At 37.3% G+C, this 72,089-nt stretch overlaps 1 protein-coding gene across 2 annotated transcripts; it reads left to right on the plus strand.

Moving 5' to 3' along the window:
* The first annotated feature begins 20,511 nt into the window (after nucleotides 1–20,511).
* Nucleotides 20,512–27,781, plus strand: bmp2b (bone morphogenetic protein 2b). Of its 2 annotated transcripts, none has more exons than XM_051644428.1 (3): nucleotides 20,512–20,886; nucleotides 23,681–24,054; nucleotides 26,494–27,781. In XM_051644428.1, exons 2-3 carry the CDS (start codon nucleotides 23,694–23,696, stop codon nucleotides 27,387–27,389), a joined length of 1,257 nt encoding a protein of 418 aa, XP_051500388.1. In that variant the 5' UTR covers nucleotides 20,512–20,886; nucleotides 23,681–23,693; the 3' UTR covers nucleotides 27,390–27,781. The 2 variants fall into 2 exon arrangements, with proteins under 2 accessions (XP_051500388.1, XP_051500387.1); XM_051644427.1 differs by lacking the exon at nucleotides 20,512–20,886 and adding an exon at nucleotides 22,222–22,631 and having other exon boundaries at nucleotides 26,494–27,780.
* Nucleotides 27,782–72,089: the final 44,308 nt, after the last annotated feature.

Genomic DNA, 72,089 nt, shown 5'->3' on the forward strand with positions numbered 1-72,089 from the left:
CTTCGCAACAATGGCACCTTATTAAACAATTCAGAGCAATAAATATATAAATATTGAGATTGAATATTGTCCAATATTGAATATTGTCATGGTATAATTTTTTAGCTACATTGCCCAGCCCTAGTAATATGCCATGGTGTTTGCTGAATAATTTCGTTGAAAGGATAGGAAACATAGAGAAATGGTAAGCCAAAACAAATAAGTTAGAAGAATAAATTATAAAGATAGAGAAGAATGAGACACTTTGATTTTTCAGAGGAACACCTTTCAAGTGTCTTTGAAGCCTGGCAAACAGGATGTTTCATAGTTTTAAACATGACAGTTACCCAAAACACCTGAAACACCTGCTTTTCTGGATTCAGTATCAGAACAGCAACATATTTTCCATTCTTGTTCACTTGTTTATGACAAATTCAAGCCATTCACATCTCACTTCAGCAACATGAAATGTCTGCAAAACCACTACGTATTAAAACGTTGACCTTAAAGAGGGGGAAGTCCGCTAGCAAAAACAATATGCTTACAAACGGCAGCAGGTTTAGCCAAGAAAGCATTACTGTACATATGTACTGTATATGCAGGTGGTCTCAGACACGCTATACAAACATACTCGTTTGATCGGACAGCAGCTCGCCCGGTGGCTTTAGTGATTAATCTGATGGGGACTGTCTTTTATCTTGAGACATCTCACTCTAAGAGACAAGTAAAACCAGGTGCTGTTATGTCTCGAGTTGTAGGCCTCTGTTCTCTCTGGTTTGAGAGCATTATGGAATATCATAGGGATCAGTGAACATGTTTTGACAAATAAAAAGTGTGTACGGAAAAAAAATGAGTAATGTCATAAACACTGCAATCACACAATTTTACAAGTACCATACATGAGCGTTTGAGTGTATTAATCAGTTTTTTTCTACATTTATTTGACTTCATCTTTATTTCACAGTGATTTGAGCAATTTTTTCAATGTCAAAACACTTTCTACTATCCCATAATATGCAGACAACTATAAGTAAGCCATTCCTAGGTTGGCGTTTAAGCAGCTTGACATAGCAGCATTGGGTCAGGCAATGGTGTGCGTTTCTGGGTGGGAGTATCTGTTTGTATGACCAATGAAAGACGAGGAAGTGTTAAACAAAGTGGCTGTGGCGCTTTCAAAACTCTTTGTTGGAGCATTCTGACCAACTCAACATGACAACATCGGCTCAACCAATGGGGTGAGTTTGGGGGCGGGACTATCTGTTTATCCGACCAATGAAAAACTGTCTGAAAACAGTCATTCTTATTCACAATTCAGTTTTGTGACACTAAACCTAAAGGAATTTTCAGGGTTAAGGACCCGGAACATTCCTTTCAGGTGTTTCGAAATTCCATACCGTGTTTCTTCCGCCATTTGCATCACTGAGCAACACTTCAAATAGACTTCAAAGTAAAGTTTGCTCACTTATCGAACTTTTTCATGCCAAACGTATGCGTAAACTGTGGCTTCTTGAAGCTTCTGGGACAGAAGATACGATTTCCTTTCCCAAGGCGACCTTTCATCATTGATAGGAGCGTCAAAGGAGCATGATTTAACGAGGAACCACAGCGTACTTTTTGACATAGGGGAACAAAGCTGGCTTTTGTGTGCCTGTTCTGGGAGGCCAGTAGCTCTTGTCATGTACATGTGAAATTAATTATGAGGAAATACTAAAACACTTGGGTGGAAATTGCTTTTCACCAGATGTTCTGCATGTGAGGATCAATTTAGTATTCTTAGCAAAGCGAAAGGACTCCATAAGTTCGATTCTGGCCCCTTTGATGAAAGCCAATCTGTCACTCAAGGCACGTAAAAAGAAAAAAGAAGCTGAATTTCTAGGCTACTGTTTGTTCCACTTAATGGAGCCTGAGGTAATATGATTACTTAACCAGGTTAGGAAAATAGAATTTTTCGTTCTTCGGTAGAATTTGACATAATGACAAGGGGGCCCAGTGTTTCTCAATGATCCATACACAAACCAAGTGAGAGGGGCTTTTGCTCATTCTCAGCAACAGGAACGGAAAAGACAAATTAATCAAAGATGAATTACTGTCTAATATAAGATAACTGTGAGATCTGAGATATAGGAATTAATTACCTGTGTTGTTTATGTTCCTGTCTCAAAAGAACAATCAAACAGAAAGTACTTTTAAAAGGGGCCTCTGTATAGCTCACAACAAGTTTCTTTTCAGTCGTCATAAACACTGTATAGCTCACGTTTACAATAGCAGATTTCGAACCAGCTTTATTCTGTTAAAATATTGATTAAGGTAGGGAACGCTAACTTTGAGTATCATAAATTAAGTCCTTGTATAGTTTGCTCTGTAATACTTTTGGGAATTTTGTTTGATTAGTAGTGTTCTCACAATGCGGATAAATGAGGAGCAGTAGATTATCCACTGCAGCTTTTTAAAACATTTGTGTTTACTGCTGAAATATAGTTTTGTAGAATATGCTGGTTTTAACATTTCAAGTAATATTCTGGGTTATTTACAACATAATGTCTATGGACAGCATCTTTGGCATGCTGTTGATTCCCACAGAAAACAAATGTATGCATTCTTTATGTATGGAATACCTAGATAACCTTTGCCAAAATGTGCAATCTAAAACACACTAGCAAACTACGATAAAAACTAGCATGCCGAAATGCAATGGAATCAGTTTGATCCTCCATTCCCAGAGTGACCGGAAGTGATATCAGTTGTGATTTTTAACAATTTCAACTGTTTTAACACCTTAAGGCCGATTTATACTTCTGCGTCATACCTATGCCGCAGCCTGAAGTGCACCTTTTCAAAAATGTAACTGCGCATCGTGTCGACGGAGACCACAACAGCTGTGATTGGTGCACATTGTAACCAGAGACCGCCACCCAGGATTGATAACAACGATATCTGAGGTAGCATTTCATTTTACCTAGATTATTTTAACATCTATGCATCATATCACATTGTATTTGGACTAAGGACCATTAAAGCATCTGCTGTTTTTATGTTCTGTTTGTGTTTCATGAAGTTACAAGCAAAATGTGACAAAAGATATCTGTTTACAGCTTATAAACTCTAAAAGCTAATTTTTTTTTCAGGGATTTTACTTGATATTAATTTGATATGTGAGTGAAATAATATGTGTTGTATTCTACTCACAAACTTTCCGATCTGCACAATGATTTAACAGTATGTTTGACAGTATTTTGTACAGTAAATAATCATATTTCATAAGTTATGGAAATTGAACACTTTTAATCTGTCAGCAAATTAAAAAGCACCTGATAAGAGTTGGTTATATTGCCTATATGCATTGTAAAGTCTTTAACGACACCCATTTAGTGTTCGCCAAGCAAGGTATAGTTATTAACTGATGATTTATTTTTCAGCACGGAACGTCAAAAGTATGCCAATATATTGATTTATTATTATTTAAGCAACTCAAGAGCAAGCATACAGTATTTTTCTCATTAATTTGCTCCCTGCAATGCAGGCAACATGTATAATAAATAATATGTAGCCTACCTAAATCTTAACACATTCACATACTTTGAACTCATTTTTAATGCTACATTAATTTAATAAATACTTTTGAATCCAAAAATTACATTGCTTTTGTTTATTTATGAATGTATAATTAGCATTTGGCTGTGTAATTGCAGACACCAACGCAGAACTATAAATGCAAACCAACGTGTTAAACACTACGCAGAGCCTAAGCTGTAGGTTCACAGAAGCCTAAATCAGCCTTTATCATACCGCTAAAAGTTGCCAAAATGTAAAATAACAAATCCCCCCCCCCCAAAATGATAACCGAACATCACTCGCTGAATTAAATGTAAAGTAATGAGGCCATGTGACAACAATTTTGCATACTACACATTTTACATGGTTGCTAGGTGGTTGCATATTGGCCAACAGACTCAACAGAGCTCATGTCTCTATGATATTCTGGTCTCTAGTTATAACTCGACTCTTCTCTTAAATGTCTATGGGATTTATTTGCCTGTTTTGTCATCTGATCACTTACAAAAGTAATAGCGCATCATGATTTAAAGTTTTGAAAGTCCGTAAGTGGTGCAGGACAAGTTACTTGCTTAGGGTGAGCAATATCAAATAGTTGACAATTTGCAGTATATACTGCATAGTATGCAGCAGACAGTACCCTTGTATTTCATTCTGAACACAGCCATTGTTTATGTTGCGCAAACTTCACCCACAGGAATTATGTCAGTAATGTATAACCAGATGTTCCTCCACCTAGTAAAATAGTCCCACCTCAAAAGGATGATTTAGACAACATTACAGCTCAAATAAACTATATTTTTCCTGAATAATTTGTTAAAGTTTCACACTTTTTTTTTTTGCAGTATACAATATATATTCTGTGCAAATTATGCACATTTTCTATATGTATGCAACAGAGCGTAACAGTTGGGTTCCGGAAGTAAAAACCCCATTCATTTTTTCTCTAGGTGAACTGGTTTTTAACGATTACTTTTAAATCTTTAACCTCCTGAGACCCTGTGTGACTGCTGTGTGCATTTTCCATTTCCCATTTTGATTTGTAACTAGTAACATCTAATAAACAAGATATATATTTATTTATTTATTTATTTATTTTTTCTAGAGCCAATAGTTTTCCTAAAAATGTATGTCCACATATGTGGACAGCGAGACTACGTTGTGAAATATTAAATAACACGAAGCTATAGAAAATCAGATTTTTTTTTTTTTCAAATTGTTTATGTTTTCCATGTTTTTGAGACGTTACAGACATTACAGATGATTTTCTGTAAATCTGAATAAATTATTCTTATTCAAAGTAATGTCCAGCATCATCCAATCACTGCCAACCATGTTAAAATAAAATGTAGCATTAAAAAATTCTGAATCTATGTAATGATTACCATTGTCCCATGTCTGCCAAACATGTTGTGTGGTCCAAACATTATTTGCAGCCTACAATTTTACTTTTGACCGGATGTTAGGATTGAATGTACTTAGCTGCATAGAAAGCTATAAGATGCTCCTTTGCTACCTATTTAGTGAATGACTTAACCTCCAGTGTGCTGTCTGTCTTCACTGGTCTCAGAACAGTGAAGAACAGATGTGTTAGTGTTGAATCTTATTTGTGTACGAGATGTGTATGAGATTTATTACTTGAGGCACTTTTGTTGGCGCTGCGTCTGAAGGAGCACTTCAAGGAAATCGACGGCATGCTGCTGTGTCATGTGACTCAGTGCGGCAGAAGTTAACCCTTTAAATAACAGTCTAGAGTCTTGTGAACAGTATCAGTCTGTTTTTATTCATTTAAATTATGCATTGCGTATAGCGAAGTCAATATACAATGTCCACGCTTGTGGACACGGGGGTCGCACAAGGTTACAGACAGACCGACTGTGATCTCTGTGAGGTTGTAAATCGATGATATATGCTTCTGTTAAAGACATTATTCTGTGTTAGTGGAATTCATTGTGAACAACTACACAACCCATGATCCAGAAGGGGCAAATTCACCAATCAGAGAATCGTGCCAAACAAACCGCGGCAAAAGATCTCTGCAGAAACCGCCCACTCCCACTGTGAATGACGCAATCACGTCAGTCTCCCTACAATCTCAAACTACTGATATATTTGCAGATATCTGAATACTTTGGGAAAAAAACTAAATATATTGTTTCTATACTTATAGTCAGTGTTGGGTAAGTTACTTAAAAATAGTAATTCACTACAAATTGTAATCAAATTACTTTACTAATTACTACACTTAAAAGTAATCACATTACTAATTACTTTAATTTTCATTTACTTTCTAAAACACTTTTCCACTCAATAAATTCTAAATAATATCTATTTATCTTCTTTGTTCATTGCACACAAGCATCTGACATTTCTCTTTCACAATGACTCATTACGGTGCCATAATTCATGTATTCTACTTAAAATAAAAAATAATATATATATATATATATATATATATATATATATATATATATATATATATATATATTGGAAATAAGCATAACCCTATAATGTACTTAAAAGTAATTAAATTAATTGAAAGTCAGTAACTGTAATCTGATTGCAAGAATATAAAATGTAACGTATTACATACATTTTTTTTTACTAAAAATAATTAGAGTAATGAATTACTTTGTAATTGTATTGTTGTTAAAGTTGTTTATAATCAAGAACTTTAAATCAATAGTTTTATATTTTTCCATTATTTTTAATTAGATTACATCATTCGCAGTGCTTCATTGAACTTTGAATTTTTTAACAACTTTATTTTGCCTAAAATCAAAGTTTGTAATGTTGCGATTCACCATTGGTTTGGTTCATGGTTTAGAACTCATTTATGAAGTATTTTATGAAGTCCCTATGGGGGAAAAATATTTCAAAAAAGTGGGTGCCCACTGTTGCGCTCCATACCCAGATGATATTTAACATGATTGCTGTTTTTAATAAACAGCATGCAGTATAAAGTGTGTACTGTGTAAGTAGTAAACAAGTCTTCCATTCCAAATATAAACCATGTGTTTTCTCTGTTAAGTCCTCCTTGACAATCAGATGATACCAGCAGACAGGTCTTCGAACCTGCATCAAAGAGTTGTGTTCTTACGCATCTGGGGTTTGTTTACGACAGTCTTAGTGGCACATCATGGTAATGGAGTGTGTGACAACAAAGAGAGAGAGAGAGAGAGTTAGGGAAAGAGAAACTGCGGATTATAGGCACAATGTTTACCTATGCGGATGAATAGGCTGCATCAACCACCATTTGATTCTCTGCTGTAATTTAAGGCAGTGTTTGATCCAGCTGATTATCCTCTACACTCTGTGAACCTAAAGCAGAGAGATAAATTGAGCAAACAGGCAATTAAGTCACATGACCCGAGAGGGCTGGAAACTTGCTGGAAGTCTTGCTTAGGCCTTAAGAGTTGTAATGTACTTTAGACAGATTCATTTTTAATACTGCATGTGTGAATTCACTTACAGTTGTTTTGCTTTTAAAGGAATATTAAATGATAATTCTGTCATTCCAAACCCGTATGCTGTTATTTGTTTTGAAGAATCTTCATGCAGCTCTTTTCAATACTATGACAATTCATAATGACCACATCTGTCACGCTCCAAAAAGGACAGCTAAAAAAAGAACGAAATTCAGGTTTGGAGTGACATGAGGTTGAATAAATAATTACAGAATTTTCTTTTTTGGGTAGTGTATCCCTTTAATAAGCCACTGTAATGTGGATTTTGGTCTGTTTTTACTGTAAGTGCATTTTCAAAACCCATTAGATCTCCTTGCTGTATTTGCAAGTGCATAATTTTTGGAAGTATAGATACACTTTCATAAAGCAGATTCAATAAAATTGTTACATTCCTAAAGCCAGTCGCTATGACAACATCACGGGCCAGGGTTATGTCAATATCGACTGAGATGCAGAAAAGACAAGCGCAGGCATTTAGATAAGTGTTGATAAGTGCACAATCGCATCTAGCAAAATACACAGCCGAACATGAGGATCCCGTACCGTGCCACAAGAGGCGTGCTCAGTTAAATGTTTACACAGCTGCTCTCGAGATTATTATTTTTGTGAAACCACACACTTTTAATGTTGCTGTGTGGATGCCAAGACGTGTCTGCTCTTTATCCCCCTTCCGAACACTTCCAACTTCTCTCCATAGTAAATAGAACTAAAAGTGAAAGATTCATAGGAGATTCTGTGAACATTTAGTCATTATACTGCACATGTCTCTGGCCATGTTTTAAAAAGATAAATAAAGAAGTTGTCAGTAATTTTAAGAAAGCAAAAAGCCATCTGCACCTTGCTGGGCTCTCTTGTTTTTAAAGTTTCTACAAATATTTTGCGCACTATTATTGTGCAGAGAGATTCAGTTAACATTAGCCATTTTCTTGCGTGCCTCTGGCCATGTTTTAGAAAGATACATTTACATTTAGTAATTTAGCAGATGCTTTTATTCAAAGCGACTTTCTGCAGTTTCCAGGTGAAATGAACACTAGAGGCGCTACAACAACTGTGTTTTCTTCACTTTCACTCAAATCATGACTTCTGTGGCTGATTATGACTTTAATAACACTTATTTTTCTCTCTATTACTCAGACCCTGCTATGTTATGATATCGAGGCACTTTTACTCTAACGCATTTTTTTTTATTTTATTATTATTATACATTTTAACACTTGTATTACAGACTCACCTACATATATACACGTATTCCAATATGATTAGCTTGCGTGGTAGTGCACCTCATAGAGCGCTGGACTTTGGACTCCGCGGTTCAAAGCCAGACAAGGAATCAAGCTGACACGTGACATGACAGAGACAGAGAAGTGGCACGAATTGATGTGGTTGCTTCAGAAAATGTGCTTTTCATTTCGCTTCTGCATTTAGGTTAGATGTTGGTTAAGGGTAAGGATATCTGTTTCGTTAAACTCTCATTTCTCTTTTCAGACACTATTGGTTACGTTTAGGGTAAAGTTTTAGGTTAGGGAGGTACGTTTGATTAAAAACCTCCATCTAAAATTCACCTTAAAAACCTTGTCTGATTACAATCTCATTTTGCCCGGTTTTGGCGCCCCCTGCTGGACATTTCACTTGAAAAGTGCAGCCAAACATGTTATGAAGCACGTAATTTAAATTTTGCAAAAACTTTGCAATGCTCACGGAAATTTCATGAGACCAGGTTGGTTTATGTGAACATCATGTGACCAGAACCCATGTCTCGAATCAGTAGTGAGGGAAATGTATTCATGCATGAAATGATGCAAAACTGTCTGATGGGTGATGGCACTTGTCAGTAATTCGGCAGAATGGGGTTGATTTCATGGTATATGAACTTTCGGAAGCAACATGCCGAATTCCCGTGTTATCGTGTTGTTTAGAATAAGTTGTCACTAATTTTAAGAAAGCAAAAGCAATCTACACCATCTTGGCCTCTTTTATTTTGAACTTGTTCACAAATAGTTTGCACACTTTTATTGTTCAGAGAGATTGATTTTAAGTTCTACGTTTTCATTTAAATTATGTTATTGTACCATTAGGGGTGAGCGGAATACATTTGGACAAAACAAAACCATCTAAACTCAGAACTACTTGACAATCATCCCTTTATCAAGTCTATCTGAAGCATGGGAGACACTTGTAAAGATTTGATGTAAACTGTGTATCTTTCCATGAAATAACATAACCCTCTCAACATGGACTCTCCCCAATTTGTTTGACGTGCACCTAAATGCAGTGTTTAGGTTTGTCTGTCTTTGGTATGTGCACTTAAGGTTGGCTCTCAAGTGTAAACTTGCAGCCCCAGAGACACAACCCACCATCAGATGCTTCCAAATATCCCCCCAAATGACCTCAGGGGTTTTCATTTAAATATAATTTTTCCCCCTAAAATTTGTTAGCAGATATAAAAATAGAAGCATATTGAGATAATTGTTGACGTCCAGTAAGAGTAAAGAACAATAAAATTGATGTGGATCTAGTAGCTCAGATAATGTGGTCTGATGAGAGTTCCTTCTCTGACTTTTCAATGCAGACTTTGGTATCTTGGCAAATCTAAACAGTTTGAGACTGTTGAGATTACTTTGGTCTTTTTCTCAGGAGAAGCAAGAGACTTCTCCATTTAATTTCATTCCAATCTAGGAGAAGCAATTGAGATATTAAAAAGTGGAGGGGAAAGATTAATGTCTTGTTTCCTCAACTTGTCAAATGATATATGTGGAATAGGTATGATGTAGACTGCCCATTTCGAGGTGACATCTAACCCTAAACAGAAAATTATATTTGTGGGAAAAAAGAACACTTGGGGTTTCCTGCGAAATCCGAACAGACTTTTGTTGCTTTACAGAACGATGCACCAGCCACGTCTTATACTATGCAAACTTCGTCATTAAGCAACTTTACTTTAAACTGCCACTTTGATGAATGTCGAACACAGCAGTTCTTTCCATCGTAACATGGCTGATCGGTAGCCATGTTTTCCGTAATTTACATTTAATTTGACATTGCATCCATTAATCTAAATGAGAGCATAAGGATGTTTTTTTTTCTGCTTCTATGTATAGCATGAGCTTCACATGTCTGTGGAGTCGTCTATAAACAGCTGCGTGTGCTTAAGCAGAGAAATGTAAATCTTGACACGGGATGTTTATGCAGCCCAAGCTTCTAATCATGCGAACGTATAATTCAGTGACATGTGGTGTCTTTACGAGACCAGTTTGATTCAAAGGGCAGATCCCTGTATTTACCAGTCTCTCTCTGAACCCTGAGCGCATTATATCTCTCATCTCAACTCCTTACATCTACTGAAGTTTCCTGTAGCACAGGAGTGGTCAAACCTTTTCAAAGAGAACTTCAAATCTTAAAGCAATAGTTCACACAAAAGTAGAATTTTTTTTAAAGAATCAGATCACAGTGACCACATCTGTCAAGCTCCACAAAGTACAAAAACATTTAAAAAAAAAAAAGCTTCTAGCTGCATTAAAAAATGGCATGCCATATTACACATGCAAGAACCGTTTTGCTGTTGACACTGTATTTTTAAATCTGTAAATAATGAATCTTGTTAAATTGAAGCTATTTAAAGAAAAAAATAAACCACTTGGTAGTTATATATTTAATTAGAGTAATATTAAACAATTAGGGTGACAACATTAAATAGAACATATTCGTAAATTTATTAGGGATGTCCCGATACCATTTTTTTGAGAACGAATACGAGTAATGATACATAATTTTTGGCACTCGCCGATACCAAGTCCGACACCTGTTTTTATTTTATTTTATTTTATTTTTCTGAACTCCATATTAACATTTATTTACATTTTATCATCATAATGGTGTTTAAATAAATGAATTGGTGAAAACTTTAATCAAATGAAAATATAACAATTAATTTTTAACATAACATTTTATAATTTTTATCAAATGAAGTGCTTTTATACAGAACATCACAGCACAATCCAAAATACAACATTGGAGTTATATTTTGGTCAAAAAAAGTGCTGTGTAACAGAGCATCACAGATGTGAAATATTGGTTAAATATAATATAATTAATATTAATTTATTATTAGTAGTAGTAGTAGGAGTAGTAGTAGTATTACAGTGAATATTACATAACTTTACAGTGGTGATATTTCTGTCATACTTTTTTCATTTAAATTGAGCTTTTATTTTGATGGAGCTTTTATTTAGTTGATATAGTTGACAGGGCCGTTTCTAAGCACAGGCGAACTAGGCGGTCGCCTAAGGCTCCACGTGCTGGGAGGGCGCCAAAGAGGAGGCCTCTGCCATTTTACAAGCACGGGTACAAGTACATGAGTGCGGTATCAGACGCGATATGATATACTAGACCTAAGTATAAACTAATAAACAACCTCGAAATATAGTGATTAACAACAGCAATGAACGAATTATTTTGCTTCAAAAAAGAAGAAAGTGACTTCTGGCAAAGTCCCTTTAAGGCTGCATCAGTGAATAATTTGTGTGAACTAGTTCATTTACATGTACCATCCAAACAAACCGACTAACTAAATATAAGTTATTTGTTTATTTTAACCGGTTCATTTACATGAACTGTCCGAAAGAACCGATTTACTTCAATGATTGGGATTTCCCAGAGCTACATACAGAATGAAAGAAAGATGACGGTTTAGATGTGTGTGTTTGATTACTCTTTCCATTGTTGTGTTTGCAATACAAAGTGATAAATATGGCATTTTGTGACACTTCAGTGCTACTCATTGGAAAATGTAGCTTGTTCCTGGAAAAGCTACACTATTGTAAAAATAACTTAACTACTGTCACACTACTAAAAATGGTAGTTAAGTTAGTCCCATCGCAACTTTTGGTTAGTTACTTTCCAACACTTGAAAAGAGCTCCATAAAGATTCTTCAAAAATGTCTACTTTTGTGTTCTATGGTATAAACAACAGCATACAGATTCGGAAACAACATTGGGGAGAGTAAATAATGACAGACTTATTCCTTTATATGTTTCAAAGAGCACTGTCCAAGTTTCAGTCTAAAGAGAGCTGCACAACCTACTAAACTCCTACTAAATGGAATTGCACTCTCCATAAAACATTTAAGGGTAATGACTTTTCTTAGAAGCGAGTACAACTGCGTGATGAAAACCTGTGCTTACCTGAACATGTTTAATAATTTGCTTGAACTTTACTGCTACATCTGTCTTTTGTCCTTAGAGAGACAGTCACTTTCAATATTACTATTACTGCTCTCTTGTGAAAGAGGGATTTCCAGTGCTATATACACTGCATGCACAATTATTAGGCAAATTGTATTCCTCAGGATTCATTTTATTGTTGAACAAACACAAAGCTCTCAGTCAATCCAAAATGCCTCAAACCTGAATGTTTATCAAAGAAAAAGTGAGTTTTGTCTTTCTCAGGGGAATATATAAGTGTGCACAATTATTAGACAACCGTTAGTGTGCACAATTATTAAGCAACTAAATTACAAAAAGAATTTCTCCCAACTCAATTGTTTATTCTCAGTTTTTAGAGTAGGTACAACAAATAAGTAACACAAAATGACAATTAAATAACATTTTTGACCTTTCAAAAATATTCAGTGACCAATACAGCCACTCTTCTTTTCAATAACTGCCATGAACCTTCCATCCATGGAGTCTGTCAGTTTCTTGATCTGTTCATGATCAACTTTCACTGAAGCAGCAACGACAGCCTCCCAAATGTTCAAAGAGGTGTATTGTCTTCCCTCACTGTAAATCTCACGTTTGAGAAGGGCCCACAAGTTCTCAGTAGGATTTAAGTCAGGTGAGGAAGGGGGCCAAGTCATTATTTGGGCATCTTTGAGGCCCTTGCTGGCTAGCCGTGGAGTACTTGGATGCATGTGATAGAGCATTGTCCTGCATAAAGATCATGGCCTTCTTGAATGCTGAGGATTTCTTGCTGTACCACTGCTTGAAGAAAGTACTTTCCAGAAACTGGCAGTAGGTTTGAGAGTTGAGTTTCAGTCCATCTTCAACTCGAAAAGGTCCAACTACCTCATCCTTAATGATAGCAGCCCACACCAGTACCCCTCCTCCACCTTGCTGGCACCTGACTCGAAGTGGTGCCCTGTGTCCATTAGTGATCCAGCCACGGGCCCATCCATCTGGTCCATCAAGAGTCACACTCATTTCATCTGTCCATAAAACCTTTGAAAAATCTGTCTTCAGGAATTTCTTTGCCCAATCTTGATGCTTCAACTTGAATATATTCAGTGGTGGTCGTGTTTTAGCCTTCTTGACCTTGGCCATGTCTCTGAGCACTTGACACCTTGTACTTCTGGACACACCAGGTAGGTTGCAGTTCTGGAATATGGTGGCACTGGAGGATAATGGGTTCCTGGTAGCTTCATATTTAATTCTTCTCAAGTCTTTTGCAGTTAATTTGCACCTTTTCTTCTCCATCCATTTTTTGCACACCAGTTGACTATTCGCAACAAAACGTTTGATTGTCCGGTGGTCACACCTCAATAGTTTAGCTATTTCAAGAGTGTTGCATCCGTCTGAAAGGCATTTTGCAATATTTGACTTTTCAGTGTCAGTTAAATCTCTTTTTTGGCCCATTTTACCTGAGGTAATAAAGCTGCCTAATAATTATGCACACCTTGATATAAGGTGTTAGTCACTTTCGCCACACCCTCCCTCATTACACAAATACCTGTACATATCACCTGAAAATGATTTCATCCAATAAGCATTCAAGTTTATATGGTTTGGAGTTGGTAAATGTGCATGGAAATAATGATAAGATCAGAACACTCACTTGCCTAATAATTGGGCACGCAGTGTTTAGTGTTATATAGTCCAATAAACAATAGATCAGTATAGCGCTAAAGTACAGAGAATAGACCCTTTTTACAGACTGTTATGACGCATTTCTGCCTTACTTAGCAGTGCAAATCTACCAAATTATTTTTTATTTTTAAAATTTTTTAATTATTTAGTGTAAATTTATAGCATTCTTTTTTTTTTAGATATATTACCCTGCCATTAATTTAAAACGTCTATATTTAAAATACTACTGTTGAGGGAGTGACAGTAAATTTGGCATCTTTCTCTCTTCTGACTGCCAAAATCCATCTCTCATTATTTGTATTTTTAATCCTCTTTTGAAAAAGTCATGGAAATGTTATGCTTTAGTGTGATAAAACCTCTGTTCTACATGATTTTAGTGTGATAAAATCACTTATATGGTTTACTAGCATTGTGTCATCATGGCAACAAAGTTGTAATATTGGATATAACTTTACACAGATAAGGCTAGTAAGCGATTATATCACACTACAACGATGTGGCTCTACTTTTGAAACAATGTGTATTTGAATGTTTATGGACTGGCCTCATTCACTTCCATTGTAAGTGCCTTATGTTTTGCTTTATTTAACTAAACAAAGAGCAAGTCTAAAAAAAAAAATGTTGTGGTAATCATCATTATGCAACAAATTCTGTCAATTGAGCTTAATTTGTACTGAACCTGGAACATTGCTTTAACCATCGTATTGTGTTCAGAATCTGCATACACCTTTTGCATTTGTGGGTCAATTTTGACCCGGTGGAATTCAAGCTTATAAATCATTCATAACCTGATGGTTTTAATATAAAACTATACTGTAAGTCATTTATAAGTTCTTATCTATTCATACATGTAAAAAGATTTATATTTTCAGCATGGTAACTGACAAATTTCAAAGTTATTAATTAATATGCCATTTTTTAAGTAAAAATTTTTGACACTTCAAAATATACATTAACTACAGCAAAACAAGTGTGACACATGTGAAGAAATCTTTTTTATCAACATTTCTGTTAAACTTGGTATGAATATAATGTAATATACAATTTATTTTAACATCTAATGTGAGAATCACTAGTCATTTGAATTAATTTCTTATTACTCATAACTGCTCAGTGGCGGACTGGCCATCAGGAGAACCAGGACTTTTCCCGGTGGGCCGGCTGCGAAATGGGCCACAAACGGCGCCGCGATATGCCGAAGGGGGCAGCGATATGCAGAAAAGGACATCGACTTTTGGGCCAGATTTCCCTCCTCACGCTCAACAATTTTTGGGCCACTTTCTATGTAAAATCCCAGGCCAATTTCTCTTCCCAGTCCTCCCCTGTAACTGCTCAGTACAAATTAGTGGTAAATATTTATGAAACCATTGTATTCTTTTTACATTTACATTTATGAATGTGGCAGATGCTTTTATCCAAAACAACTTAGAGTGCACTTATTACAGGGACAGTCCCCCCGGAGCAACCTGGAGTTAAGTGCCTTCCTCAAGGACACAATGGTGGTGGCTATATTGTAACTAAATCTCATCAAAACAACTGTACAACTCAAGTATACAACATTAATACTTCTTTACTATGTTTCTAAGCAAAATCTATTCTATTTAGTTGCATGAACTGCCGAATGTTGATGCGTGAGTTTGCTGTAAGCTGTTTCGGCATCCGATGGCTGCAGATTAAATGTGTGCGATTTCTTCTTTCAAGCCCTATTTAGACTAATTTGAATTTGCCACACCCTCTTTAGGCTGTAGTACCTTTGATTTAGTTTATTTGTTGTGTTTGTTACATCTGTCATGTCTGTATTGTACAGATATGTATGTGTGTGTGTCTGTGTGTGACTGTATGTTTATGTGTGTGTGCATGTTTGTAAACAAGATACAGTCCCAGTAAGAGAAAAAAAAAAGTGTGTGAGAGAGTATGGGAAAGAGGCTAAATGCAAGTGAAGTATTTATAAGAAAAAATTTAATTCATAAATCTACATAATATCATGTGTAAAACCACTATTGATGCCCGGGTCAAAATTGACCGGAGAACGCAAAAGATGTAACCATATTTTTTAAATGGTTAAATCTCTTTAACAATTTTATTTAAAAATGTTAATATAAATAGATAAATATTTTATGTATATTTTGATAATCTTGACAAAGGTAGGTTCCCATGCTAAAAACTATGTGGTGTATAAAAAATGTTATCTACCTCTCCCGGGTCAAAAATGACCCGAACGCAATAGGAGGGTTAATAAGGTAATTAGGTTCATTTTTATTTCATGTTTACTTTAAGGTAAACACGATGCAAGAAGAAAACATCAGCTATGGCACATTACATTTCTTGAAATGACCGGTGTGGACCTAACCATCTCTGTTCAAGACTCAAGGGGGTGGTCTGGGTCAGGGTTTAAGGGAACTGAAGACAAACCGCCCCATGACCGGTGGAATGTGTGGACCGTTCTGCCAAACAACTGTTAGCACAATGTAAGGAGCTCAGTCTGCAGAGTCATCTCTGTGCCTTTTCCCAGACAGAACCATGGAATGTAGGTGATGAGAGATTGTCCACTCAGCTCTGTTGGAGGACACAAGAGAGAAGCTCTGGCACTTTGATGCTCCTTAATGATTGCTGCTCTTCATCGGTTAGTTGGACTGCTCAATAACATGCTCCTTGATTCATACATGCAGACAGATGACTGACAAAACCCCATGTTCTACACTCACGGGGGTTTGGGTCAGAGTCAAGAGGATTTGTGGGCTGAATTCTCATTTCGTTCTGCATGCTGCTTTGTGCATATTAAAATAGCTGTAATGGTTACAGGAAACCAAAATTCTTTGACTGTTGTTCTGAGTTTTGGGTTGCCAAGCTTAAATTGTCAGGGCGTTCTTTAGCGTCCAAACGAAGGCCTGTTTCACACAGCTCACAATAGCAGTGCTGTAGAGTAACTACAACAGCAGGCTTTCACACTGAAAGCATTTCTGTAGTGTACCCGAACTGCAGCTCTATACAGAAAATAACATGTTTTCTGGGTTACCACATTGAGTAATTCTTTTTATCACACAGGAAGTCACTATTTTGCTACCGAATGTTCCAGTACCCTGACATCGACCCCATTCTGGCATTACTGACAAGCTCCATCTCCCATCAGACATTTTTGCATCAATTAAAATTTTTTTACCTTTTCATGTGGCACTACTAAAACTAGCGCATTGCGCTAACAGCCTCAGAGAAATGGGTTCTGGTCCCACGGAAACCAGGAAGTAATCGTGTTCACCTAATCAATGATGAGCTTGATTCGGAGGTTGGTTTTCCCATCTAAGATTACATTTTTACTTTCCTAAAGTAAAAACTGGAGGTGATACAATTATTTAAACTGAAGGTGATACAAGCCCATATGTTCAACGACACATCCCGCTTTGGCCACTGGGGGCAGTGGTTCGAATTTTGGTAAGCACAGACTAATTTAAGCAGCAAAAATTTCAACCTACTGTCACCAAATACACAAAGAGATCAATCTGATTGTAAAATGGTTTTCGAGAGTGGGCCATTGAGACCTATTACAAATGTGATGGCAGTGAATGCTAATTTACATGAGGAGGGGGCTCACATTTACATGCTAATTAATCTACATGGAACCGAATCCTAAGTCCCAAAATGTAGCTATAAACTGTTTAAGCATATAGATTCAGTCATATTTACTGAGTAGAATGTGATGTTTACGTACTTGTCTGTGTAAGTTGCATCAAGCCCAACAGATGTATTTTTTTAAAACAATGGGTGAGTATTTTGCACTTTTACTTTTTATTGCTTCATAAAAGCCTATATTGTAAAAAAACTGTGTTGATTTACAGGTTAAGAGTGCATTTTCATCTTATTTTCTGCTGAGTTTAGAATGCTACATGCAGCCCAAGTAGCCTCAGCTATGCTTCTGCAATGCAGCTACGTTTCATATACATGCAGTGTGAATGCTGTAATGTTAAAATTGTGGAGAAATAAATATGCACTGCATTTGCAAGTTGTGTTATACAGGCCTGAAGGCTAGGGTATTCTACATTTTTCTGTGTGCCGTTCTGTTTCACGCATTACCGCCCATACAGACATGCTCGATGCATGCACATTACGACTGTTTTGTGATTTTCTTTTAGCAGTCAACGTCAAATGCATGCAGTGGCAGATTTAGGCATGGGCAGTTTTTTTAATTTCATTTTTTTAAATTATTATTATTGTTCCTCTGTGTTCTACTGTGGCCGGCGCTGGAGGATTCTACAGTTAGAACAACTTGGTTCTACAGTATGACAGCGGCATCTATAGGTGAAGCAAAAACAATCATTGACTAACTATGTACATCAATATTTTTATCCTAGCTTCAATGCAAATGTTGTTATTTTGATTAGATGAATCTATTATTCTAAACTGAAGTGAGGACTGGCAAAGAAAAATGCGACTATATGGAAATGTGCCCCGTCAGCACATAAATCAAAATTATTAATCTGGTGAATATAAAGGCTTCAAAAAGCTTAATTTATTAAATACTTAAATATAGAGCATTGTAACAGAGCCAAGTCTCTATAATTTCAAAATAAGAGTCCCGAAATAATTATGTGTATTTCGGGCTTGTATATATTTCTGCGTTATGCTCCAAATCTTCATATTTTTTTGGTCATTATTAGGATTTTGGTTGCACAATAAACTGCATCTGGAATTTTAGTCATTTATGATGTCTGTGCCCATCATAGTAAGAAAAGTTTTTTTTTTTTTTTAACATTCTATAAATCGATTTTAAAAACTATCTGCCATTTATTCGGTTATCGGCTTTTTGCACCACCTTAGTTCAAAATCGGCAAAATCTGCACCTCGGTAAAATCCACTATTGGTCGACCTCTAGTGACAATACACATCAATTACTAAGTACAGTATCAATGCAAGAAGTTATTCTAGGTCACCTAACAGTTTAGTTAGACAACCATGCTTACGTTAGCTTATGTTTGGTGACCTTCAGGGATACTTCAGCATCACTAAATTCCATCTGTGACTGATCAGACAAATGCAGCAATTTAATCTGAATAACTCCAAAAAATATAAATTGTCTTTAAAGATCGATGCAAGAAATGGCCAAAGGTCGCTGCTCTTCCTAACTGCGGATCAAAGATTCTGCAAGCAGCGTAATGTGTCCGAAAGTGGAATATTTGATAAAGGTCAGTTCTTCATTTGCCATTTTAATGAGTGAATCTGTGACATTATACCCAGGAAAGAAAGCATCAGACTGGAATTTTTACCCAGAGGCTGCAGTAGTGAACCATTTGGGGGACCAAAGAGATAACTTTGAGCAAATAATGAGATAGAATTGAAAAGATAACATTTTATCCAATCAGAAATAATTAGATCAACAACCAATTCATTACATAATGACTTTAGGTTCTTTTAATGGGGCACTGGGGCAGATGTGAAACACAAACACCTCCCTTCTCACACTTGCACATAAACACACACACACACACACCAGTAGACCTTGTGGGCACAATATCCTTGGCTGGGTGCAGCCCACACTGGTAGACAATAAGACAAAGATAAACATTCTTTTCATTCGCTGAAGTCCTCTTGTTTTGAGTAATTAAAGCTACTTAACATGCATTGTGAAGTGTTATCCCTTAATCTAAAGCACCTTTGGCCAATGGAGAGCTTAGAGTACTATGTTCATGACCTAACGTTTAGTCAACAAGGTGAATGTTAGTGGAGTGGCAAATAAGAAATAAAACAAAAGAAAAATCGCACCTGGAAAAGTGTGCCTCAAAAATGTTTTGCCACATATTTGAAAAGGCAATACGCAGTAACTACCCATTTTGTCAAAACTGAGTTATGACCAAAATTAAAAGTTGATAATCCAAAAATTGGCTGGACAATCAAAAAAGCTTTAAAGCCATTTTTCTCCGTTTCAGTATGGCGTGGTTACTGCGTTTGGCTTGTTTTAGTGTTTGTGTTTTTTACTTTAACCAAGCAGCTGCATATACTGTACCACATTAAACTAGTGATATCCAAAGAGATCTCTAAGTGATAATCTGATTTGTGCACCATATACACACTTTTACTGGTAGGGACTGGTAGAGACTATTATCACCTAAGGAATGGAATGCATCAGTGTATTTTAATTGCTAAGTGGATGATCCAGAGATTATCTCTCATAAAATGTTATTGTCTTGGAAGCACACAAAGATATCTTTTGATCTCAATGGGGTTTAATCTACTGCTGTCTCTCCCATCTCAATAGCCCAGTTGCTTTTATCAAAACAAACTTGCCATCTAAACATAATTGAAATGAATACCTGCCACCAATGAGGGGTTTTCATATGCGTAAGTGGATATTCACCTCAGTAAGGAGGCTATGGGGTCATTTTAAACCCCTAGTCTGAAAGAGCAAAGGGCATCACGTTTGCCAACTCTTTGTTATGTGTCTAATCCAGTTGTAAAACAAGATTTAATCCAGCCATTAACACATCTTAATCAATGATAACATGGGATCTACCTTCTTCAAAAAACTCCTGACTGATGAGGACTAACATCAAATTTCAAAAAGGCATTTTGTTATAGCCTTGTAATAATAAAGTACGTTCTGTGTGTTAAAAGAGAAAAAGTACAACATGCTACTTATGCAAACGAACACCCTGTTGCGTTACAGACGCAAGTTAACCCCTCACCAATCGAAATACAAAAGACACAGAACATTGTTATTTAAATTACAAAGAAAAGTTCGCCAGAATCGTGTCTGCGAGGGATCTAATTGTAATTCCCGCCTTGATCTCGCGAACCGTTTATTGCGTAGTCGTCTCCCAGCACGTATGCGCGAACTGACTGACTGACTGACTGACAGACAGACAGACAGACAGACAGACAGACAGACAGACAGACAGACAGATAGATAGATAGATAGATACTTTAGAAAAGTTGTTTATTTTGTGATTCCCGCCTTTATCTCGTGAACTGTTTATTGAAAGATGTCTCCTCGCAGGTTCGCGCGCGAGGATGGATGGACGGATAAATAGACACTTAGGTAAAGTTGTTTATTTTGTAATTTCCGTCTTTATCTTGTGAACCGATTATTGCGTAGACGTCTCCCCGCAAGTATGCGCGAGCTGATAGATAGATAGATAGATAGACGGACGGAAGGACCGACCGACCGACAGATAGATACTTTAGTAAAGTTGATTATTTTGTAATTTATGAAAGATGTCTTCTCGCAGATTAGCACGCGAGGATGGATGGCTGAAAGGATAGATAGATAGATAGATAGATAGATAGCTAGCTAGCAGTGGCGGTTCTTGCTTAGCCTATTTGGTGCCCTAGGCAAGGTCTGACGTGGCAACCCCCTTAATATCAACAACAACATGAGAAACAAATAAATATTTAAGTCCTTTTGATACTCTAAATCTCCACTTTCACATATGTAAGTCACATTTGATGCCTGTTTAGTTTCACTTTCACATCTGAAAGTGTAAGTGGAGATTTAGAGTAAAAAAGGGACTTAAATGTTTACCTGTTTCTCACCCACATCTATCATGTTGCTTCTGAAGTTATAGATTTAACCACCAGAGTCTTATGGATTACTTTTATGCTTCAAAGTTCTGGCCACCATTCACTTGCATTTTATGGACCTACAGAGCTGAAATATTCTTCTAAAAATATTCATTTGTATTCTGCAAAAGAAAGAAAGACATGTTTCTGGAATGGCATGAGGGTGAGTAAATGATGAGAGAATTTAAATTTTTGGGTAAACTATCCCTTTAAATAAAAATAACTAGACAATGACTATAGAAATTAAGTAACTAATATATATACAACCCTGTTGTGCCGCCCCAGAGAGCGTTGCCGCCCTAGTCAGCTGCCTATATCGCCTATGACAGGATCCACTACTGATAGATAGATAGATAGATAGATATAATTCACCCATACCTTAAAAAAGAAACTATAAAGTTTACTTTCCCTCAAAGTTGCGCACTTATTACACATTAGGCAATTTTACTCTTAACAATACCTAAAATTTTGTAGGTGTAGGAACAAATGTTATATTAACTATTGAGTTAAATATTTTTAATAAAAATATATTTTATAATTTAAATTATATAATTATATAAAGCCTTAAATAAATATATGGAATTGCTTCAAATGGGCCAAATGTGCATTTTTTTAACAGACGGAATATTGGTAATGCGCAATGACAAATTCAAACCATTGACACAATCGTCATGTGGGTTTGTGTAAATGTTTGAATGGAGAACATGCTGCGCGTTTCAATGGACTTGAATGATGACAGTCATCGTGACATCATCAGACAACAAAAAGCCTCGCGCACTGGGAGCGAAACCCTCCAATCAATGGCACAGACACGGCGCGCGATGCACGCGGAGATGACGTTCCCGCAGAGCCAACGCATATAGCGACTCTCCAGGCAGCCCGTCCAAAAAAAAAAAAAAAAACAACAAAAAAAAAAACTCCTCCTGCTGATCGGCACAGACCTGAGAAAAATGACACAAATCCTGGAATCTCTGGTTTTGCGCTGTCACATTTGGGATTGCTTTCTTTGACCTAAGCATTTGCGCATTTTGTTGAAGTTTACGCTACTCTCGGTACAGTCTAGTAGTTTTGAAGTCTTGCACAAGTATGAACAAGAAGAGGCGACCTGAGTTGCGGCGACTGTCTGTCGTGGGATAAAAAAATTGCTTGTGGATTAAAACGCGAATTCATGAGGAATTTAGGAGGCGACGAGAACGAAGACCGGGCACAGCGCTTCCTCCTTCGGTAACGATACTATTTATTTATTTGCCACTTTCATAGATAAAATAAAGAATGTGACCGTTTTCAATCAACTGTTAATACTGCAAAACAAACAACCTTTCTAAACAGTCTACAATCTATATATGTCTTTTTCTACAGCGCCAGGGAGTATAGGCGCAAATTATTATTATTATTATTATTATTATTATTTATTTATTTTAAAGAAAACACTTTTCTGCTTCCTTATCATTCGATCTCTCTGTCGCCTTTGTTGCTTGAGTTGTTTTTGCGTAACATCTACCACCTGTAGCCTTACAACACTCCCTCTCCCTCGCCAAAAGTTCTGTTTTCCAGACATTCCCAGTCCTTTTGAAGACTTTCCTTTCATGCTTTGCATTGCACGATCTAAAGGCAGAGACCCATGTAGACATGCACCCCCACCCAGACGCTGCTCTCTTATCTCCCTCTTTAATTGCAGACTCCATGTCTGCTGTCTTCATGTCTCCCGTCTTTCGATTTCTTTTGATTCCTCCTTTCCTGTTTCATCCCGTTTGTCTGACATCCGCTTTGGAGTCTCCTGCTCCGTGATAGCGCACGTTTCTGATGTAGATCAATCTCTTATTATAGCCCGCGGCGGGGATATTATTCTTTTACTTTTTTGTTCATAGCCTCAAAGTGAGTTAGTGTCTTAAAAAAAAAAGCATCCCCAAAAGATCTGGATATGTCTGTGGATTTAAATGCAGCCGCAGGTTGAATGTGGCTTTAGGGATCTTTTTCATGCGTATTAGAGGCTGGTGGTTGAAGAATATAAAGGTTGTAGGGGCACAAGGTATACCCCTATTAAGCAAGTAACAGGGACAGTGTTGCCCTTAAACTCCAATGAGTGCCTAACTTTACAAAGGGGTGCTCCATGAACCATTGTGCCCTTGAGCAAGACACTTAACCCCAGACTGCTCCACTGGGGACTGTCCCTGAAGTTCTACTGCAAGTCGCTTTCGATAAGAAAGACTACAAATATTTGTAAACTTGTAGTGCAAATAAAGGGTGAACTAATTTGTACCCACTCTTCACAGGATCTGACTGACCATGGTCGCCGTGGTCCGCGCTCTCACGGTGCTGTTGCTCGGTCAGGTGTTGCTGGGAGGTGCCGCTGGACTCATTCCCGAGATCGACCGACGGAAATACAGTGATTCGGGGAGACAAGCTCCGGAGCGGTCCGATATGAACTTCCTGAGCGAGTTCGAGCTTCGGCTGCTCAATATGTTCGGACTGAAGCGCAAACCCACGCCAGGCAAATCGGCGGTGGTTCCTCAGTACATGCTGGACCTGTATTATATGCACACTGAGAACGATGACCAGAACGCGCGACGCCCGAGGAGCGCGATGGGAACGCACGCGGAACGTGCTGCCAGCAGAGCGAACACGATACGAAGTTTTCATCACGAAGGTGAGTTTATTTTTCACCTCTGAATCAGTGATACACTCTACTGCCTCCCAGTTGTGTGTTTAAAGCCTTTATTTAGTGTAGCGCCATATTACATTTTTGACAGACATGAAAACGAGGCTGTGAGGGATTTCAATACAGTCTGTTCAATGGTTTTTTCTGTTGTTTAATTTGATGTTTACTGAAAACACCGGGGAAAAAAAAGAAGAAAAAAAAACCCCCAATTCAACAGACAAAAATCTCTAAAAAATTAGCAGTCTAGTAAGACCTAGCTTTTTATTAGCCTATCCATCACAGCCTCATTTTCATTCCTTTCAAAAATCAAATATGGCCCCACACTTAATAAGGTCGTTTAGTGCAACATACTTTACATTCTGGATTTATTTGTATTGTTTACAAATAACTAATTTGAATTTAAATGTAAAATTAGACTTTACAGTTTGTGGTTTAAAAAAAGCGTAGCTTTACTTTGCATTTAAACGTAGAACGTTCTACAATTCACGTGGAATGATGTGATGCAATCATTTGGAAACTATTGACATTCCACAAACAGCTGTCACTATTATTAAAGTAGCAATAAATTGCATCCTAATGGTGACTTTACTCAAAATAATTGATAGTGTTTGAGTGCACTTAAGAGTAGTTTTCCAGACAAGGTGTGGAGCTGCGTCCATGCACTAGTTATTTTCCATGAATCCGCAGATTACAGTAACAAGCCTTACGAGGAAATCCAAGATGCTATTTCTGCAGATAGTTTCAGTGTTCTCCAGAAATTTTAAGTTTAGTTCTGTCATTCATCTTTTAAGAGCCATTTGAAGTGGCTTGTTTGATAAAGAGTTAAGTTCTGCTCAAGTAATTCCAGCCAAACTGCTTGAGTCAGTCTGGGATTGTGGGTGGCCTTGTGTGTGAATGGTCAGATTTATATTCACTAGAAAGATAATCTGTTCTTTTTTTTTTTTCTTTTTTTATGAAATCAAACCCAGTGTGATTGGGTGGCACCTCAATTAAGTCTCTTTAAAGCAGTGTGTTATCTGATTTAAGTGATTCAAGCAACATGCCCTCTCTTGCTCTGGATGATTTGAGCCTGTGAAAATGGCTGGCCTTGTTGTGCAGCTTCGTTTAAACTTGTGTGTCCTAAATCTTTCACTTTAATGTCCATAGGATTCCTGTAACATACACCCATTTCGTGATAACACTGAAACAATCGTACTGTGTGCTGTACTGCGGAACAGAGTGTTTTTTTGGGGGAGGGCTCAATAAGACAGTCATTACAGGCTTTTTGGGCGGTAAAATGGCACAGAGTTTGATGTATGACATCCAGTGGTTGGGCTGATACACTGCAAACAGGGATTAGGATGCTTCTTGTACGTTTACGATGAAACAAACAAATTATGCATTTCTGTTCAATGGCTTCTTTGTTTACAACCATTGACACACTTTTCTCATGCACCTCCCATGTCTCAGGTTTTTCTCGTTGTCTTAATTTGGTCAACTCTGTATTAGAGAACGTGACTGCATTTTTAACACATCCCTCAAAAAGTATGTTTCAGTATTATGTAATGATTTTAAAGTTCCCAGCCAGACAAATGACAGATAAGGAGCTGATGAAATGCCTGATAAATTTGATTTGCTGTCAATCCTTTTGTTCAATGTGTCGAGTGATTTTTAGTCATGATATGCAGTTGGTTTGTAGATAGCTGTCATAAACGTACGACTCACCATTTGCTGTATCCTCCTTGTTTTAGCATAACATCCAAACAGAAATTAGGAATGTCAATACACTCATAACTGTGGCTGACTGCTTGAGACAAGCCCAAACATGTTTACAGTCACTCCCCCCCAAGACAGATTGACTGAGAGAAAGAAAAGGAAAAGGTGAAGAAAGACAGACAGAAAGAGGGAAAGAATGAGCTGGGCTTTCCCACATCAAATAAAGTATGCTTATCTTCTGTAGGCCCTTTGTGATTATGAAGCAGATAGGTTGGATTATTGGGAATGGAATTTCCAAAATGACTCTTTTCAAAAGAGATTAAGAGAGCTCTTTGGTCTGAGAACGTTTTATTTTGGGGCATCGAGTCGTAGGAGTAGCTGTTCCTACGCTGATTGCAACCTTTATTGAATAAAGACTTTTGAAACAAGAGAATGTTGTCACTCTACAGTTGCACAAACAGTCTCGTGCTTGCAGCTAGTCTTTCATTTTAAGGACGTTTTAACACCTGGTTCTAACATATAATCTCTCGCTCTGGCCAGACAAGAAAACGCTAAGTGGAAAATCCTATTCAAAGTCACAAAAATGTCAGGTTTCAGACTGAAGTATGGAAGCTAATCACTTTGAGTTTGAATTCACCTCTCTTCAGCCAACTAGACTTGACGTGAACAATATTCTCGTTTTAGAGATTTGAGCAATGTTTCTAATGATCTGACTCTTTCTTCCATTTTCAGAGGCTTTGGAGGCACTGTCCAGCCTGAAGGGAAAAACAACGCAGCAGTTTTTCTTCAACCTAACCTCCGTTCCCATCGAGGAGCTGATCACTGCTGCGGAGCTACGCATTTTCAGGGACCAGGTTCTTAGTGACACTACAGCCCAGACCAATAGCAGCAGTGCAGGTGGCTTCCACAGAATTAACATTTATGAGGTGTTCAGGCCAGCCCTGGCCCCCTCCAAAGAGCCTCTTACTAGACTTCTTGACACCCGCCTTGTGCAAGACTCTCACACGCGCTGGGAGAGCTTTGACGTGGGCTCCGCCGTGGCTCGCTGGGCGCGCGACTCCCGGCATAACCACGGGCTCTTGGTGGAGGTGCTCCACCCTAAGGAGTCGGACGTAGCAGAGGAGGCCAAGAGGAACCGGAGGAGACACGTTAGAGTGAGTCGTTCTCTCCATGGCGACGAGGACTCGTGGTCGCAAGCCCGACCCCTGCTTGTTACCTACAGCCATGACGGCCAGGGTAACGCCGTCCTGCATTCGAACCGAGAGAAGCGACAGGCACGGCGAGGGCCAAAGCAGCGCAGGAAACAGCACCAGCGCACGAACTGCAGACGGCACGCTCTCTACGTTGACTTCAGCGACGTGGGCTGGAACGAGTGGATTGTGGCACCGCCCGGCTATCACGCTTTTTACTGTCATGGCGAGTGCCCCTTCCCGCTGTCGGACCACCTCAACTCCACAAATCACGCCATCGTCCAAACATTGGTGAACTCAGTCAATTCCAACATTCCCAAAGCCTGTTGCGTACCGACGGAACTCAGTCCCATTTCTCTGCTCTACTTGGACGAGTACGAGAAAGTTATTCTTAAAAACTACCAGGACATGGTGGTGGAGGGCTGCGGGTGCCGATGAGAACTACATCTCCCCAATGAAGACTTTTATTTATACAAAAGAACTTTCAAAGAGCTATTTTGGAGGAAGATAAAAATATATATGAATATATTTATACTGACTGAACAAAATATGGGAAAATAAATATTTTAATGAGAGATTTCTTGCTTTTTCCAGTGGTTCTATAGATGCTTTTTTTTTTTTTTTGTCCCATGTACATTTCAGAATGAGTGCAATAAGCACATGAAGTATAATGCTCAGATTTTTATGATGTATTTATTGCATAACCACTTTATTTGTAAATGCTGTGTATTTATCATGAAAAATATATGACCTTCATTCAGTGTGCATCTGGGAATACATTATTTGAAACCAAAAAATAAACTATGGATGATGAAGTTCCCTTTAAAAGTCATGAAATAACAAATATGCTGTTGCACAGACCGCTTCAGAGTGCCTTTTGTTGTATGAAATTTTGGAACTTTTCTATAGGTGGTTTCTTTTATGCTATGTTCAAAGGGTGATAATCTGATTGACTCGATTAAAACAAAACATAAAAAGGAAATGGACTGGTCATGCCAAGGCACATTCTGTCTCTATAGCTTGGCAGCGTTCCGGCATGGTCATATTAGTGGCATTTTTTGGCGCCTTTGCAAAGTGTCTGGGGCACTCGTAAGTAACTGATCAAATAGCAACAAGAGCAGTATATTAAGTGAGCCAGAGAGTGGTGTTTTTTAAAAGAGTTATTAATCACAGTTCATGAATCATAAAATGAATGCATTGATTGATTTTTTCCAGTGATTTTGCATTCAGAAGATGTAATTAGGTGTGATCAAGTTCTGAGTTTTTGAGGGTGTTCAAATCTCATCTCGATGCAGATGTTCAGTGGCCCAACATACTCTCATGCACCACATAATATTTCGTACAAGATGACAAAATCAAAAGATTTCATACGTCTTGTCTTGTATGAAAAGGTATGACTTGTTCTCCTAGAGGCATACAATTTTAGCCAGCCTCCTATCCAACACTTTATTTTAAGAAAGGAAACATCAGTGAACAAATTAGGTTGTTCATTTCACAGCAATACAAATAACTGATGTGTCAATAACCTGTAATAAGCTCCACTTGTCTCATTCCAAACCTGATATTTTCTTTCTTCCATGGCACACAACCTATTAAAGTCATGGCAAGGTTTAGGGTTTGAGTAAGGGGTTAGACTTTACAGTTATGTTTGGGTTTGGGGTTAGACTATCGATCGTTGATTTATTTTTCTCTATGGGAGTAAAAGTTTTACATTTTTGTATGAGCCAACATATTTTTTTTTTACAATTTAGCCATCTCATACTAATTATTACGACTTGTCATAAAGACTGAGTTGCTTTAGATGAAAAATATCAAAACAAATGTGATTCATTTTAAAGAAATATGGCAAGCACACTTTGGAAGCTAACAATTTCATAAAAAGTTTTTGTTTGTTTGTTTGAAGGGAACTGACTTAATACATCTACTAAAAATCAGCTTGACACCAAGTGATTAAAAGTAATTGCAAAAATCTTTTAAAAAGTTCAAGCATCAGTTGTTTACCAATTCTGCCACTTGAAAAAAAAAAAAAAAGGATCATTATAAACATTGAAATATTATTTTTTAAAGAATAAATCACAATTACCCTAAAGCCCATTTAGGGCCGAGCAGTTTGACTGTAGCAGAGATATGCGTGTTTGTCTATTTCTTTCCAATCTGAAGTTACCAAAAACCGTTCTATTTTTTTCTACATTCATTTGTCACTGTATAGACCAATCCGCAGCGTATGGAAAAACTCAACAGCCTTTGTGGTTTCTATTCACCGGCTTTTCACTCAGCTCCAGACGGAACTGTTTTCCTTTAAAAAACCCAGAATGAATGCTTTTAATGAAAATTAAATTTCATGCAACACTAAAAGCATGCATACTTCATCCAGTGCAAGCTTAAAGTGGGGAAACATTTCTCAGGGAGTGTTAGATTTAATGGTTTGTCTTTGAAGAGTCCATAAAGCTTTAATTGAGTTGTATGGCAATACAACTTCCCTGCCATGCTTCACATTTAGTATGCACTTCCGCTAATCCAACTGTTCTGCCTACAATTCCGATCCATTGACCTCTTTTTACCTAAGAGGTCAGGGTCACTTCAGACAGTCCCAAATGACAGCCGTAAAACGTTTCATTTGCCAAACAATTAGTGGCAGTCTAAATATGTGGATGTCTCAAACGTAAACTTTGCAACCCATTTGCTTTAAATGCATTCTAAAGCAGGAAATGAGGTTACTTGTGAAATAATGCTGTTGCAAAAAAAAAAAAAAAAAAGAAATTACTTATGCTCTAAACTTTGCAATTACTCATACAAGCTTTAAATAAAAGTGTAAAGTCAGCTTTTAAATTAGTTAAAGGGGGAAAGTTTAATATGTGTGCCACTAGCAGCATTAACAATGATCCCGTCAGTCACTGGTTGAACAAACAGATAGTCCCACCCCAAACCTCAACGTTGCTGTTTCCGTCTGGTTGGGATGCTCAAACAAACAAAACATGTTGATAGCACAACAAAGACACTGTGTTTATATCTTTTGGGGGAATCAATCTACAAATGCCTTATTGTTGCATATTAAAGGGACAGTTCACCCAAAAATTACGAATTTGTCACCATTTACTCACCATCATGATGTTGCAAACCTGTATTACTTTCTTCAGCAAAAACATCTCACAAAAGGATAATTTTATGGACTTACAGCCTTAGTCACTATTGACTTTCATTGTGTTTATTTTCTCCATACAATGAATGTGAATCTTGCCTGATCCTAACTTTCTGGATGATTAAATGACAACAGAACTTTCACCCTTTATAGTATTGAAAAAAATCCACACACATAACCTTTAATAAATGCCTTTTTACAATGCCGATATCCACAGAGGACACAACTTAGCGACTCACAGTTCAAACCGAACAGCCCAATTTTCTTTTTTTAAGCATCAAAAAAGACTAAGAAATACAACCACATGGCTTTGCAAGCGTTAGCTTAGGCATAGGTTGGGAGGGGATTCAGTTTGGCAAGGAACAGTAATTTGATTCATCTCACTGAGTGCAAACCACACCGAAAGTATCTGTAGTTCCTCTGACCAGATTCATACAGTATCCGAATCCGATTTCCAGATTTCTGGCGGTCGCTGCTTGGAAATTATGCAGCATGTACCTTTGATGAAGGGAACCCGACCGGGCTGCAATATGACTGCTGGCCTTGTGCCAGACGAATGCTGAAACTCGGACAGGGTCTGCGGCTGATCGGAAGGCCTTTGTTATCCCACAGCGGCACTCTAATTTGAGAGAAGTCTCACTACGCCTTTCTGAGAAGAGTCCGTAAGATGACGTCCAGCACACTTGGAAATGGAGCGTCTGTGGAGTGGCTCAAAACACATCAAAAAGCCACACATCCACATGTTGGTGAAAGCAGAAAGAAACACAGAGAAATTACTTTTCCAGAGTGACCGATAAATCCAGAAATGATGGCTCTAATTCTTACATCCCTTTAAAGAACATATTATTCTATTACATTATTAGATTTTATTGGGGGGGATAGAGGCCCTATGTCTGTATATAAAGGCCAGGCCAGCTAAATGTTAGGAAATGACTCAGTTGTATTTATGAAGTCTTGTTTGTTTGTGCTTTTTCCACCTCTGCTCCTGGTAAAAGCAGATTATTTGCACATCAGCTGGGTTAAACCGACACAAAATCTTTGAGATGGATTCATTGGAAAAGGGGGCTGGTGGACGGTGCCAAGTTTTTATTTTATTTTGTTAAACTGACCCGAAATGTCATTGGAAAATACGTATTTTCTCTCAAAAACCTTTGAAATCCTTTTATATAGTTAGTGGCATTTGCTAAGGCAAGCACCACAATTATTATTGCTCATAATTAAAGGAATATTCTGGGTTCAATACAAGTTAACCTCATTTTACAACATTTGTGGCATGATGTTGATTACCTCAAAAAATTATATCGACTCGTCTCTCCTTTTATTAAAAAATAAAAAAAAAAAAAAAAAAAAGAGGTTACAGTGGAAGTGAATTAAAACTGAAGTGAATGGGGCAAATTTGTGTATTATTTGAGCTGTAAAGTTGTTTAACCCTTTAAGCTCTGAAGGTGTTTTTAAAGATTTCATGTTTCAGTGGTGTACCTAGAATTACAGGCTCATAACTTGACAAAAAACAAACAAACAAAAAAACAAACAAAAAAAAAAACAAGGAGGGTCAAGTGTTTGGTATTATTGTAAAGAAAACTTTTAGATTTTTTAATGATATATATTTTGATACATTCTGAGACTGTCAGCCTTAGAAACTGCTGGAAAATAATTGAAAAAAATTAGCCAAAAATGTACTTATTTTTCTTATTTGATATTACATATCCCTGGGTGTAAATAAGGAGGTGACGAAAATCTCGTCTTGTTCCCAATCATGTCATCTGTATCTCAGAGAATTTTTGTGTTGATACAGCAAAGCAATCAAAAGTTATAGCATTAAAAAAACATCATCATAGTGTCCAAAAACGTCTCCATGTGTCCAAAAGCCTCGCCAAACACATAAAACATAATAATTGTACATAAGAACTAATTACACAACAATGACTAAAGGTTTGCATTATATGGAGACATGATTTTAGTAATGAGATTTCACTGAATGAGTGCCTTTTGACTCAATGAGTCTGCATCGAGTCTGTGTCATTTACATGGCGCCATCTCCTGGTGGTCATATGTAACTTTGTGCTTTGTGTGGATTATCTAATGATCCATGCATCCGATTACCTTGTGTGTGGGCTTGTTTGAAAGATAATCACCTCCACTAAATAATGGTATTTGATAGTTTATATTCCTTTATATTTTGTGAAGTGTCAAGCGAAAATGCGGCATATAAGCAACACTAACACAATTGTTAAAGACTTAGTTATTACTCAGTATATTTTGTCTGTGAGTAAAACAAATATGCCAGTTGTATTCTACTCTTTGAGAGCTTCACAACAACATAAGACACATGGTTATTTGATGAGTTTGATGTTTTGACTGATTAGCCTACAATTTGTTGTACAATACATTTTTTTTTTTTAAATAAATTATCAAAACGGAACACTTCTGATTTGTCTGCAAATTTCAAAGCTCTTGTTTAGTTTTGGTATTAATGCCTGTATGCAGCAGAAAGTAGAGCTTCTAAGCTTTAATACGATACCTATCTTGTGGTCAAGACTATAGTTATTAATATTTTGACTACTTTTTTTCTTGCAGGCCCATCTGAGCTTTAAGGGTTGAATTCTTGTTTTTACGGTCGTTTTAGGGTTTGCGGCATTACGTCGTCATCGCATCAAAGTTTGGTTGGAAATTGGATATAATTTTACACAGATTATATTAGTAAGCAATTTTATCAAACTAAAATCATGGTAAAACGCATGTTGTCTACGTCTTGAGGCTATAGTTTTGTTAAATTTACAGATTGGCCCAATTAACTTCCATTGTAAATGCCTCACTGCATAAATTCAAATTAATTTTTGTGGTAATCAGCATTAAGCCACAAATGCTGTTGATTGAGCTTAACTTGTATTGAACCCTGAATATTCCTTTAAATTTAGGGATTTGAACAATCCCCTAATCCTAACTATAAAACTTTAGTGTGTAACCTGTCCCACACCGTTTGTCCTATGGACATAAACCATATCTCAAATCACGCTACTTGTTGAGAAAAGGTGTACTATTACTTTTTGAAACAATCGGACATACAATTTTTGCCTGGCAGACTATAAAAAAGGCAAACAAATCCCATAGACTTACACTGAACAAGGCACCCGAGCCATATCTAGAGACCAGAATATCATAGAGACTTAGAGGTGGTCTCTTATGACTTGGACTAGTAACCAACCACATAGAAACCTCTCAGAACAACATGTAGCAATGCACCAAAAAACATTCTAAACATTTTACCATCCACCTAGCAACCACTCAAAACACTTAAGCAACTGCATAGTTATGCTCTAAAACATTCTGAACACCTTACCAGGAATGCCTAATTACCAGTTACCTTACCACTTAGCAATGCCATAGCAACCACACAGAACACCCTAGCAACGGCATATCAATGCACCGGAAAACACTCTGAACATCTTATCAGCCACCTTGCAAAACCCTAGCAACCACGAATAATACACTGGCAGCCCCATAGCAATGCAAAAGAAAACATCTGAAAACATTATCAGTCACCTAGCAACCACACAGAACACCTTAGCAATGGCATATCAATGCACCGGAAAACACTCTGAACATCTTATCTGCCACCTAGCAATACCCTAGCAACCACAAATAATACACTAGCAACCGCATAGCAATGCACCAGAAAACATCTTAAAACCTTATCAACCACCTAGCAACCACAGAGAACACCTTAGCAACCACGTCCTGAAAACCACCCACAATGCTCTACAATTATGGTGGCAAGTTTTGTACGGGAAAGCACCACTCACATTTTCTTCAGTAAAAGTACAAATCTAGTTAGAATTTAGTAAGTTCAATTTGCTTGACATGTTCTGTCTAAAAGGAAAAACAAATGCATACATATTTGGTGTTGGTGTTTTGGAATGCATGGGTAAATCGTTACAAAATATTGTTTTTTATTTCCCTCAAACCCTTGCACCATTTGTTGTGCAGACTAAACTACACGGTATCGACCCAGAATAGAGTCAGGTCATTTTGGTGTGTGCACCAACACACAAAGCCACAAACAAGCAAACACACAAACACCCACAGAAACAGGTGTCTCAGACCGAGTGAGTCAGAACCCTCTCATGCCCTCATGTCACATCCAATGTTTGCTCTGTTTCGGTGCCAGCACACTACGACTCATACCTTGAACTATTTGTTGTTGGGACTCAGGCCTCTTTCCCCCTCTGTAAACCACATCTCTCATGCTCCCTAGAGACTTGGTGTAGTAAACTTTGGTCATTTTTCTTGACATTTATTGGCTGATGGTAACCATGGCAGTGCAGTGACTTGGTGCATGAAAGCATTTAGATGTTTCTCATAAAAGCTTTGCATAGAGGATGTTTCGGTTTGGAACACTCTAGTGAGCAAGCATGTAAACAGATGGTCAAAGAAGATATTTGGGCTGTTCGTTTCTGAAGGGCAGCTGTAGCGCAGTGCTGAACGCAGTTGGTGGTCTATCTGTTCTCTATCTTTACAAGAAGTTTTGTGATGCTTGCACTCAAGTGCAAATTTAGGTAAGGTCCTGTTTGGATGGCTCAACAAATGGACAAGCTCTCCTTGAGTAAATCTCACAAAGACGGGTCACGTTACAGCCCAAAATCAAAAGGAAATGTTTTTTTTTTTTTTATCAGCATAAAGAAAATGAAGCCTGTTTTCATGACAACTGAGCCCCACAAAATGTTCATCACTATAATGAGAAAAAAATGTAAGGAATGAAAAAAAGAAATTAAGCCTATTTTTTTGCATTGTGACATTATTTTCATGAAAATTAAACACATTTTCCCCTCAAATTCTCATTACTGTAATGCAAAAAAATCTCATTCTCATTACCATATTTAAAAATAAATGAAATCGTCTTGTCTGGATATATATTTAAAAAAATATTATTAAAATCAGCATAAATTAAATTCAGAATGGCAAATACCACCATGATATATATGTACATGTATTTTATATATATATATATATATATATATATATATATATATATATATATATATATATATATATATATATTTGTATTATAGTTTATTAATATATTTTTATTAATAATAAATTATTTTATTAAATATGTTTTAACAAAGTTATGAGAATGATATTCTCATTCTCAAGTTTTTCTGCTTTCCAGTAGATCACTGAGAATTTTTGGAATTTGTTTGGAACAAAAATTGTCTAGTAAAATTGTCTGGTTATTTTTTTTATTTTTTTTGACATTCACACCCTTACAATTCTTATATCTCTGAGGCTTTTTGGAAATAGAAATGTTTACTGCACCAAACAACATCACCTTAAATTAAATTAAATTAAATTAAATGTAATTATGTAAAACAAACACTACCATGATGTACAATTTCAATTTCACAATTTTAAATATTTTTATTACAGTTGTATGTTTATAATATTTTATTAATAAATTCTTATTTTATATATATATATATATATATATATATATATATATATATATATATATATATATATATATATATATATATATAATTATATTATGGTAATGAGAATGAAATTTTTCCATTACAGTAGATTTCTGAGAATATATGATACTGTTAAAATGTTAATGGTCCTAAAATAGGTTTAATTTTTGTTATGCAAAATAACGTTGTTTTCCCCCTTTGATTTTAGGCTGAAATATGATCTGGTTTAAATATTTAGTTATTTCTTAAAAGGTTTTTTTTTTTTTTTTTTTTTTTTTACATTAAAATGCTTTTTGAAATATAAATATATACTGCACCAAACAACAGCCACCTTAAATTAAATTTAATTAAAATCTGTACAAGCACTACTATACACTTTATGATGTAAAATTTCACTTTACCATTGTAAATAATTTTATTACAGTTTTATGTTTATTATATTTTGTTTATAAATGATTATTTTTTCTTTAGAGTAGGCTACTGAGAATTTTAAGAACCATTAAAAGTTTAAAATATACTGTATAAGTTCCATTGATTTTAAACTGAAATATGACCTGGTTATTCCTGAAGAGTTTTTGTGAGATTCACCCTTTCACAATTTCTAATTCCTTTCAAGCACTTTGGAAAGGATAATATACAGTGCACAAACAACACCTTGTATCTCAATAGGAATGTAAGAACATACCTATTCCAGATAACATCAGCAGGTGATCATTTCAATGATCATTTTTACAATCTTATATAGACTCATGGACTGAAGAGGATCTACTATCAGAATCATGTTAACTATTTACCTGCAGATGCTAAAGCTTGAGGAATAAGAAGATTACTAATCTCATACTTGGCTGTACACTTTCCATCATCCCTTCACAGTTAGTATGCTGAAATCTCAGCAGCAGATGGCATTGATCTTTCACATTAAGTTTTCATCCGTTTCCAGGCCCAGCTGATTCAGTGGCTTTGCCGTACATATGGAGTCACTGATACACAATACACTAGATTGGTGAAAAATGTTTTTGAAGACTTTTTTGGCTACATCTGCTCCAGCTTTGCCTCGAAATGAGTACAGTTCAAGGACTGTATCAATGTCATGTTGATTCTCTCAAAAAGTAAATGCATTCAGTGTATACTCAGGCTAATCAGGCTAGTTTGTGTTGAAAAGTCCGGCTAAGCACACACACACACACACACACACACACACACACACACACACACACACACACACCTCACCATTGGTGGCCTAGCTGCAAAGCATGGTCTTCAACCTACTGCTTAGAATGGATTAACATGGGGTTGCAGCCAGCTGCAGGGCCTTGGGTAGGAGGGTGGGTTTGCTACCCTGGGTGGTATAGTGCTAATTCCCTCCTCACACGTTTCCCATTAGCGTAACAGGCTTCATATGAAGCACCTGTCAGGGATACCAGGCATCCCGGCCCAGCTTTATTCATGGCATCAGTCACTGTAGATCAGTTTGAGTTTAATTCCACCAAGCACTTCAGAGAATGAGTAATGTCATGCCATACCAACCAATTCGCATGACGCTTCATGTACGAACATCAGTCGGACAAACATCCAGCTGTGTAGTGGAAGTTTGAGAGGATAGAAATGAGTAACTTAAGCAGTAAATTCCATGTTTATGACCAGTTTGACCAGAAATGACGACTGTAAATTTAATTGCATTGATAGCGATCAGCGTACACATTAGCTCTGTTTCAAAAGCTAGCGGGCTGACTTTTAAGGCACATGCACACTAATACGCTTTCGTTTGAAAGCACCATTTTCAGTTTTCTAACGGCAATCATTTTATGCGGACACGGAGAGCATTTTCGAAACACTCAGTTTTTGGTGGAGGAAAACGCTGTGCCAGTGTGGATGAGATGCATAAACATAGCAAAATCAATGCATTTTCAAACGAAAACAAATCACACCAAAACAACTTTGTTGTTGATAACAGCAAAATATTTAACAATTCATTCATTGATTAATTCACCTCAATATGTTCTTGCAAAATGCTTAAGAACAAAGAAAGCACACCAGGTAACCATGGTATGAAAAAATGACATTTCTAACAGAAATATGTGTTCACTTCCTTTAACTGTTGACTGTTAAGTTGGAGCTTTCATAGTATTCAGAGTTTACAACTTTAACAAAAGTTAGATGAAAACATGAACACCATTTACAGGTCAGGATCTTGATCTTATATGCACCATAAGGTACACCACACAAATATTGTTCTCATGTGAAGCGTAAGGGAGAATCAACCTGAAATTAAAGGGATAGTTTACTCAGAAATTTTAATTCTCTCATAATATACTTAACACATCTACTTTACCCAGATGTTTTTGACATTCTTTCTTCTGCAGAACACAAAGTCCATGTGACTAATTTGCTATATTCCAAGTTTTCTCAAGTCATATGATAGCTTTGTGATAATGTTAAAACTGATAAATGTATGCTTTTACATTGATGGCAATTGTTATTTGTTTGATTTTGGTATTGGGAAGATTATCCTCAAATATGACTTAAAGAAAACATGGACTACATTGGACCATGGACTAAAACATTCACATCTGAAAGTCACAAGTGGCGCCTGTATAGTTTTACTTTCATTTCTGAAATCGAAAGTGGAGATTTATAGTAAAAAAGGACTTAAATATTGATCTGTTTCTCACCCACACTTATCATATTACTTCTGCAGATATGGATTTAACCACTGGAGTCATATGCTGCTTTTATCTGCTTTGTAGACATTCAGATTTCTGGTCACCATTCACTTGCATTGAAAGGACCTACAGAGCTGAGGTATTCTTCTAAAAATCATCATTTGTATTCAGCAGAAGAAAGAAAGTCATACACATCTGAGATGAGGTTGAATTTGTTTTAAAGGGATGAATTTTTGGGTGAAATATCCCTTTAGTAGATACAGATGTTTAAAGACAAAACACTATCTGTAAAGCATAAAAATATATAGCAAACCTTGGCCACTCTTTTGCCTTTAATTAAAAGGGGACTTTTAGGGGAGCTGTCAAGACCCAAAATGACAACTAAAACGAAACAAAAAAACTCTACAAAACTGTAAAAGTGTAAAGTAGTTAGTATTTTTTATTTAAATAATATTTGAGGTTAATCTTCCCAATACCGAATTCAAACAAATGGCGTTTGCCATTAATGTCAGAGCTTCATAATAACAGAAATGTATCAGTATTAACATTATCACAAAGCTTTCGTATGGCTTCAGAAGACTTGGAATATAACAATCAAGTCACATGGAGCAGTTTTATGATACTTTAAGGATACTTTTATGGCGCTTTTTTTTTGCGTTTTTTTTTTAACTTGACAGTCCCAGTCCCCTTTCACTTTGATTATATCTAATAGAGCAGCCGGGATATTCGTTTGATATGCCGATTATACATTTCACCAAAAGAAAGTAAGCCATATTGTTTTGGAATGACATGAGGATGAGTAAATGTTGACCAAATTTTCATCTTTGGTCAAACTATTCCTTTAAACTCTTAAAACTTTTGCATTGGACTGCCTCTTACATCCATTAGGCTGTGATGAGGTAGAGTTACCCATGTGTGTGAACAGAAGAGATGGATTGCCTTCTGCCTGCCTAAACTCAGCTCACTTCCTGTGAGTCACTTCCTGTCCCAGGCCCAGAATCCTGCTGTCCTCTGGCTGATGTCATGGCAGCTTTCCACTCCAGCCTATGGAACATAAACATCTGGCCATAAGATCATGAAACTGAGCTGAGTGCCAGGGCTTTGCTGCAGAACACGCCATCAGCCCTGTTATGACCAACGGTGACTGCATCCTAACACCACATTTACTGACATTACAGTCAAAGTCTGTTTTATTACAAAGAGTAATGCTCTATGGGAGTAACATTGCATAATGTAACACCAAAGTCTCTCTGCTGACTTAATTAACATTTTTATTTACGTTTATTCATTTTGGCATATGCTTTTATCTGAAGTGGCTTAAAGTGCATTCATGGTATAGTCAAAGTATTTGGACACTTAAGCCACACTAAAATGAATAAATGTCTTTGCATTATATTACAAAATATCAAACCGATTGGCAATTATAAAAAAAAAAAAAAAGATTTTCAATTAAAACATTTCACAGAAAGGAATATTTTACTGTAGTAGCCTTATCTCAGACCCAGACTTTCAATATTAAACTATGAAAATCCATAATGAAAATACAAATTATAACATGTTTAAAACTATGCTAATCTAAACAAAGAGTGAAATAAACATACGCTACTTCAATATTTATTGTGTGAAAATGATTTCTACTAATCTTTCAACAGTAAAGACTGTCCCACAGGTGTGGTGGAGACAGTTTTGCCCCACATAATGTATTTTTTCAAAAGTAAGTACTTGTTAACCAAGTGGACAAAAGTGTCAGTGAAGAGCATGCTTGAGATGAAATATGAGACAAAATATGTTTGAAGAAAGCAAAGAAATGTCAAGGTAAATATTACTTGTGAGCAGAATATTTTGATTGGCATCATTTCAAATCAAGCTGTAACTTTGCCAAATTATGTGAAAAGTGTGGCAATATTTTTTAATCATGTGTAACTAGGATACATAACACGTTAGCTATAAAATAAGCCTTAGAAAGACAAAGAAGTCTGCCCTTTTATTTTAAAACCATAAAAAAATGTAATTTCCATCACTGTTATTTCGACCACTTTAACTAATTTCTTTCGTTATTTTTCTTGGCATGCATTCCTGATAAAGACTGCATAATTAATTCCAACGCATGCTGCTCAGGCCTTACATCTCCAAGTCGACACCTCATGGGGTATGTTCATGAGAGGGCAGGAAATACCGGAGAGCGGTCGTCAGGCGAAGAGGAGGAAAGTATCAATGGGTCAAAGGTCGAAGGTGAATGCAAAAGGGCAATGGGCATATTTCAACATTCATTTCCCTCCTAATTCATCCTCGGAGCTTTCGGTGCATCGCCTTTTTCGGGTCTCCTCTTTCATTCGGTTCCGCCCCATTTGTCCCTGCCGGCCTGTTGAGAGCGAGTGCAGCACTAATAGTCTGCTGTGGGAAAGTTAGGGCCGTGTCCGGGGGCATTCTGAACACCAGAACATATTCGACAGGACCGTTGAAAGATCACATATCAGTACAGATGTGTGAGAGAAGGGACGGGAATGTTTGGTTAGGGCCAAGTATTGGCTTTTTCTTTTTTGTCCCGTTCTTTCTTTGTCCCTCTCTGGCTGAAACATTCCAGAGCCTTCCTTCAGTTATAATTGCACATCTTGTGTGTCCCTGTCATGAAACACATGAAACCGACCCGTTGGTCGAAGACATGTTCCGAAAACTTTTAAGAGAGCGGGTGAAAGGGATGAGAGAACAAGGCCACTAAATTCTGCAGATCTGCACCAAAAGTGCAGACTCCTTAGGGCCTTCTCATAGATGGCATGAGATAAAGACAAAGACTGACAAAACAAAGTTTTGAAATATAGTTTAAAATACTTCCTTTTGGTCTGACTTTCCTCTGTGGAACTCAAAAGGAGATTTTAGAATGACTCATGTCAGTCAGCATTCACTTTCATTGTATGGAAAAAAGATATACTGAAAGTGAATGTTGACTTAGGATAACTTCTGTCTCCTTTTGTGTTCTACTGAAGTTAACAACATGGGTTTAGAACAACATAATGATAAGTAAATGATGACATCTTTTTTGGTGTGAAAACGTGGTGTGAAGGACACTTAACAGAAAATATATTTAAAATAGATCGCCACATTCAAAGGGATAGTTCACCCAAAAATTTAAGTTCTGCCATCATTTACTCACCCTCATGTTGTCCCAAACCTGTCTGACTTTCTTCTTCCCTGAAACACAAAAGGAGATTTTTTAAAGAACATTTCTGCTGCTCAGTAAATCATTTAAACTTTGGCCTGTTTCTCACACAAATATATTGTATGGCTTCAGAAGCAAAATGGACACTTGGAATATGGCACACAAGTTGTATGAACCACTTGTCCCCATTCATTTTTTTATATGGAAAAGAGGAAACTTCACTATCCAGTCCAACTAATCTTATTTAAAAAAAAGGATATATTAATTTACATATTAAAATATAAATAATTTATAATAATACTTTATATATATATATATATATATATATATATATATATATATATATATATATATATATATATTCATTTCCCTTTTTGATTTGTAACTAGTAGCATCTAATAAACATGCAAAAAAAAAAAAAAAAAAAATCTAGAGCAAATATTATTCTTAATAATTGATTGCAACATATGTGGACAGGGGGACTAAGTTGTGAGATTTTAAATAATAAGCTATAGAAAGTCCGATTATTTTTTTCTCCAGATTGTTTATTATGATCCATGAGTGTTGTGTGTTCATGTTTTTGAGACGTTACAGACATTACATCAGAAATTAGCATAATTAATTCTGATTCAAAGTAATGTCCAGCATCAACCAATCACTGCCATGTTAAAATAAAATATTATAAATTCTGAATCTAAGTACTGATTATCTTTGTCCCATGTCTGCCAAACATGTTGAGTGATCCAAACATCATCTGCAGGCTGAAACTGAACTTTTGGTCAGATTTTTAGGAGTGAATGCACTTACCTTCACAGAGTTATAGGATGCTCCCTTGCTCCCAATTTAGGGAATGACTTAACCTCCAGTGTGCTGTCTGTCTGCACTGGTCTCAGAAGAGTTCAAAATGCACCTTATTTTCATCCTAACTCCATATACAGCCTCTGAGAGCAATATCTTTCAGATTTTAGATGAAACCATTTATTCAAAGTGCGATAATGCACAGTGAATAGAGGATTTCTAAGGAAAAAATGCGCTAAAGTACACATAAGTGTACATTAGTGTTGCGTTTCACTATAAATTGCTCAAATTAAAAAAATGGCCATATAGGATGAAACTAGAGTCTCATATCTTTTCACTCAAATAGGATTCAATGTAAAAACTTAATAAAGTTTCTTACCAGATGTAGTTTTTTTTTTTTTTACGTTTCTCCCAAAGACAAATTCCGCTGTGATTGGCGCCATGTTGTTTTGTCACATGACTCTGTACTTTTAAATGAAAAAGTTCACCTAATAACACAAGTTTTGTCATCATTTACTCACCCTCATGTTGTTCCAAACCTGTATAGCTTTCTTCTTTCTTCCCTGAAACACTAAAGGAGTTTTTTTTAAAGAAACTTCTGGCCGCTTAGAAAATCATTTACATTTCAGTCTGTTTCTCACACAAATACATTGTATGGCTTCAGAACAAACATGGACACTTGGAAACACAAGTTGTTTGGACCACTATTAGGATACTTTTATGGTGTGTTTTTTTTATTAAATTTTTTTTTTTTTTTTCAAGCTTGACAGACCAAGTCCCCATTTACTTTTATGATATGGAAAAGAATGACCTTCACTATCCAGTCCAACTAATAAAAAAATACAAATATTATTTACATAATAAAATATACATAATCACATAATAAAATACATAATTTACTAAATAAATGTTAATAATAATAATTGCTACATATATACTGTGTGCAGTGCATTCGGAAAGTATTCAGACCCCTTCATTCAGACATTTCACTTTTTGTTATGTTGCAGCCTTATGCTAAAATGCTTTAAATTATTTTTTCAATCTACACTCCATACCCCATAATGACAAAGTAAAAACCAGATTTCTGATAACTTTGCAAATGTATTAAAAAGAAAAAACTGAAGTGTCACACTGACATAATTATTCAGATCCTTTGCTATGACACTTGAAATGTAACTCAGTTGCATCCCATTTCTCTGGATTATCTTTGAGATGCACTTTGATTGGAGTCTACCTGTGGAAAATTCAATTGATTGGACATGATTTGGAAAGGCACACGCCTGCCTATATAAGGTCTCACAGCTGAAAATGTATATCAGAGCAAACACCAAGCCATGAGGTCAAAGGAACTGCCTGCAGAGCTCAGAGACAGGATTGTGTCAAGGAACAGATCTGGGGTTGCACTGATTCGGCAGCACTGAATGTTCCCAAGAGCACAGTGACCTGAATAATTCTTAAATGGAAGAAGTTTGGAACAACCAGGACTCTTCCTAGAGCTGGCCGCCTGGCCAAAGTGCGCAATCGGGGGAGAAGGGCCTTGGTGAGAGAGGTGACAAAGAACCCGATGGTCACTCTGGTTGAGCTCCAGAGATCATGTGTGGAGATGGGAGAAACTTGCAGAAGGACAAACATCATTGCAACACTCCACTGATCTGGGCTTAATGGCAGAGTGGCCAGATGGAAGCCTCTCCTCAGTGCAAGACACATAAAAAAACACCTAAAGGACTCAGACTGTGAGAAACAAGATCCTCTGGTCTGAGGAAATGAAGATTGAACTGCTTGGCCTCAATTCCAAGCATCATGTCTGGAGGAAACCAGGCATCACTCATCACCTGCGCAATACCATCCCAATAGTGAAGCATGGTGGTGGCAGCATCATGCTGTGGGAGTGTTTTTCAGTGGCAGGGAATGGGGGACTGGTCAGGGTTGAAGGAAAGCTGAATGCAGCAAAATACAGAGATATCCTTAATGAAAACCTGGTACAGAGCGCTCAGGACCTCAGACTGGGCAAAAGGTTCACATTCCAACAGGACAATGACCCTAAGCGCACAGCCAAGGCAACGTAAGAGTGGCTTAGGGACAACGCTGTGAATGTCCTTGAGTGGCCCAGCCAGAGCCCAGACTTGAACCTAATCGAACATCTCTGGAGAGACCTGAAAATGGCTGCCCACTGACAGTCCCCATCCAACCTGACAGAGCTTTAGAGGATCTGTAGAGAAGAATGGCAGAAAATCCCCAAATCTAGGTGTTTCAGCTGAGTACTGAGTTAAGGGTCTGAATACTTATGTCAATGTGATATTTCAGTTTTTTATTTGTAATAAATTTGCAAAGTTATAAAAAATCTGATTTTTGCTTTGTCATTATGGGGTATGGAGTGTAGACTGATGTGTAAAAAAATAATTTAAAGCATTTTAGCATAAGGCTGCAACATAACAAAATGTGAAAAAAATGAAGGGGTCTGAATACTTTCTGAATGCACTGTATATATATAGTCTATATTTAAAAATTAATATATGTATTGTATCCTCCTGAGACCTGATCATGACTGATGTGTGCATTTTCCATTCCCCTATTTGATTTGCAACTAGTAAACCCTAAGAAACTTGCACAATTTTTTTTTAGATAAAATAGTTTTCCTGTTTTCCAAATAGTTTTAGACCATAAGTTTTAATGTAAAAACTTAATGAGGTTTATTACCAGATGCAGTTTTGTTGCTGTTTCTTTCAAAGACAACCTCAGCTGATATCAGCACCATGTTGTTTTGTCACATTACAAAGTTTAGCCCTTAAATCACAGCCTAGAGTCTCCTGAACTGAGATCAGTCGGTTTAAATGAAATTCAATTATGCATAGCCTATAGCGAAGCCAAAATGTAATGTCCACACATGTGGATGCTGAGTCTCAAGAGGGTATGTACAAATAGTTTTTAAACTATGTATTGTATTGTGTAAATATGGAACAACATTAAGGGGGGTAAATGACTATTTTCATTTTTGGGTGAACTATCCCTTTAAATCTGGGCAGGACTCTTACTAAAAGATCTCTAAAATAGATTGCCAAATTTAAAGGAATAGTTCACCTAAAAATATTGTAAGCCTATTGTATGGCTTTGTAAGACTTTTATCACTTTTATTATATGGAAAAGAGCGGACTGAAATTTCACCTTTTGTTTTCCATGAAAAAGAGCAAGTCATATGGGTTCGGAACAACATGAGGGTGAGGAAATGATGACAGTATTTACATTTTTGGGTGAACTATCCCTTTAAGTAACTTTTTTAGCTGAGCGTAACAGAGTGTACTAGGACATCCCGTAACTCTTACTGTAAACTAGTTGTGCAACATTTTCTGAGACAGTTTTAATAACATTTCCACAAATATTTACATTCAAGTTAAAAGGCTGTGCATGGCACAGGAGAGCATAAATCATATAGTACTCGTGTAAACAGCAGCCATATATAAGAGTACAGAGTATTTGCAGAGTTTATAAACATCGCTGAAACATCAGCAAAAGCCAATGCCATTGCAGGTCGAACACAGCATGATTGTTGACTGTGATATAAAATAGTGCTGTTGGGTTTTGGGTTCCCAGAGAGAGAGAGCCGGGCTTGAGTATATTGAGTCCATGTGGGGAAGACGGTTTTAATCGGAGCGTTACCCACATTTCTTCCTGTTTCTAATTTGGAACTGCGGTGGTTTTTGTCCCCTGGCCAGCAGCCTCTCATCCACCGAGTGTCCATTTCCTCTGAAGTGAATAGTAGCAGGTGTGTTGGCAGGGCTTTAGGAGAACAGCCTCCATCTTTCTCTCTCTCTTTCCTCTCTCTCTCTCTCTCTCTCTCTTCCTGGCTGTTTTTTTCCCCCGTCTGCTCTCCATTTATCTTGCTTTCAAAGTCAGAACATTCTTTAACTACATTATTTTTTTGTTTAGTAAAAAACTGAATAGGGCAACACATATGCACTACTGTCAAAAGTTTGGACAAACCTACTTATTCTTTATTAGTACTATTTTACAGATTTTCGAATAAAAGTAAAGCCATCAAATCTATGAAATAAAAGAAATGGAAGAATGTGAATTATGTAGTGACTGAAAATGTTAAACAAAAATGATCTTATATTTTAGCTTCTTCAAAGTATCCACCCTTTGTCTAGATTATAGCTCTACACACATGAGATGCTTTTTTCTCAGTGTAGGTTTATTTCTGGAGGTAATTTTCTATATAGCCACATACATTGGAGTCTTGGCTAAAAAAATGTGGTTGAACATTTTCACAATTTTTGCCCAGAAAAAACACCCCAACAGCTGGGCATGTTGTCACATTATATGCTGTACTATATATGGGGTACATTGTCACCACCACCAAAACAAAATCTACACTTATCCTTAAATCTACGCCTGCATTAAACAGCCATTTATATGCGTTTCAGCTAAATGTAAAAAGTAAAGCAATTTTAAAAGCACATAAATTATTCATGAAACAAACAAGAATATCAAAACATTGTTTTAACTAACAAAAAATTTGATTGGTAAATTGATAAAGGTCCAAAAAGCACATAAAGGCAGCATTAAAGTAATCCATACAACTCCAGTGGTTAAATCCATGTCTTCAGAAGTGATATGATAGGTGTGGGTGAGAAAGAGATCAATATTTAAGTCCTTTTTTTAATACAAATTCTCCTCCCTGCCCGATAGGTGGCGATATGCATGAAGAATGCAAATCACCAAAAACAAACAAAAAAGTCTGCGTAAATGAAACTGGAGATTGATTGTAAAAAAGGACTTAAATATTCATCTTTTTCTTTCCCACACCTATCATATCACTTCTGAAGACATGGATTTAACCACTGGAGTCAAATGGAATACTTTTATTCTGCCTTTATGTGCTTTTTGGACTTTCAAAGTTATGGTCACCATTCACTTGAATTGTATAGCCCTACAGAGCTGAGATTTTCTTCTAAAAATCTTTGTTTGTTGTCAGCAGATGAAAGAAAGTCATGCACATCTGGAATGGCATGAGTGTGAGTAAATGATGAGATAACACACATTTTTGGGTGAACTATCCCTTTAAGATCATGACGAACATAAATCCAGTCAACTGTGTCCAAACTTTTTACTGGTAGCGTACATATAATCAGACAAAAGAGATGTATGTTTTCTATTGAGAATTGGTCAGAGCTTCAATTTGACCAGGTCTGCCTCACAATGACAGACAAAATAAAAGTGCACCCTTATTGCATCTCCACCCATCTCCTCCACCTCTTCCTCGCATGACTTCAGAGCTGGAGAGATGAACCCGCCCACTGTGATACACCAGCCCTCCATGCCAACAAAAGTGGGAATGTCATCTCTCGGTTGGGCCAGTAGTTTTTTAGTTGGGCAAGCAATAAATTTTACTTGCCCTGCCAAAAAAAAAAAAAAAAAAAAAAAAAGAAAGAAAAGTGAGAAAGATATATATATATATATATATATATATATATATATATATATATATATATATATATATATATTGCAATGCATTTTTATTTTTGCCAGAAAAATATTGAAATATTTTTCATTAAATGTTACGTTTTCAATACGGATATGCTGGAAATTATACAGCTTTGATGTAACTCCATGACAGCTATAAATTCACACTTATTCTGGAAAATGGCATATAGTGCAGAACATTACTGATTAGTTTAAAATTCCAACCCATTCTACTGATGCTATCAAAAGATGCTATCAAAAGACTATCAAAAGTAATTCTTACAAAAGTCATTCTTGTTCTTTGGTAGAAATAAATTCATATGGGTTTGGAACAACTTGAGGGTAATATAGAATTTTCATTTTGGGGTGAATTATCCCTTTAAATCAGCACAATTAGCAAGAACAATGTTCAACACAACAGAAAACCAAATGTTTAGGCTTTCAAGGGATACAAACACTTGTATTAAATAAGCAAACGTAAGATATAGTGACAGTTCTGTCAACTGGCTCGAAACACTCTCACACTGGCCCCGGGCCAGCGGGCCATCCATATTGTAGAACCCTGAGAAGTGACCCCTGATTGGCAGAGAGGGATGGAGAAAGTCAAAATCTGCTAAAGCTCATTAGGTCCAGTGAAAGCAAATGGATGACCTTGTTTAATCACAGCTCCTGCTCAGTCTCCCACACAGGAGATGTGCTGTCAAGACACTTGAAGTAGGCAACAGGATTGACATTAACCTCCGCGACCTCGCCTGCAACTTCCGTAGCTCCTTGTTTTCAGAACGGTTGTGGCCTAATCAAGGTTTGCTTTTAAGAAGCATCGAAATTCCTCTGGATCCCTGCTCACAGTCAATGCAGATTAAAACAAATCCAATTTGGCCGTTGCATTCAGTTCCATCCAGGATTTTCATCCTCACGGTTTAGACTTCCAAGTCATAACTTCCAAGTTCCTTTGAAGACTGTCTTTATGGGCTGAATGATCCATGTTTTTCCATTAGTTTGGGGTTTGAGGAGGACATACAGTATGTTGCCTCGAAGATTCATTCGAAAGGTTAATACCCCCACCCCCACCAAGAAAAACAACAACAACAAAACGCTTGTTCCCATGAACTACCTCCACACTCAGACCAAAAGTGATTTCATCTCCGTGTGATTAGTGTTTTTTTATTTTTTTTTATTCGAAAATCTGATAAAGCTTTCATTCTGCATGCGCAAACCACATCCAGCTCAGCTGTAAACATGGCTAAAAAATCTTTTCATCTCTGAGAGGTTCCAGGTTTTTCCTTAATGTTGTGAAGCTTAAATCAATAGAGGATACAGTCGCACATTAATCTTCATGCTGTGAGTTTCGCAGCTTTGAAATATGAACCATAACCATGAAGGGAACATTGTTTTGAGCTATGTTTCAGGTGCATCTCAAAGGAATGTTGCAGGTTCAATACAAGTTAAGCACAACTGACAGCATTTGAACCATAATGTTGATTACCACAAAAAATAATGTTGACTCGTCCTTCGTTTATTAATAAAAAGGCAAAAATCGTGGTTACAGTAAGTCACTTACAATGGAAGTGAATGAGGCCAGTTGATAAACGTTAAAATACAGTGTTTCAAAAGTATGGTGACAAAACATAAATATTTTATGTGTCAACATGGTTTTAGAGTGATACAATCTCTGTTCTACGTGATTTTAGTGGGATAAAAGCAAAAATTGCGGTTACAGTAAGTCACTTACAATGGAAGTGAATGGGGCCAGTTGATAAACATTAAAATACACACTATTTCAAAAGTATGGAGACAAAACATAAACATTTTATGTGTCAACATGATTTTAGAGTGATTCAGTCTCTGTTCTATGTGATTTTAGCTTGATAAAAGCAAAAATCGCGGTTACAGTAAGTCACTTACAATGGACGTGAATGGGGCCAGTTGATAAACATTAAAATACATAGTGTTTCAAAAGTATATTGACAAAAGCTAAACATTATACTGTGTGTGTCAACATGATTTTATTGTGATAAAATCTCATTTCTACATGATTTTAGTGGGATAAAAGCAAAAATCACGGTTAAGGTGAGTCACTTACAATGGACATGAATGGGGCCAGTTGATAAACATTAAAATACACAGTGTTTCAAAAGTATGTTGACAAAAGGTAAACATTATATGTGTCAACATGATTTTAGTGTGATAAAATCTCTGTTCAACATGATTTTAGCTTGATAAAAGCAAAAATCACGGTTACAGTGAGTCACTTACAGTGGAAGTGAATGGAGCCAGCAGTTAAACATTAAAATACATAGTGTTTCAAAAGTATATTGACAAAATGTAAACATTATTCTGTATGTGTCAACATGATTTTATTGTGATAAAATCTCATTTCTACATGATTTCAGTGGGATAAAAGCAAAAATCATGGTTATAGTAAGTCACTTACAGTGGAAGTGAATGGGGCCAGTTGACAAACATTTAAATACACACTGTTTAAAAAGTATAGCCACAAGATGAAAACATTATACGTGTTAACATGATTTTAGTCATATAAAATCTCTGTTCTACATTATTTTAGTGTGATAAAATCAATCATATGTTTTACCGCCATTATGTTGTATAATGGCAACAAAGTTGTAATATTGGATATACTTGTACACTTAACTGTACACAGATAAGGTTAGTAAATGATTTCATCACACTACAATCAGGTGAACATGTAGAATGTTTACATATTGTGGCAATACTTTTGAAACCATTCGTATTTTTACGTTTATGGACTGGCCCCATTCACTTCCACTGTGACTTATCGTAACCACAAATTTCGTTTTTTTTTTATAAATTTAGGATTAAATATTTGTTGGTAATCAATATAATGCCACAAATGCTGTCGATTGAGCTTAACTTCTATTAAACCAAGATTATTCCTTTAAGTTGGCCAACTTCAATGTAGAACGGTCTGTTTTTTAGATATCATATCACTTGTATGACCCTTTAAACACTTTTTTTTATTTACTTGGGCCTAATGCATTTCCGCCATATGCGAGCTTGCACAACTGAACTAAGTGTGCATTGCCTTAAAGTCCGATTGACGTGAACTTTACGGTCTCTTCAAATGACTCCCCACTGTCAGATGTTAGCTACACCCGATCGGACAGGCATGTCCCATCCTCTCCACAGCTCAATGTCGGCTCCCTGCCTTTCATCTGGGATCAAATCAGACCAAGTAGCTGTCCACCTAATTGTATCACATTATCTCGTCATTGTTCTCAGCATCCTTCAGCAAGGAAAGCTCATCTGCCACATCATAGGGCCCCTATTAACCTCTGACCCCAGTTCCGTGTGTATGGACCCAGTTGCTCCTCACACCCAACCTTGGGCCCATTAACACGCCACTGCGGCCCAGAAAAAAAATATTTTGACGGGCTGTAATTGCTGCTAAGTGACAGTAGACAAAGGAGGTCTTTGTGTGTGGGGCTGGCCAGGCAAACCTGTCCATTCTGGGCTGAGATTTCTGTTGGATGGGATGTGAGACCCCCGTCGGGCCCATCTCCACGCCCACCTCGCGGCAGGCCCCGTTTGAAAATGTGAGATAATGAGGGGTGGTTTTTGGAGGACAGCGCCCAATTACATGTTCCATATCGAGGCGGCTCTGGTGCGCTCCCTTTTTCAGAGCCTCCGAACTCGCCTCCCTCAGGCCAGTGGTGCGTAATGAGTTTACGTTAGCTACAAAAGGTCAGGGGCCACTAAAGGTCGTGGCATTTCCTTAAAGGCAGCACACTGTGAAGCAGGTGCTGCTATGAGGTCATCCCGACACGGCTGCCAGCGAAGAGAACCTAAAGTCTTGCCCAGTTGAAAAGTTCCAGAAACAAGTCTGTGTTTGTTATGACTGTACGTCAAGGCAAATCGATTCTGCGAAGCCAACATGTTAACATGTAGAGTGACTTCCTCTAGGACAACTCTTGAGAAACTGGCAGGAATGGAGTAGATCTGTTCAAACAGAGCTAAATATATATCCTTGTGTATATAATCGCTGGTGTTGGTTTTATTTTGCAGCTCTCGGCTAAATTAAATTCTGAGGAAGAGCTCTGTTCCCTGAGGTTATAGAGTTATGGGATACAGGACACATTAGGCTATAAAATTTATTTTTCAAAGTTGTATTACTTTTGATTACAAACTTACTGTTTGAAAAAGTTTCCAGTCTCACAAAATCCAAAGTTACATGGTTAAGGTATAACGGGGCTAAAGCCCCCGGGGGATAAAATGATTTTTTTTTCTCTTCACCCAAAACACTAAAAAGCAACAAAAACTACCACAGCACTTTCCTAAAGACGTGTTTTTCACGATGCACTGCAAATTATTCCTGATCCATGAGGTCATTGCGTGCAATATCTAAAGTTTTTGAGATAATTTGATCTAACATTTAACCTTGTGCGACCCCGTGCACACATGCGTAGACGTTGTATTTTGGCTTTGCTATACGCAACGCATAATTTAAATTCATTTAAACTGACTGACCTCAGTTCAGGAGACTCTGGGCTGTCAGTAAAAGGTTAAACTTTTGACCCTCGGAGTCTTGTGACAAAACAACATGGTGCCGACCACAGCAGAGTCTGAGAAATGCTGACAAAGTTACATCTGGTAAGAAACCTAATACATTTTTTTCCATTTAAACCTGTTTGAGTCAAAAGATTAGAGTCTCTAGTTTCTACAGTATCCCATTTTAAAAATGTGATCTATTTATCGCTAAACACAATGCTGCTAAACACAATGTAAACTAATGTGTACTTAAGCTCATTTTTTCCTTAGAAATTCTATATTAACTGGGCATTATCACACTGAGAATAAATGGGTTCATCCAAAAGCTGAAAAATGTTGCTTTCTGAGGCTTTATATGGAGTTAAGATGAAAATAAGGTGCATTTCAAACTGTTCTGATACCAGTGCAAACAGACAGCACACTGGAGGTTAAGTCAGCCACTAAATAGGGAGCAAGGGAGCATCCTATTGATCTCTATGTAGCTAAATGCATACACTCCTAAAATCCAACCAAAAGTTCAGTTTCAGGCTGCAGATGATGTTTGGACCCCTCAACATGTTTGGCAGAAATGGGACAATGGTAATTAATACATAGATTCAGAATTTATAATGTATCATTTTATTTTAACATGGTTGGCAGTGATTGAATGATGCTGGCCATTACTTTGAATCATTACTTTATATAATGTCTGTAATGTCTCAAAAACATGAATAACCAACACTCCTGGAAACATAATAAACAATTTGATAAAAATAAATTAGACTTTCTGTAGCTTGGTATTATTTAAAACTTCACAACTTAGTCCCGCTGTCCACATATGTTGCAATCAATTTTAGGTAAATTATTTGCTCTAGGATTTTTTATTTTTTTTTATTTGTTTTTGCATGTTTAATAGGTGCTACTAGTTACAAATCAAAAAGGGAAATGGAAAATGCACAAAGCAGTCACGTGGGTGTCTCAGGAGGTTAATAACTTTTAAAATGCTGTTAATGAAAAACCCTGAATTTATCACATTTATTTTGAGACATAATACTTGTAATTCTTTTTTTTTTTTAACAGTTTTGTTCAGGATGATTAAAACAAAAGCTTTTCAATAACTGTCCAGTAAGTGAAAGGATAGTATTTGGTGTAAACTTCCTGATATTGCAGGGGCTAATGGTCCCCTATAAAAAGAACAGGTTTGTTATGAAAAAAAAAAAAAAAACTGAAAATATGTGTGTATAGGATACTTCAGATATCATGAAATGCCAAAATGTGATTGGAATTAACAGGAAATGGTGCACCTTTTTCTGAAGTGGTTATTTTGAATGAGTATTATTTTAATCTGTAACTCAAAAAAAGCTTCTTGCTGTCTCAACATTATTTGCAGAAGTGCAATTTGTGCCCTACAAGTGTTGCCCCTATACTGTACATATGTGCTATCACCCCCTAGGGGCCTTTTAGCCCAAGTGTGGGGTAACAGGCCCCCTCATCACATTTTTTAAAATTAATTTTAATCAAAACAAACCTTCTGTTATAATTTTTCATAAAGATTATGTTGCTCCATCCATATTTTTTGGATCCTACACCCTTAGTATAAAAGGTTCTTTGGGGTTTTATATAGAACTACAGCTTTGGGTTTGATTAGGATGAATGGATAAATGACCGATGATCAGATCCAATGCCCTTTCTCTTTTAGACGACAGGTTTATCTTAGTATTAATGTACAGTATATGGTATAGTCTGTTCTTAACTCATAATTCAACAAAAGATGCAAAAAACTGTTCATCATAAACATCAAACAACTTCCTTTCCCCTCCTACCTACATAGCACAAACGCTTGCAGACGCGCAACTCACGTGATCAAAACGCGCCATCATCCTATTTCAAATGTTAATGGTCACAGAAAATCGGTTGAGCTGAAAGCTTGAGGGCGACGTTACCCCGGTAAGTAAGAGAAATAAATTAATTTGTTGATTCATTTTATTTGTATTTATTTTGAACTTACTCCTGGTCATTTATGACTTACACGTTTATTTCAGCAAGCACAAAGAATAAATGTCTTCGTCCAGGCCTGCGATATTCTCCGGCAGGAGGTAAATAATTTCAAACTTGAATCACTAAAATCTCTGTTGTGGGTTGACTAGCAATCCTGATACCAGGTTATGTTATAAATAATTACATTTTCTTTGCATATAGAAAACATGGGAAAAAAAGAAACAAGTTACCTGGAGCACATCACAGCATTGAATTAAGCCGACTGCACTGATATAAAGAGATTCGTCAAGCTCTATTCAAGAGTGTGAATATGTCAAATGTCCAAATGTCAAAGAGAGGAAATGATGGAAATCAGTTTCTCAACTTGTGAGTATTTGGTGTTTGTAGTTTTATTGACATGTACCAAAATATGACAATCATAACTAACCCTAACCCTTTTTTATTGTATTTGTTTTATTTTTTTATTGAAGATGCCTTATGAATTGAACATGGGTTTTAGCAAAGACCTTCATTAACTCAGAGCACTTCTGAAGTTCTGAAAATCAACATCATCAGAGCCATGACAAGTGGAAGTCAAAAGGTGACATTTGACTTCAAAATAATGACATAAATGTCATAAAAGGTACATATTTTTCTATTATTTCTCATTATTTTGCATTGCATCAAGGTTTTTATGATACTAAATAATGGTTAATTTCTGTTTGCAGTGGCTCTGGAGAGCAGCATTACTAGTTTGACCATCTTCATACAGATTAAACACAACACTCCTATTCAAGTTTAAGATTTAATTTAGAGAGTTACCAATTTATTTGTTTATAATTACTCTGCATACTGATAGCAGGTCTATAAAATGTTTCACATACTTACAGGGATCAGCACATCCATCCTCAACCTGATCTTTCATATGGTGTCCAGACCCCTCAGAGAGTGCAGAGGCATTAAACTGATGACATGGAGATGGCTGAAGTGAAGTTTTATTTAATTTATTGTATCCAAAAGATCTCACTCAGTTTGCCAGACCAGTGGCAACAAAATGATTCTGTATCTGCCCCAGTGCTAAAAATTGTTTTACAGCTTTTCATTGGTCATTTGTTTTTAAGTATTTTTACTTGTTAATTAATCTTACTTATGGTTATAATGTTAACTTATATCTAATGTTAAATGATTTAATGTTTATGATGTTTATATAAATAATATTACTACTAATTAACTTTTAGCTTATTGTTACAAACCTGTGGATTTATTAAGTCAATTCTCAAAACTATTGCATTAAGAATTGTGTTAATTATTGCTTTTGTGTTGTTGCAAATACAAACTATTAAAAATGCTGCACTAATGTGTCTTTGTAACACGGTTAAAATGGGCAAGGAGGAGGCAGGAACCGGCTGAACAGTCAAAGTAATATTTCATTTAAACAAAAAGACACAAACATAAAAACACACACACTGTGTGACTCTCTCCCTGTTGAACTGTCACATCCGGCTTGGCCTTATCCCTCTCTTCGGCTGATTAGCCCGATTGGGGGCCGGCCGTGCGCACTCACGGCCCGGCCCGGCTCCGCCCTCCTCCTCGTCACAGTCTTTTATATGGTTATTTCACTTTCTTAGTGATATAGTATATGAATTATTCAATTCACATATCCATTAAGTGTTCTTCTTGTAATAAAGCACATTTCTTTTTAAAAAAATGAAACAAAAACAAAATGTTATGGTTGCATTTTGGGAACCCCTAAAAGGTCCTATATAGAACCTTTCACTGTGATAGAACCCTTTAAAAAGGTTCTATATAGAACCTTTTTGGGGTTCCAAATATGAAGCGAGCGATAGAACCTTTTCTTCTAAGAGTGGAATATACTTTGTGACCAGAAAAAAGAACATTTTCCTTAAGGAGTGCCTTTAGCTCCATTGTACTCTACTGTTACTCACAAAAAATGCTCTTTACTTGTGTTTAATGTGTTTTTGCCAACTGTATTGTATAACTTTGTTAACAAGTAAATAATAAGCTGAGAAAAATCTCATAGGAAATGTACATTATGTATTACATGTATATTATTAGTATATACAGAGTCTTCCAACGAAATCCTGTCATTCTTGTATTTTTAAGTCTGACATCAGTCAAAGAGTCCAAGTGGCATGGGAGTCTTTTAATACAAGTCTCTCAGTCTGTCATTATGGAACTGGAAACCACCTATCAGAGGCACAGTGACTTATGTGGGGAACTCTGTCCAAGCGTTTCCTTTTGAAAGCCATTTCCAAAACGATACACAATTTAGCAATGGGTGGTCAGTGCTGACGTCACCATACTTCCTAGACATATCTATATTTAAGAAAAACTAATTAATGTTGAACTGGTCAAATGTAGAACAATTTTTAAGCAAATAACATCTATAATTATTTTGTGTATACATGTGATCACACAAATGTCTACTGGTCTGCTATTTAGTTTTGAGCATGCATTTGAAAAGATAAAATGTGTCATTTCTCTAGCTCTAGCATCACCAAATGGAATTGCAAAAATAGTGACTTATTTCAAAAGGTTTCCTGAACACTACCCACATTTTTCATTGGTTAGACAAACAAATAGCCCCAGAAAACTCACACAAACCTCACTGAATGGAATTTTTTTTTATTTTTGACTGAGGCTAACATTCAGCATAACATTTTCTTTTGTTCTCAACTGAGAAAAGAAAGTCCTTCAGGTTTGGAACAATTTATTGATTAAATGATGACAGAATTTTCATTTTTGGATGAACTTCCTCTTTAAGTCCCCTGCTTCTAAAAATTTTTTCCCCTGAGAGAAAGACACCGGTAATCTAAGTGTGTCAAAACAATATCTCAAACTTGGCAAGAAACAAAAGTCTTCAATCCAAAGTTTTTATTTTGAACTCAAATATGGGATATGGGTTTTGTTATCCACATTTATTTTTGGCTCTATCTATACTCTTCCTATATGTCAATTATATAATTTACTTCTATCTTTATTTCTCCTAAGGAATTTTAGGAGAAACATCTGAGGAATTAAGTTGATACTGTAAACGAAACTTAACTGGTATAACATGCGTCCTGAGCTATAAAAGAGCAATCTCTGAGCAATACAATGTTCCCCTGGGTGTCAGCGTAAAGATGCTGACTACCACCCCTGGAGTTACGAGTTTGAATCCCAGGGCATGCTGAGTGACTCCAGCCAGGTCTCTTAAGCAACCAAATTGGCCTGGTTGCTAGGGAGAGTAGAGTCACATGGGGTAACCTCTGTGGTCGCTATAATGTGGTTCTTGCTCTCGGTGGGGCACGTGGTGAGTTGTGCGTGGATGCTGTGGAGAATAGCGTGAAGCCTCCACACGTGCTAGGTCACCGCAGTAACACGCTCAACAAGCCACATAATAAGATGCGCCGATTGACGGTCTCAGACGCAGAGGCAACTGAGATTCATCCTCCGCCACCCGGATTGAGGCGAGTCACTACGCCACCACGAGGACTTAGAGCACATTGGGAATTGGGAATTGGGAATTGGGAAACCAAAAAAAAAAAAAAGAATACAATTTTTGCCCTAATATCAAAGGTCTTACTAGGAAAAAAAGAAATTATGATCCAACGTGAATTTTCTTGATAAAAAAATATGATCGTGCCTGGTAACATGTGCATGTAAAATGGCTAGAAATAGCATTTTAGCTTAGCATAAAGCTGACAATTTACACAGGGTTTATTTCTATTTCTTCTGCTCCAAACTTACTTCAAACTTATTTCTCTGTCTGCTCATATGAATGTAACACATCATAAGAAAGTGTTTCACTGCTGTTCAAATGAACTTTGGATTGCATCATTTATATGTGTAAATGTTTTCCATCTGAAAGGACTAAATATTAAATGAAACAAATGACAATAATATGCAAAGTAATCTCTTGTATTCCGTTACTCCCCAACCCTGTATACAGTATACCGGTATCAGCAATTAATTAGAAGATTTGTATAAACTTAATTATAAACTATTGATGTAAAAAACAAAAGTTTATGTATCTATGTCCCTCTGTAATGTTTGAAACTGTTGATAGAATGTTAACCAAGTTTATTTGGGAAGAGAAACAACCCAGGGTTAAGTTGGCTACATTTCAATGTCCATTTGAAAAAGGTGGCTTTTAAATAGTACAATTTGTTTTTTCAGCTTCGTAATATATGGTTTTGGTTTAACTCCAACACAACTTGTGCTTTTTGGATGCAGATGGAGCAACAAATGACAAATGCTCCATCAACAAACTGTTATGTATATGGAATCCCAAAAGTGCATATGTAAAATATCCAATAAAGCCAATTAATGTCCATTCACTTAAAAGTTGCAAAAGGTGTGATGAATAATAGATCTGAAGGGACAATACATTTTTCCATAGATAATAAGGCATCGGAATGGCAAACAAAGAGCGTCAATGTTGTAGGGGATCAATGTAATGAAGATATGTTTTTAGATTCTTTGTGCATATCGACACCTACTGGGTAGGGAGGAGAAAGAACAAGAAGGGAGGGATGAAGGATAAATAAATCATATTTGCACAACAGCCCAGTAGGTGACGATATGCACGAAGACTGCGAATTGCCGAAAAACAGACAAACTCTCATGAATGCGCATAGGAGGGCTGTTTCGAAGTAGATTTATAGTAAGAAAGGACCTAAATAATCATCTGTTTATCACCCACACCTATCATATCGCTTTAGAAGACCACTGATTACTTTTATGCTGCCTTTATTTGCTTTTTGGAGCTTCAAAGATTTGGACCCTGTTGATTTGCATTGTATGGACCTCCAGAGCTGAGATAGTCTTCTAAAAATCTTTGTGTTCAGTATAAAAAGAAAGTCATACACATCTGGGATGGCATGAGGGTGAGTAACTGATGAGAGAAGTTTCATTTTTGGGTGAACTATCCCTTTAAAACTGAAATATAATCTACCAGATATTATCTTCCAGATACAATGCCTGAATGCTCCCCGCAATGAACAAAACAGAACACAATTGTGCAGAGTTGCTGTATCATATCGCACACCAGATCTGCAAATGCAGGTCTACACTGCACTACACAACTTTTAATATTTCTGTATTACATTTTGCCTTATGAAACAGATTGTGAATTCTGATTGGATGAGCTGTGATAAAAGCTGTTGTAAAATGACAACAAATTCACATATGAATGCACTTTCTATTGGGATAGTTCATCCAAAAATGTAAATTCTTTCATCATTTATTCACCCTCGTGCCATCCCAAATGTGTATGATTTTCTTCTGCTGAACAAAAACGAAGATTTAAAAAAATATATTGTATGGACTCTGTTGGTCCATACAATGCAAGTGAATTGTGTCCAGACTTTGAAGGTCCAAAAAGCACTTAAAGGCAGCATAAACGTAAACCTTATGATTCCAGTGGTTAAATCCATATCTTCAGAAGCGATATGATAGGTGTGGGCAGGGAGGAGAATTTATAGTAAATCATTTCTTAAATGTTGATCTGTTTCTCACACACACCCATCATATCTATTCAGAAGACGTGGATTAAACCACTGGAGTTGTATGGATTACTTTCATGCTGCCTTCATATGCTTTTTGGACCTTCAAAGTCCTTGCCATCATTCACTTGCATTGTATGGACCTACAGAGCTGAGATATTCTTCTAAAAATCTTTGTTTGTATTCAGTATAAAAAAGAATGTCATACACATCTGGGATGGCATGAGGGTGAGTAAATAATGAGAGAATTTTCATTTTTGGGTGAACTATTCCTTTAAAACTGAAATATAATCTACCAGATATTATCTGTAAATATTATCTATAAACATTTTTTAAATATTTACAGATTTGTAGTTGGGTAGATCACTCAGCGAAATATGTTCCTACTTTTGTATGTTCTCCAATAGAAAAAGTGATGTGTGCTATTGATTCTGTTAAAGGATTCATATCTAAAATGTTTGGGGTTTCAAAAAAGGTAATGAGTGCAGGAGACAAAATGAACAGAGCTGATGTCCGAGCAGTAGCGGTTCTAGCTTGTATGGCGCCCTGGGCGAAACCCGCTTCAACACGCCCCCGAAGTTGTTGACCGGGTGGGGGTGGTGGTGGTTATTGTAAATGAGAACGCCCCCCAAGTTGTTGAATGGGGGGGGGGGGGGGGGGGCGTTCCACCCACAAGATACCACCCTGGGCAACTGCCCATGTCTCCCATGCCTAAATCTGCCACTGTGTCCAAGTCCTCTTGTTCTAGATTCACCAAGCCTTTTGTAAGAATGATCAACTCCAATTGCTCAGAGCTGTCCTAAAAAAGCACCCCAGATCTCTCTCTTCCCACAGTCCACTAACCTCTCCCAGCCCCTGTCCTCAGAACATCAACCATGTGACTTTGTGGATGAACACCTGCACAACACAGTAAGATTGTCAGGCAATTAGAGGCCTCTGACCTTTTCAAAGGGAGGAGAAACAGGCCCTGGTTTGGCCCTGTTAGCAGTGGTATCACCCTACTCAATAGGCCTGTTTCTGGCCTGGCTTGCTTACTTTTCCATGAAATGTGCCATTGGAACAGTGCAAACTTCACTGAAACAGACTGGACACTGTTAGACAACAGTGCCGCCTTTGTGTGGAATTGTCAAAGCTGGCCCTTTCCTGATGGTCCTCACTTTCTTCTGTGCCTCAGCTGTGAGCAAACAAAGCGAGCTCCAAGGTCATGTGCTTCTACAGCCGGCCATGTTGGAATGTCTGTCAATTACTACAAGTGTTGGCATTATTGGCTCTATTTTTTTATTTTTTATTTTGCAGGGAAAATATAAGTTGCAGCTTGTTATGAAAATGAGATGATCACTCATACATACACCTTACAGAATCTGCGAGATGTTTATCATTTAACAAACTAAAATTAGAGGTGTCATAAATTGCTGCTGTTTTTATTTAGTACTGCCCAGATGAAGCAATTTTTCATACATTTACATATTTTCCACAAGACAAAGTAATAACTGACAATACAAATTATCCTGTTCTTTACACACTCTTGGCTCTTAGTTTCATGTGTGGCCTTTACTGTACTGACGAAAATATTCATTTACAAAGGTTTTTTTTTTTCCCAATTTGGAATGCCCAATTCCCAACGTGCTTTTAAGCCCTCGTGGTCGCGTGGTGATTCGCCTTAGACGAATCCCAGTTACCTCCGCGTCTGAGATCGTCAACCCGCGCATCTTATCAAGTGGCTTGTTGAGCGCGTTGCCACGGAGACATAGTGCTTGTGGAGGCTTCACGCCATCCACCGCGGCATCCACGCTCAACTCACCATGCGCCCCGCCGAGAACGAACCACATTATAGCGACCATGAGGAGGTTACCCCATGTGACTCTACCCTCCCTAGCAACCAGGCCAAGTTGGTTGCTTAGGAGACCTGGCTGGAGTCACTCAGCACACCCTGGGATTCCAATTAGCGAACTCCAGGGGTGGTAGCCAGCGTCTACCCAGCTACCCAGGCCCCTACAAAGGGTTTTTTGATTTTGTCAGTGATAATTTAGACGAATGGAAAAAGATCCATCATGACAATAATTAAATTATTTTAATTAAAACATACTGTTGACAAATGTATGGCGCTGAAAAAATAATACTGCTAGATATTAACAGTGCACAGTGCAAATTATTATAATAATATAGCTAATTTGTTTTTAAAACCATGGTAGGTTACTACAGTCATGGTTACTGCAGCCTTAGTATAGTGAAACCATGGTACATTTTCATAAGGGTATGTTTCTTAGTAGAAACCATAATTGTGCCACAAATTATCCATGGTGCTACTATAGTAAAACTAGTAACCATGTTTTTTTTTCTTTGGCAGAATGATTATGATTTTTATTACTAGTTTTGGTTTTCCTGTATTATTATGGATTTACCTCAAATAGCACGGTTAAAATATGGTTATTGTAGCAAAACCGTGGTACATTTTGTTGTTTTACTACACATACCATAGGTATGTGTAGTAAATATGCTGCCTTTAAGTGCTTTTTGGACCTTCAAAGTCTGGACACAATTCACTTGCATTGTATGGACCAACAGAGTCCATAAAATATATTTTTTTAAATCTTCGTTTTTGTTCAGCAGAAGAAAATCATACACATTTGGGATGGCATGAGGGTGAATAAATGATGAAAGAATTTAAATTTTTGATGAACTATCCCAATAGAAAGTGCATTCACATGTGAATTTGTTGTAATTTTACAACAGCTTTTATCACAGCTCATCCAATCAGAATTCACAATCTGTTTCATAAGGCAAAATGTAATACAGACATATTAAAAGTTGTGTAGTGCAGTGTAGACCTGCATTTGCAGATCTGGTGTGCGATATGATACAGCAACTCTGCACAATTGTGTTCTGTTTTGTTCATTGCGGGGAGCATGCAGGCATTTTGCATTTTAAGACTTAAACGATCCAGAGTAGATGTTGAACCGACCAATGCAAAACCAGAACATTACTTTACTTTGAATTTACTCCCAATTTGCTTTTTCAGTTTTGAAGTCTATATTGTAACTTAATTCAAAGCCAATTCTGCACAACTTCTTTTTGCTTTTAATGGCTTTGATGTTTTGTCACCTGTAACAGACCATCACATAAGCATAACTGCATGCTGTTTGAGTCTGCAGTTCTTAACATTACCATACATGGGCCGCTGGCAAAAAAACTAACAAAATGTAGATGAAAATCTATAGACGTCTGACCAGACCTGAAGTATGAACTACCCGAGCCACTCTGAACCCAATAACTTACTCCCAAGGCAAAGATAGATTTGGGGAAGCGTTTATTTAGGCAGATTGGTTTTGCAACTGAGGGATTTTTTCCTGTCCAAATGAAAACCAGTAGCACTTGGTTTAAAGCCTCCATTCACTTTGCATAATGGTTCCCAAGGTTGCTCTTTTTTATTTCTTGGCTTTCCGTGCCAGTATAATTCAATTTCTCTATCCAAGCTAAATATTTGCAGTGTGGCCTACATTTCCACACTGAGCTGCGTGCAGGTTGGCGGCACGGGCACTTGTGCATTCCTCAGACGCAGTTAAAACCTAAAGAGATGACTGACATCTGTGCTTTGCCCTACACCGTGCCATGATCCCATGTTGTTGTGTGACCTTCTTGTAAAACTTTGCTCTTGTCTTTTGTGACAATGACTATAAATTGCATCTAAAGAAACACTTTTTTTCAAACCCCATGTCATTCCAGTCCAATATTACTTTCTTTCTTCAAACACAAAAGGTGATGATAGGCAGAATATCCAAGGCAAAACATCTGAGCTTTTTAATACAAATGGATGGTAATTTACAAAAAGGTAGGAAGAAAGAAAGTGTCCGGTAAATGATGACAAAAATTTCATCAGCTGAACCATTCCATTAAAAAAACATATAGTCATTGTGAATAATGAGAATTACAGAAATGGTATAACATCCAGACAAATATTTCAGACATTTTTGGAGGATAAACTGTACTAAATTATCTTGAAAACAATGTTACAATGCAAAAAAATGTAATGCTGCTAAAATAAATATAAATATTTATTTGTATATCTATTATACTAGTTATATTATAAATAGTATAATGACTTTGCAAATATGACTGATCATGCAAAAATCCTTCTATTTCTACAAATCTGATTTGGTCCTTCTATTTAAGGATAGTGATCATATGAAGCCATTTATCATCACAGAGTTGTTTGGCTCCTTTTTAAATCATAATGATAACAGAAATCACCCAAATGGCCCTGATCAAAAGTTTACATACCCTTGAATGTTTGGCCTTGTTACAGACACACAAGGTGACATACACAGGTTTAAATGGCAATTAAAGGTTAATTTCCCACACCTGTGGCTTTTCAAATTGCAATTAGTGTCTGTGTATAAATAGGCAATGAATTTGTGGACTATAATCAAGAGATCCCCAAAATTTCCACTTCTTAATAAGTGATGTACTGACTGGCATTTTCAAGGCTTTGGATATCTTTTTATATTTTTATAAAGTTCCATTACCTTGTTACGCAGGTCTTTTGACAGTTCTTTTCTGCTCCCCATGGCTCAGTATCTAGCCTGCTCAGTGCATCCACGTGAGAGCTAACAAACTCATTGACTATTATACACAGACACTTTAACTAAACACTAAATTAACCTTTAATTGCCATTTAAACCTGTGTGTGTCACCTTGTGTGTCTGTAACAAGGCCAAACATTCAAGGGTATGTAAACTTTCGATCAGGGCCATTTGGGTGATTTCTGTTACCATTATGATTTAAAAAGGAGCCAAACAACTATGTGATAATAAATGGCTTCATATGATCACTATCCTTAAACAACTGTATATACAGTTGTGCTCAAAAGTTTGAGCAGAAAAGAACTGTCAAAAGACCTGTGTAACAAGGTAATGAAAAACACACAGGTAACCTCAGGAGAAATACAGGCTGCTCTGGAAAAAGACAGTGTGATTGTTTCAAGGAGCATAATATGACGATACTTGAACAAAAATGAGCTGCATGGTCGAGTTGCCAGAAAGAAGCCTTTTCTGCCAAAAAAGCCCGGTTACAATATGCCTGACAACACCTTGACACACATAGCTTCTGGCACACTGTAATTTGGAGTGACAAGACCAAAATAGAGCTTTATGGTCACAACCATAAGCGCTATGTTTGGAGAGGGGTCAACAAGGCCTATAGTGAAAAGAATACAATCCCCACTGTAAATCATGTTGGTGGCTCACTGATGTTTTAGGGGTGTGTGAGCTCTGAAGGCACGGGGAATCTTGTGAAAATTGATGGCAAGATGAATGCAGCATGTTATCAGAAAATACTGGCAGACAATTTGCATTCTTCTGCAAGAAAGCTGTGCATGGGACGCTCTTGGACTTTCCAGCACGACAATGACCCTAAGCACAAGGCCAAGTTGACCCTCCAGTGGTTACAGCAAAAAAAGGTGAAGGTTCTGGAGTGGCCATCACAGTCTCCTGACCTTAATATCATCGAGCCACTCTGGGGAGATCTCAAACGTGCGGTTCATGCAAGACGACCAAAAACTCTGCATGACCTGGAGGCATTTTGCCAAGATGAATGGGCAGCTATACCACCTGCAAGAATTTGGGGCCTCATAGACAACTATTACAAAAGACATTTACATTTAGCAGATGCTTTTACCCAAAGCGACTTACAGTGCACTTATTACAGGGACAATCCCCCTGGAGCAACCTGGATTTAAGTGCCTTGCTCAAGGACACAATGGTGTTGGCTGTGGGGATTGAACCAGTTTACCAGTTATGTGCTTACAGTTATTACCACTACGCCAACCACCACCAAAGACTGCACGCTGTCATTGATGCTAAAGGGGGCAATACACAGTATTAAGAACTAAGGGTATGCACACTTTTGAACAGGGGTCATTTCATTTTTTTCTTTGTTGCCATGTTTTGTTTTATGATTGTGCCATTCTATTATAACCTACAGTTGAATATTAATCCCATAAGAAATAAAAGAAATGTGTTTTGCCTGCTGACTCATGTTTTCTTTTAAAATGGTACATATATTACCAATTCTCCAAGGGTATGCAAACTTTTGAGCACAACTGTATTTAAACAGTTTCTTTACATATGTGGCTTGAAACAAACGTGTAACTTACGAAGCAGACACATTCAAATGTTATGTTAAGTGAAGAGAAAATAGGTCTAAAATTAACTAAAACAGTCCTGTATCTACCGAAAAGCATAATTTTACAAAGGTGGTATATAATGGCCTGGATACGGTACATTTCTATTTTATTCAACAATAAATTTGACTGCAAGATTAGTCTTCAATAGTTTTGGTCCGGAAAAGAAAGACTGTACATTTTAAAGGGGTCATGACATGAGGAATACAATTTTCCTTGATCTTTTGTCATTGTACTATAAAAACATACTGTAAGTTTCAGAACTGAAAACTTCCTCCTTAATAGAAAAATAGCATTTATTTAAACCAGACTCTAGAAACGGCTGGCTTGGAATTTGTGGAGCTTGTGACATCACAAGGACCAAATACATCTGTGTAATGACTGCCTCCAGCAAGACATCAATGCCTATTTGTCATTGTTGCACATTTGGCCCTGCCCACTGTAGCTCAGTCACACAGTCAGTCACACAGGTGAAGAGGAGAGAGATGGGCCTGTCATGGGAGATTCATCTACAGCAAAGTGGAGTTACACAGGACACTTTCATGAGCCTATCTGGATTTAAATGTTGTTCTACACTAGATGAATGGTGTGGCAGGGAGGAGGGCGGGGCCAGGTCGTGATGCTGCACGTTTTTTGTTGTTGTTGTTTTTTCCCTCCCCTTGTCACCCTCCCAGGTCCGAAGAGGCGGGAATAACCTGCCGGCAGGAAGGGGGGATGTACGTCATGCCGGGGGCTCCCCGGCCTGAAGGAAAGGAGAAAGGAGGAAGGAGTGTGGTAGGGAGGAGGGCGGGGCCGGGTCGTGATGATGCACACCCGGCCCCTAATCAGGCTAATCAAGCCCTCGAGAGGGATAAAAGTGACCTGAGGCGCAGTTAGAGAGAGAGTTACGGGCAGCTGCCCTGCATGCGTTTATGTTTGTTTAAGTTTATTATTAAACTATTATTTATATTGTCAAGCCGGTTCTCACCTCCTCCTTTCCCAACGTTTATCCTTTGTTACAAACGGCTTTGACCATTATCATTGATCTTGCACCGCTTTTAAAAGACGCAATATCAAGTTCAAACTCTATATAGGAGATCCCCATTATGTTTCATTAAGTTGCGCTGTTTCTTGCTGTTTTGAAGTGTCTTTGAAAGTTTTTGCACCCATCTGTGCTATATTTAATTGTTGCTCTTTTGTAAACATGCACACATGGACGTCTTTGATTGTTTTGATGCGTTTCCGGTACAAGTGCAACTTTTAAAAATGCGTCTCATTCAGCTGCCGCCGCTGTCTGGGAGAACCACATGCCATTCTGTGCGTATACAAACACAGCATATCTGCTTTAGGCTGTTGAAGCTGGTTGAAGCACCCAACATCACCATGGACTATATTACATTTGCGTATTCAGAACATTTCAGAGTGGATTGTATGTTTTTGGCTCATATCAGTGTGGATTGCTTGTGAACCAGTCACAATACGATTCAAGCTTTGCAAAGGAACTGAAAGATGCGGCAGTTAAACACTACAAGACCTGTGAGTGCACAGTTTAATTCACAAATGTTTCAAATGTAATGACTGTTTGATAGTTCCTGTGCTTTTGTGAGTATTTTGATACATTCAAATGAAATGTGTTGGCGGTATGTTATGTGTTAACCCTGAAATGTTGTTTTAAAAATTATAATGTAAAGCTTGTTCATTTTCTTCCAATTCAGTTTCAAATTTGGCTGTATTTGAGGGACTGCATGAAGTTAGCCAATCAGAAAAGTGGCCGTTTACATTGAAGTCTTTAAACTGAGCTTTTCAGACAGAGAGCAAGAGACAGGGTGGAAAAAGATCATATATTATTAAATTATGACTGTTTTGGTGCAAAAAAACTTTACTGACATTATAACTGGACCTCAGGGAAGATAATAAAACGATAAAAAAAAAGATTATGTCATGACCCCTTTAAATGTGTACATCTACTAAAAGCTTTCAGGAGTAAGTTACAATATAGATGACCTCAAAGCAAGCACATATGGGCAAAAAACCCACAACACTTTTGGATAACTAAAATAAAATGGAATAAACCAACTCCGGTCAGTAAAAAACGCACTTTAGTTTGTACTATTTTCCATCAAGTAAGTCATGCGACAGGTGAGATGGACTCTGTTTGTTTGCTGGCGGTCGGTGGCCATCTTTTCCACGTAATTAGATGACTTCTATTCCAGACACACAGCTGGACGTCACACAGGCCGCCTGTGTCTTCGTGTTGATGTGGACCTGCTGTATCTTCACCGCGACCCAAAATGGGACTCAGAGCTTCCTCTGTTGAGAGACTTCGTGGGTCTCCTGGAGTGAATGCGATGGAAATGTTGAGAAAAGTTTGGGAAACACCTCAGTCAACGCCCTTCGAGGCTGATTCACACAGCTGTGTCATAAACACGGCATTAAAACCGTCACGCCACTTCATTTCACCTCTCGACATGTGCATACGATTTTGCATTGCTAAAACGAGTTCGGCTTCTTATTAGCTTTGTGTCGTGAGCTGACACGAACTGTCTTCGAAATTGTCGTAAACCGTGTTTGAGGTTATTTCCCTTACGCAATGTGATGTTTATACAACCTGTTTTTTTCTTTTTTTCCAAAGCCAATGTGTGTTGCCTAGTTATATCTAAGGAAATGAAAAGACACATCTACAATTCAACAGGTGCCTTTTGGCATCCAACATGTTCCATGTCTGGAAAACATCTGCATAGGTGGTCTCTCTCTCACTCTGTCTTTCTCTTTTTCTCTAAACTCCCTCTTTTTCTTGCTCTCTCTAGGGCCCAAGCGGTGGGAAGGCTGATTGTAAATACACAAAGACCTCGGAGCCAGAGAAACAGCCGTATATTTCTGGAGAAGAGAGGCTGGCTTTTACCAGAGCATATTTTTATCGTAGAAAGCCAACATGGATGGGCCAGAGTTGCACAGCTGCTCCTCTAATTTGTTTAAGCATGTACAAATAGGCCAGCCCACGCGAGCCAAAAAAAGTCAGAGGAGGTTTTGCTCAAGATGGCATGTCTGTCGGATCAGAAGAGCAAAAAACATACATGCTATAACTACATGAAAAAAATAAGACAAATAGGTGGAATGGTGCTTCTGAGTGATTCTGCAGAAGGATTCGCTCTAAAATCTTCAAGGATCAGGTCGCACACTCCAAATTCGTCAACATAATAAAGAAATACGATCCCCATATTTGAGGGATCTTGCATGTTTTGATGCGTACCAAAAGGATAATCGCAACTTAAGCAGATCTTTGGAAGGAACACACAGGGCCTGCTGAATGATTCAGGCCACAGAAAAGATATTTATAACAAAGGCATTCTATGTTCCTTATCCTGGAAAGGATTACAGAACAAATCTGATTTGGTCCTACTTAAAAGCCGTGGCTATGAAACTTTTTAAGTTTAATAGTATCTTTCCTGGATAAAACATACATGTTTGGCTTTAATTAAAGGGATAGTTCATCTAAAAATGAAATACAAATGTTGATCCAAACCTATACGACTTTTTTCTATTGAACATATAAAGAGATTTTAGGTAGAATGTTACCCTCAGTCACCATTCACTATTGGCTCTAGCATGTTCACCTTCCCTTGTCACGCGACTGGAAGTGCATAGCGTCAGCAGCGTGGGAGATGGATTCCGATCCAGTGTTGAAACCAGGAAGTAATCGTGTTCACATAATAGTGATGGAGGCAATTCTGAGGTTACATTTTTCCCTCTAACATTAAATGTTTACTACTTTGATGGTTAGGTTTAGGTTTAGGGTTTGGGTTCGGGGGGTACAGTGTATAAAATATGTATTCCTCTTCACTGTATTACAGCCTGTACAGCTGAAAATAGCTTGCTCCACAACTCGCTTTTGGCACCCCTCTATGGACATTTCACCCAAAAAAAGGAGCTCACATGTGCTCAAATGCTTAACATCACTTAATGATTTTGCCACTGGGGGCAGTGTTTCGAATTTCAGTAAGCACAGACCGATTTTAGCTAAAGAAAGGTCAACCTACTGTTTCCAATTTCACTGTGAGATCAGTCTGGAATTTTAAGCATCAGGAGGCATGGCACATTGTGATACTAGCCCACATTACAGTTGATGTCCAAGAACAATTGGTTTTGGAAACGTACATCCAGCGAGAGACTCCAGAACTCTCATACACATAATTACGCTTGTTTAAAAGCAGATTATAGGATTCACGCATAACTACGAGGTTGGTTGTGACGTCTGTCAAACTGGGCTTCCAAGTAAACTTAGAAACACGAAATGTAAATGAATAAATGAATGGAAAAGTCAAAGTGGAAATTCTAAACATTTGCTCTTCAGATGTCAGAAAACAGGTGCAAACAGGCTTCCCTTTAATCTAAGCATCTCTCATTCACTCCATCCCCCCTCAAAATGGAGCGCTCTTTTTCCAGCCCTGCCTTTACTTTGAGTCACAGTGGGATATCCCTTGTTCAGGATGCTTCTGATTTACTGTTATTGTATAAGAGGGGGGTTCAGAGAGATAAAACTGTGTGTATGCAAGGGGAAAAGAGAGATAAAAGACATAAGAGCAAAATCTCATGTCTTAAAGGTATAGTTCACCCAAACGGACAATTCTGTCACCGTTTACTCACCCTCACGTCGTTTTAAACTCATTCAAACTCTTTTGTGTTCCACTGAAGACAGAAGGTCAGCCGGGTTTAGAAACACATGAGGGTTAGTAAATAATGACAGAATTGAACTAACCCATTAAGAATATCTTAACCCATCATATTCTTCAGTAAACACCAAGTTATATTTCAACTATTCATGCCCAGTACCTTTCCAAGGGCCCACTGAGCGTTCTGTACACTCTGGAGCAATTTGCACTGGAAATCCCCCAGTAGGGTTTGAGGCATCTAGAACATATACGCAGATGTATATATGAATGGGGTTTCCCCGAAAGCCCCATCTAAAGGACATACTTCAAACACTAAACTAGGTGCTAATGAACAGGGTCCTGACAAAGTTTACTTTCCTGGGTTGAGTCCCAGCATACAATGGCCTCATTCAGTGGCTCTCAGCCGTGGAAAGTGTCTGTAAGGTAATCCCGTAAGAGTTTTGTAAGACCTTTTGAAATTTTCAATATGTGTTTCTGTCGTGCTGCCTTTCCACCCTTGCCAAAGATAACACTAATATGCCACAGCTGATACTAGCAATCGGTGCAGAAATTTGCATGAGGCAAAATGGCATCTATTCACGAATAGCTGGCATATTCATTGGTCGGGGAAAAAACACCTACCCTTTTCTGCCCTACTACTCACCTGGTGTTCTTACAGCCTAAATATCCCAGCTGCAGCTCCTCACTGGGCACTGGGCCTGAAACAGAACCAAACAACCTTTTAGTTTACCTGAATGTACCGGGCCTTGTTACAGGTCAGAGTCTGCTGCGGCTAAAAGTAAATGGCAGAGCTGTTTGGTTAAAAGATTGTGGCTTTTTAACATGGCCACTTATGGAGTATGAAAAAGTGCTTTATTTTCAACGTTTGTGCATGTAGCCACACTTTTGACTATTAGCATAAAGTCTGATCCACTTTGCAGTTTATTCTGGCCAAGAACCAGCCACTTAAGGCCAAAGTATACTTCGGTTATTGGAACGCACACAGTATGAGCGATGCAAATTTCGTTGACAGCAAAGTCTGTGCGGACTGTCCGCGTGTAGCACAGATTTTCTCGACACACCGACAGTGCTTGTCTGTGTGTATTGTTGGCACATGCACCTGTCGTTGACTGTTGACTATTAAAAGAGTATCACAAAGTAGTCGTAATGCGAATGCGTCAAATGCATTTGTTTCTGCTCACAGTCAAATGAGTTTACTTTGAAAGGCATAATTCGGTTGACCGGGCACGATTCGATCCGGAATGCAGAAAAATGTATACTCGGGCCTTTAGTGGCCGTTTACACTGAGCATGTTTTTCCATCTGTCTGTGGTGTTTTTTAATTGTTTTACTATGTAAACACGTGCAGCGGTGTCAAACTTGGTTCCTGGAGGGCCACAGTCCAGCAGAGTTTAGCTCCAACCCTAATTAAACACACCTGAAGTAGCTAATCAAGGTCTTCAGGAGTGCTTGAATGACAACGAGGCATTTTGGAGCAGGGCTGGAACTAAACTCTGCAGGGATGCGGCCCTCCAGGAACTTGAGTTTGACACCCCTGAGAGCGGCATGTTTTTTAGATGCAATGTCAGGTTAAAAAAACTCATGCAAACAAGACAGCACAACGAAAAGAACAGAACACAAGTGTCTTGAGACAC

This window comes from Myxocyprinus asiaticus, chromosome 19 (genome assembly GCF_019703515.2).
Source record: "Myxocyprinus asiaticus isolate MX2 ecotype Aquarium Trade chromosome 19, UBuf_Myxa_2, whole genome shotgun sequence".
NCBI lineage: Eukaryota > Metazoa > Chordata > Actinopteri > Cypriniformes > Catostomidae > Myxocyprinus > Myxocyprinus asiaticus.

What these genes read in the sequence shown, in the direction of transcription:
- bmp2b (XM_051644428.1), top strand. Translation starts at nt 23,694, where the DNA reads ATGGTCGCCGTGGTCCGCGCTCTCACGGTGCTGTTGCTCGGTCAGGTG. An exon ending in ACGAAGTTTTCATCACGAAG is followed by an intron (nt 24,055 to 26,493) that starts GTGAGTTTATTT and finishes TTCCATTTTCAG; the next exon opens with AGGCTTTGGAGGCACTGTCC.